Source organism: Malurus melanocephalus, unplaced genomic scaffold (assembly GCF_030028575.1).
Source record: "Malurus melanocephalus ecotype Western Australia unplaced genomic scaffold, MMel_1.1 scaffold_335, whole genome shotgun sequence".
Classification (NCBI taxonomy): domain Eukaryota; kingdom Metazoa; phylum Chordata; class Aves; order Passeriformes; family Maluridae; genus Malurus; species Malurus melanocephalus.
In genome coordinates, this window is record NW_026623567.1 from 485133 (window position 1) to 540674 (window position 55542).

Genomic DNA, 55542 nt, shown 5'->3' on the forward strand with positions numbered 1-55542 from the left:
AGGATTTTATCCCGCTCCCACCTGCAGGACAGCCAAGCCGAGCCCTTGTGCTTCTGGCAGCCCTGCCGAGCTCCCAGCGGCACAGACGGAATTCCCTGCGGATCCCGGGGCTCCAGGGGCAAACCCAGCCCCACACCACCCTCCAGACACTCCGCCAGGCAGAACCAGTGCGGACACACGGGGTTTTTCATGGCAGGGCTGGAAGAGGTGATCTAAACAGCGTCATTTCACCATCAAGAGTAGCAAAGTACTCTGTGAGAACTAAGTTTTGTCGAAGTCTCTTTCAAAAGCAATCCTGTAGCATTGCCGGTGGTACTGCTGAGATTTCCGGATTGTAAATTGGGCACGGATGAGCTACCCAGCTCCAAGAAGCCACCTAAGAGAGCTGGGGCTGGAAATAGCTGATTTCTTTGTAAGGACACAGTATCTACTGGGATRTTTTCCTGACTGTGAAGGGCTGGGGTCGGGAATCACAACCTGTGAGAGGGCACAGRCTGCCTGGGAATCCTCTCACACACACCTGATGCCCGAAGCTGTATCTTACAGGTACCATTTGCTACGAGTCACCTGGAGATAGAAAGACACCTGAGAGTTCGTTCCCTTTCCAGTTATAGAGAGAGGAAAACAAGATGCCATTAATAATGACCTGCTAGATAAACACCAGCCTCTTCCTCCAACAGGTTCATCTGCCTGCACCTTGATTTATGCACCATCACAGGCCTGTCTCTCCTACCTGGTTCCACAAGGATTTCCACCTTCTAGCATGAAGTTTCAAATCACCAGCTGGTGTTTTAATGGAACAGAGCCCCCACACAGGACATTTCCAGCCTTTCTGATGTGTCCCCAAMACACACCTTGCACCAGCCTTTTGTSACCTGGCAGTTACCAGCACGATCCCTCTCTCAGCTTCCCWAGAGATGAAAATCCTCACAGTTCTTAGATGGTGCAGAATCTCTGTGCTTTTCTAGCCCTACCCTCTTCACCTTACTGCCTTGCAGTACCATGAGCTTACAGGGCATTGGCATCTTTACAGAGCTGGAAGTGATTTCCCCATTAGAATACTCATGAAACTACATCTGCTTGGGAAATACTGTAAAAATTTTAAAAAGAAAAAAAACAGACTACAGTGATGTCTCACCTTATAAAGATGCTTGTCTGGGGTTGAGATCTCATCTTGCAAGGTGCAACCTGCACGGGAATTAAAGGCAGACAGGCAGGGCAGCCAGTTCTTTAATGACTTGTAACCAGCTCTCTGTAAGCACTGTCAGCTCCTCGCTGCTGGATTAGTGCATGCTTGACAGGATTGCCAGAGCAAAAGAGGCAATGAAACACTGCCATTTAATCAGGCAGGATATACAATTACAAGGCAGCTCAATGATCCTTATTTGTCTCAATTTTAAAAGCCAGAATTGCCAAAAAAAAAAGCTCCAAGTGAAGTGCCAGCTCAGTTCACAGAAAGACTTTTCATCACATTTCTGTTCGAGCTACCAAAGTGTACAGAAATGCCAGATGTCACAGGGAGAGACAGTGTAGCAAAGCCCATAAATATTCAAAATTATTTTTCCAGGACACATTTGTGATTCATAAAATGTGGAACTAACTATAATGAATTTCAAATGCAACATAAATGTTCAAATACAAGATATTCCTCTGTGCTTCCATAATGCTTTAACGTGTATGTCTGGGCCGTATAAAGCTGGTGTTTAACTTGCAAAAGTGACTAAACTCCCAGTCTTTTGACTAAAATACTGAATAAAAAGTAACAATTGCAGTTTCGATGTTTTTCTAGTGTTATCTTCCTGTTGTGTGCACATAGGTGCTGTGAAAGGCTGCAGTAGGTAGAACTGTTCTTGCAAGGGTGAGGGAGCAGGTAACTTTAAACAATTTTCAGAGACCAACAAAAACTTTTGAATGAAGAATCTCTCAAGGGGGATGAACTTCATCTGACAGATACCTGTGTGAAGTGAGTGAAAAAAAACCCCCATGTTTGTTCCACAACACCTGAAATGTGGGAACATTCAGCAAGATTTCAGGTACAGACCTTTTCCATCAGGCACAGGTGGTTTGGTAGAAGGCAGAACTGGGCTGCAGCATCACTCCTGGGACCGGTGGGGCTGAACAGCATCTTCCCAAACCTCTCCTGTGACCAYACAAGTCCATGCAATTCCCACCCCTGCCCCCAACAGACTGAGAATCCCTGCTCCAGCTACAGTCTGAAAGATAAACTCCTTGCTATGACTAACTCAACCCCTCCTCTCTTTCCCAAATCATATGTGAATAATTGTCTTAACTGTGTCAGGAAAACCTCTCAGGAGACGGAGAGTCTCCTCTTCTTGGAGATGCATGGCATATTTTTGCAACAAGTCACAGATTCTTGAGCAGGCAGATACACAAAGGTGATTTAGGACAAATGGAGAAATACAATCAGACTTTGTAGTGCATTGAGAGAATAGCTCTTTCAAAGAATAACCTACAGTATAATTATGATCAGTGTTSTAGTATTTGTTAAAGAAAATTCTGATTGACAAATAGATCTTGCACAAATACGGTCATTTGATTTGAATTACATTGTGTGAATTCATATTTTAGGTCTGCTGTTAAAATTATTAATAYTAGGTCAGCTGTAATTGAGCAGGCCCTGGATGGGTGATTGTGTGCAGTTCTTGGAAAAGAACAAACTTCAAAACCACAGACATCTCTTTCCAAACAGAGTCTTTCAAGAACTCAGTACTCTATATATTGCACTGAGCAGTGCTAAGTCCGAGGATGAGCTGGAAGAACCCACRTGCAGAAGCACAAACACAGGCGTGAGCTGGGCTGCCACGTTCAGAACTGGACTCTACATGAACACAAGTGCTAATGAAACAAACCAAAATGATAACTTCAAAATCGTTTTTTTCCCCCCACATGGATATGTTTAATGAGCTTAGAACCTCCACTCTTCATTTTTGCCARGACAGAACAAACAGTGCTTAAACTGCTTTCTCTGGAATTTGGTTTTGTTAGAGAATATGCAATTGTTTTAGTATCTTCTCACAGCACTTTTATCACTTCTCTCTTAGGATTACATTAACCAAAAACCCCACAAAGGTAACAGATGTAGAGTCTGCTTTCACTTTCACAAACAGAAAAAATATTATTGAGAAGAAAATTTCAAGAGCACTTTAATATACAGAATGAGTGGGATAGATGTGTGGGGCTTATTTTAAAGAGACAGCCTTTATTTAAAGWACTTTGCTTTGTAGATCTTATAAAGTAAACATTACAATACTTTTTTTCCCACAAATATATTAAAATTGTTTAAATTTAAAAGGCAATTCCACAGACTGATGGATATTTTTAAAGAAAAAAAATTAACAGAAATAGGCAGCTCAACTAAAACTAGATTTTAAACATTCTGTTTTGTCATTTCATCTTTAAAAAAAAAAAGAAAAAAACCACACTGTACACCCAGACTTTCTTTACAGCAATAAGGCAACTCCAGGAGATTCGGATGAGCTCCTTGGAGATTACAGATACTGTAACTGGCTGCTCCTCATGCTTTAAAACACCCAAAGGTGCAACTATCAATTAATCACAATCACATCTGTGCATTAAAATATAAAACTTAAATTACAGATTTTAAAAATATTACTAATAGACTTCCCTATCATAGCGTTTTACATTTACAGTACTTGAACTATTTCAGTTCTGGGTTGATGAGGTTTAAGCAATTTACCACTGCAAGAGTTAGACTCTGGAGCTCACAAACAGCACAACCCAACCAGGGGCAGCGATAGTCGGTAGAGTCATAGTGCAAATCAAAATAAGGAGTGCAGAATTGCACTAATTGTTTACAAATCTAAAATATAAATGAACAAGACGRGCTCTTATATTGTACATGCAATAAATTACAGTAAGCATATGGCAACGGGGCTGGGGCATCCTACAAGTGTAGCTGGTGTACCAGAGCTGAAGCCTGTGAAAGATAGGACTCAGTAAACAAAACATTTCAAAGCTCTGTTGTCACAGCACTTGAACTCTGCTTTCATGCTTTGTACTTCTGCTTCCCCGTCTCGCTGATCACACAGATATGCTGAAAYGAAATAAAATAAAACAAAACGCTCCTGTTAGTAACGTAAGAGACCAACATTTGACATCAATAATGAGCTTCTGAAAGCAACACAAGTGTGCTGTACACACTTCAGGAGGGAGAATCTTGTGACACTGTTTATGCTGAAAAATGTAGGCCTTTTTTTGGTCTAAAAATCTCCACATTGCCTTCCTTCTCCTCTCCTAATTGTCCCACCCAGTGTCTGCTGGGTCTGGTGAGACCTGGATGAAGAAGTACTGATAAAAATAGTAAAATTTCTTCCCAGGTCTCTCTTCTTTAAGTCTTACTTAACTAAGCAAATGCACTTATTTGTTGCAGACATCTGGTGAGGCAAGAAACCTCACATTTCAAAGTTGAGAGCTGTGCAGCCTCCACTCTGCATGCAGCAAAATAAATTTTAATTTCATCAGAGCTCTCGGGCTTGTTCTCATCACTGRAACACGAGGCATGATTTACAGAACAGGGAGAATGATGTGAGGAGATTTCCCTTCCTTCCTCCTCCCCAGTTTTCAATGGAGAAAAACATACGGGAAAAATTACTTACGTTCAAATCTCTAAAGTATTCATTGTAATCTAGGGCGTATCCCACAACAAATTTGTCTGGCACTTCAAATCCAACAACTGAAAAAGACCATAAGTCACCAGTGTGTTACAAAAGAACTTCCTAGAGTTCACCAGACCTTTTTACAGAGACAATCTGGAATTTTAATAGATATAAATTGTAACTCATTTTGTTTCTTCCATTCAGATTCTTCCACTCAGAAGTACYCTCAGATTAATATTTGAGCTATTTTATAATTTTAACTTACTTTGTTGATTTATCATCTAAGGGAAATTAAATAGATGGTTCCCACACAGCTACCTGCTGCTAGTCTGCAAGAAATGAATGGAACCTCTTAAATTTACTGAYAGGCTATTATTATGAGAATGCAAAATTCCTTGAAAATGTCCTCTGGCTTTGCAAATACATAGAGAAACCAATCCTTCCTGGCACTTTCTAGATACCTGACATACCAGTGGAGCAGCAGTGGACTGGTGAGCACAACACAAATCCCCCTCACAGCTTTATTCTTGGGTCAGCACCTCTGGGAACTGGAGCTGTACCCCCAACAGGGCTGCAGGAGGGGTCATTTGCTGGTTTCAGAAATAGGTGTGGGTTGGCYGCTTTGGATTTGGTTTTGGCTTTTGTTTGTTGTGTTTTTTGTGTTTGGYTTTACTTTTTATGTCCCAGAAAATCTGCCTAAAGAGAGGACATCAACCATTCCAGATTGTCTGAACAGCTCTAGCAGGACACTTTGTGGTGGTCAGGCAGTACCAGTCCACCCTGTCTTCATATACTATAAAATGACCAAAAATAATTAAATTATCTAAAATATAAAATTTCCAAAGGGTTTTCYCCCCTCATGCTAAAATGAAAGACTACTGAGTATGGGAAAGCTGTGTCATTTTCCTCTCCCTGGCTACCATGAGAAAACCAGGTAATTTGTGCAATACAAATAAAAGGTTGTGTGCACTTCTGGAAAAATTAAGGTGATRTTTAGCACTTACTGGGCCTCACAATACAGGGATAAAACGRAGGCCCAGCCTTTGCTGCCTTGTTGTCCCTCAGAGCTCACATGTCCCACTCTGGACAGGTTGTCTCTGGGGACAGATGGCAAAACAAGTCATCTGCTGCAAGATGCTCCAAAGGCACCATTAGCCCAGCTAAGCCTATAATGAGATCCCAGGAATCCTTGGGTGGGCATCCTTGGATGAGGGAAACAACTCCTTGAAGATCTGAGGTATTGAAAAGCTTCACTTTCAGAATACTGTATAACCTTGGAAAGGAGGAGAAAGAGGAGGCAATTCTTCTCCTAAATTCATCACTTCCATAATGAAAGTGACAGGAATTTGGCCTCTGGATCAGGGTTAAAMCCCACAGCCCTGCCCAAGGCAGGAGGAGCTGTCACTCTCTTACCACTGCTGTGGATGCTGTTCCTTCACTAATGGTCTTGGGACAGGCAGGAGAAGACAAGAAGGAGTAATTCAGATGCCCAGACATGACCAGTTTTGTGTCAACTCAGGCATCTTACCACTGTGAACATTTATCAGACCTGATACCCCACGTGGTCCTCCCACATTCCTGGGCACACCCAAACAGTGGTTAGATTTAGCACACAAATCACTCCCAAAAGTGTCAAAAGGTGAATCCAGCAGATTCCACCAGATGAAGCATTTGACTACATGCAAGATGGGAGAATTTCCACATGACAAACATGTAACCTAGACCAAAATTTGATTTTCAATATAGTAAAGTGTTACAAATGTTACAAAGCCTGATTGATTCCAAATATTTAAGTTATCTAAATAAGAGCAAAGTCTATCAAGAATCATTAGTGAAATTCCATTTGGGACATCCATGGACTTCAAGCAAAAGGTACACAACACATTTACATACTTTTAGAAATGGAAAATGGTTGTCAAGTCACTTACAGTCCGGCCGATATCCCACGCTTCGAGGAGTTCTTTTTACCAACAAACTGTCAAATAAAACCAGTGTAAAACTGAAACATCGAAAAGCACCAGGTACAAATATACCAGTCTGTTTTGATSACAGAGAAGCTGAGTTAGGCTTAAGAGTGCATAATTGACAACATAATTACACATATTTTAAACCATTATTTTACTTGCAGCTACAGATGATCATAGTAACAAAATCAAAACTTCCTAGAATCATAAATGGTTCACATTCTAAAGAATAACTAACAGGTCTGCAAGGAAAARGCTGGGAGATACTCATCTGGATGGATATTCACTTTTTATGTATGTTACGAACTTCAGGTGCAATTTGACTTACAGGTGAGGAGGCAACAATCTGGGATGTGGCCCAAGAAAAAAGCCCAACAAAAGCAGTTTTATGAAGCAAAAGTTCAGCAGCTTTCACGAGACCTCAGCTGCACTTGCGCAACTTGTCCTTAACTGACTTTCACTGGAAGTATTAATTACACCCATAAAGAAAAGGTTCTGATGACCAGGCGATACAAAACAGGTCCAGTTTTCAAGAATTAATGGTCAGAGGAGTAAAAAGCATGGTGATAAAGAGCTGTGGTAGAGAGAAATGCCCTGCTAGSTTAGTTTGATTTGCTCATCATTCAGTTGAGCACTTCTACCTCTTGTAAGACAACTCCAGAGGCCTGACATTTGTCTGTCTGGGATAGAGAGACTTAGGGAGGAAAGGAAAAGGAAGTTGGTGACTGAATGTGTAAACAGGACCAGTGTTAACTCTCTGAACTGAGCACAGACCCCTTCCCTCCTGGATCACTCCTCAGAGTGGGGCTTAATTTGCCACAATCACAGTTTTGATTCTAGTTTCTGAAACTTCTACTTGGGAGACTTGATTTCTGAGAACTGGTGTAGGATTTAACCACAGAAACCCAAAATCATACTAGTATTAGTTCACATCTCCCTACTACTATTGCCTAATTGTCTGAATAAACAAAAAACTAAAAATACCCCAAAACCCTAGAAAAAAAGACCACAAAAAACTCAACCCAATCAACACCAAYRACAAAACAACAACCAAAAAACTACCAAAGAATAATAGAAGAGAGAAGAGAAGCAACTAGGAATGTAAKACTAGCTAGAATAACTTTCCCTGCTCAGGTCTTTGGCAGACCCAATTTACTGCAACAGGTTTAAAAACCAGGAAATTGGTCTTTGCACATATTATATTTATGATTTATCACTGCAGTGTTACAACACTTCTCAGTGACACATATTTAAAAACTGGCCAGGGAGAAATCCACACCAGCCTCACCTTCAGCAGGTCACCTCCAGATAATCAGCAAGAAGAGCTGTTTGGTTAAGTCTAACAACTGCTTTGACATTGTTATGGCAACACAAGTGATTAGATATTACACCCAGCTCTGCTTTATCTCTAATCCCCAGCAATCATTATGCTTTTATTGGAAAATACACAACCACAGCATAGCAGCGCAACCGATGCAAATTAAAAAGAAGTAGGAGGAATGTTGATACTGGTTAATAAAACAATATTATCCTCAACATCTCKTGTTGGTTGCAAGTTATTTCATTATGAAATGTTTTGAAACTAATTGATTAAAGGTGTAACTAAGTAGAAAAGCCTGGCAAAGCATATGGCCGGGTGACTCTACAGTGACCTCTAAAGCTCAGCTGCACTAYGCTCACTATCCAAACATGAATGTGCTTGCAAACTAATTTAATTCTACAATTAAAAAAAGGAAAAATTGCATAGGTGCACCACTGCAGTACTTTGAAGCTGCAGACAGTGCCGGCAGAAACAAACATCTTTTTAGAAACACTACATACAGGCAAATGACAACCACTAATTTTTCTTATTCCCCCCCCCGCCCTAGTAAAAATCTACATTTATGAACCAAATTTGTGTTGAAAATTCCACTATCAACTTGAGAGGGTATTTCTTTTAAGACCAAAAGATTTACATTCTTTTAGATACTTCTAAGCTTGGACTTCAGTGGTAAAACCCCACAAACCTTACTATGTGATAGCCAATAGGTGTTCCAGGCATGTACAAGTTATCCCCTTCTGAAGCACTGTAGTTCTTCCAGCATAAGACTGGAAAGAGCAGTGGTTCCAAAAAGCAAAAGTCCTTTAGGAGTTTTAAACAAGCAGTAACTTCAACAGATCACATCACATGACTCCTGCAGAAATGTTCCCTCCTGTTTCTCTTCCAGAGAAATGTATTCTACATTTTCATGTCAGTTTAGGTTTTTCTAAACTGTGTGTCCTTCTTAAGGCAAAAACCAGAACAAATAATGATTAAACATTTACCTGGCTACTTTCACCATCTTTGGATTGTACTGCTTAAGTAGAGACAGCAACGTTTTCATTGTTTTACCAGTATCAATTATATCCTGAAAATAAAAACACTCATCTAAGACAGAATATTAAACATGTCAGAGAAGCATTTTCGAGTTTCCACCACAGAAATTGCTCATCCACAGCAGCATGAAAATATGGCAAACTACAGCCTGTAAAAATGCTCACAACCARATCCAGGTGACATGAAACACGGCGCTGGGCTTACGCAACCATGCTGGGTAAAGTAATCACACGCATTAACAAGAGTGCCTAATTGTTGTGGATAACCACGACTTTGTTGTGGATAACCATGACTTTGCAGTTACTGAAACAACCTTCTTGGCTCCTTCGGGAGATTTTACGGCTTATGCTCCTTGCAGCAATTGGATAATGTTTAATTCAAGTATGATAAGAGTAATAATGGTCTCACTGTTTAGCTCAGTTACAGAGTATTCAACAGGAAGAAAWGCAAGAAGGGGAAACTGCCAGAAAAATCCAGTATTGCAGTTAAAGAAAAAGGGACAGTCCTCGCCCTGGCCTAAAATCAAACCTATTTGAAGTGAAGGAGGCAGACAGCAATATCCTGGTTTCAGCTTATTTCCCTATGACTCCCAATTAAAACAAAAATCAAACAACAAACTCAACAGCTCACCTGTCAGCATTACCATTAACACTCAATGCTTTTAATCATTAAACTCCAGAGAAGCTAAAGATGTACAAGTATATAGATAAAAATCAATGTTAATAATCAGAAGTAGCTACTTCCATGCTTGAAGAGAAAAGCAGAAGCTAATACTGATTTTGTGTTGYGTGATGAGCTGTTTATTGGAGATGAATCTCTATTTTGTGCAGAATTTTTGGACATTAAAGGGATGCAGCTTTTCTATACTGCATCCCTTTAATGTCCAAAAAATTCTGCACAMAACAGTGCTCAAGACATTAAACCACAACAGATGTGCATTTTATCATTTGACAGTTAAAATGGTTATCAGTAAGAGTTCATATTTGACAGTGTGTAAGTCACTGGACAGATGATTCACCAAACAAATAAGAAACTAASGTAATCTGGGGATTACATTCATCTGAAATGGAGCAGATACATAATTAAACACTTCTGCCTATCTCAAGCAAAATATACTTCAAAGGAACCACTGATCACACAATGACTGCTGTATACATACAAWTTTGGTAGGAGATTTGGAACTGAATCTGCTTCCTGTAGAATAATACAATCTTCTCAAATTAAGAAAATAAAACATAAAAACACTTTTTTTAAGAGGAAACATCCTTCCCTTTGGCTGATGAATCAGCTGCAATAGCTGTCTCTGTGCTTACAAATATGCCATTTCCATTATTTGGAGCTGTAATATATTAGTTTGAACACCCACTTTTCCTGTGTACTGCTGCTGCTTCCCTATCCTGAAATTGTCAAGTGTACTCAAGGAAAGTTTTATTAGCTGAACATCAGCAACAGTGCTCATCAAGAAAGAGGCATGAAAGCAAGAATTAAGCAACAGCATCTACCAGGTAATCAAACTGAGCTGTACTGTACCTGGTATCACCCAGAGAACCATGACARGGCAGAGGAATGGGAATTTAGCAATTGCAAAATGCCCATTAAGAATTAGGATTCTCTGTGCCACTATTCTCTAAAAACACTACACACAGGTACAGTGGCCTTAGATCTGTTTTTCACATATTTTAGGACACTCCTACCAGGAACTCTTTCTGCCTCTGCAGTTTAGTCTCCTAGCTTGCTGTGATGCACCCAGAACTATAATATGCTTAAAAGTATGACTTTTTTCAGGCTCTTCTGAACAGAAAAAAAAAAAAAAGGGAAAAAACCTAGACATTTTAGGATTGACAAAATCGCAGAAAACTGAAAGAAAATACAAACAATTTTAGATGGATGTTTTCCCAGTTAAACACAGCAGTTGAATGCAATTTGAGAATTCAAAACACAGCTTAGTTCAAATTCAGAGATCACTTGCAAAATTCAGGACTGCAATCAGAAGCTGGAGGCCTTGAAAGCAGAAACTGTAGATTTTCTGGCTTAAGAACAACTTCTATTAAAACCCTTTTACCAGCCACACATTAGAACTTCAAAGAGAAACACAGTACTTACCTCTACGATCAAAACATTCTAGTAGGAAAAAAAAAGCAAAACAAATCCATTAGTATCCATAAACATACAATTTCTTATTAATCTTCCTAACTCATTTTCAGTGCAGCTAAATATTTGTACCACCATTTATGTATGTTTACACACGAAACAGCAACTGCTTCGTAGTTTAACATTTCTGATGCTCTAWTAACAATTAGCTGAGATTCTTCTCAACAGCTCATGTTAACTACAATTTTTGAATTATTCAGAYTTTGAAAATTCTGGGCATATGCAAAAGAGATCAAAGCACAGTCTATACAATTCCTATTCTTCTATAGAAGAGTGACCTGCTGCAGAGACATGTATAATTCTGTCATACCTACATCCTTTACACTGAACTGAGACATMCATGCCTTAAAAATCACATGTGTGTGAGGAGAGGGGGAAAGTGATGTGTTCTGACAGAGCAGGAGGCAGTGATGTGCTTTAGCCCCTGGCATGCGGCTCAATGATCTTCATAGACTCACTGGAGAAAAGCAGATTCCCAATTTACATTCTCCCATTTCCTTCTCTTGTCACTGCCTACTATCATGGGAACCTCCATTCCTGACCTGGGCTGCATCTCACCCATCTCCACAGTACACATTCCCACCACTCCTTCAGTGGAACACCAATACAGACACACAAAGAGCTTTACCTTTCCAGTCAAGGTTGAGAGGTCATCTCCCCCAATGACTTTGATATCTCCAGTTGACTGATCATTCTAAGAAAGAGGAGGGTGAACATTAGCATGACCGGAATTAAACTGATTTCCTTCTTGCAGTAAATGCCAAAACTGTGAAGTACACAACTAGTAAATGTTAAAACTTTCAGAAACATGGCACCAACAGCATCTCTCTATTAACAAAGAAATTACAAGTGATCAACTTCAAAGATGGCATTTCAGATTAAAGACTGTTTGACAACAGATTTGCATCAACACAGGCATCATCTCTCATCTACGACCATTATGTATACATTTTGTACCTACAAAACAAGGACTTACTATGCATTCTCTACAGATACAGAAACAGGATAAAAAGGTTTGGTTTCCAAGCTACAGGATGCTATATAGCTGGTAATTTACATTTTAAACATCATTGCTTTAGAAAATCTTACTCTGAATAAGAATAGGCAATCATAACAAGAATAGTCAGCAAACAAGCACTGATTACTACTTAGAACARTAAGCTACAAAAATAGCCAGAAAAACTTATGCTTCATTTACAAAAAATATTGGTAACAAATCCAATTACTTCTTATACAACTGAACAGCAACATATGCATACCATCACTACACTGCATTTTGTTTCAATAAATCTAAACTGTGATAAAAACATAAATGAACTGTTACATAGGAAAGTTAAAAGCAGCTGCTAGGAGTGCTTCACAAGTCTTTGTTTATTAAACTCACTCAACTGACTTTAAACCTGGACAGTGCCTCACAGCTCATACGAGATGTCATGTGCAGGTGCTGAGTTCCTGAGCAATGAAAGGGTGAAAAAACAGTTAAAGATTTCTGACACTGGTTATAACCAGACTTCCATTGGCAAGAACTTGGTTTAATAATTAAGCAACGTTTTAATTATSTTCAGGAACCTTATTTCCAAGTTCAGTACTGGTAAGACTTTAATGCTTCATGGTTTAACAYGTAAGAGTTTTACTGTTTAGATCTGTTTTCGCTGCCTCCCTGTTGTCACTGCTGGAAAACAATGATGTTTTACAAGATTGTAACTCCTGACTCAACTGACTCCAAGATCACCTTTTAAAGTGGCATTTTTAGTTCCTTACAGTATCTACTGTAAGGTTTGGTTGGCAGAGACCTTTCAGCCTAACCACAGTTTACCAYGTATTCCACTGAAAATCCCCTTTTTCCCAACACATTCACTTTTGGCTGCCCTTCATGACTACAAAAACAACGTTTGCTCATTTTCATGCTTAAATGCAGGAGATTGGTGAAAAGCCATTTTTCYTGTAACACAAACAGAATAAATTGTTTATCAAGAATACAGAGAGCTGGATCTGATCACAAACGCTATCTTTCCATTCTTAACAGCTTGCCAGATCACTAAAATTCATCTGTAAGGACTTGGAAAACTGGAGTTACAAGGAAAGTTTAATCATAGCTTGATCATGTCAGTATTAGAGAATTATTTTGGGTGCAGTACAGTATGAACTTTGCATTGCAACAGAAAAAAAACCCCATAAGCTTGTAAATATTAAATGATCGGTTTGAAACAAGAACAGTACTTCAATTACATCAATTACAGAACCATTACAAAAGTTCATCTGCTTCATTTATGCGATCAGGATATTTTTAACATCTTTTATCCAGTCTGTAAAGGCAGGCAGCAWGATCCAGTAATCACATCCAGAGACAACGACAAGAGAGTTGAAAGCTCCACTGTCCATTACAGTTTGTGATGGTTTTCACACCAATGAACACAGATCTCTTCATGTAGCAAAGCACAGATCAAAACTACAGAGCAGATTTAGCATTCTGACACTATTACTGATGGAAATCACAGACAAGCTGTTACATATGTGTTCATGATAGGATAATCTTAGCCAGTCTATCAAGTTATGCAATCTAAAGGACCTAAATTTGGATATTAATAACCACCTAAGTGAGTCTACAGAGGAGAAATGCTCGTGAATACTGTAGCAGAGGCATCATGTAACAGCAGCTCCTCACTCATCCAGAACAAGRAAACATTCTTTTATAGAACTGGCAGACAAAATCAAAAACCCTGAAGCCAACACCTCAAGGAAAACATTTGGCTTCAACACCTTTCTGTCTACATTTCTCTGCTTTTCTCCTCATCCACTTGTTTCTACAGTAAAAACAGGATTTTAGTTGCCATGAAATTTATTTCCTGCTCACTCCCCTATCAATATCAAGGCACTATCAAGGTAGTTTGGGGGATGAACAAAACCAATTGTAGTAAAGAAATGAACCAAAACACACCTGAGACACCAGTAAAAAGGCAGCCTTGCTTTTGAACAGGTGCTTTTTCCTGGTGTTTCAAACTATTTCTCCAGTATTTTTTTTCTGATTAGACAGCAGAGAGCATGGAAGTGTGTTGTCTTTACAATGACTTTTAAAATAAGCTAAGTATGTTATTTGAAGTGGTCCTTGGAGAAAGTAGAAGATACACAATTTCCTCTCCAAGAAAAAACAGGTGGAACTCATCATTTCCTATTTTTTAACCTCCTATTCTGTAATAGARACCTTCAGTTTTTCATGGCTTTTAAAGGCAGAATATATGGACACGTGTGGGCTTTGGGATGAAGTGGACTGGAGGCAGAAACCTCCCCTTTTGGGGAAGAAAAGAGGCTCAGACTACTCTCCCTCACTGATTTGAACACAGTGCACRAGCAGAGTGTCTTGTGAGATAAAACCAAAGGCCACATAATGAAATTAATGCGTCGTGCTCTGCAAATGTGAGTGTGGTCTCCAGGTAACCCCTGGACAGCAGCTGTGTGTGCCTCAGGCAGCCAGGGCTGCTTGTTCTGCAAAARGACTGCACCAAAGCCCCTCGCTGCTCTTGGCTTTGTCACTACACATTAATGGAGAGCTTGACAGGAATCATGGATTTATTAAGTTCTGCAACAGTCCAAMTAAGTCAGTAAATAACTCCATCTCAGGTTTCACAGTTCAATGAAACAAAGGATGAGATTGATTTTTTCAATTCAGTTATCTTTACTTTTTTTCTGCTGGAATAGGAACTGTTCTACAACTGTGACAAGTAACCCACAGTGCTGATCTCAATGCAAAGCTGCTGCTACAGGACCAACAGCATAACCTTGTGAAACAATATATTCAAACACCCTAAACTCAAACCAAAAAAATCATTATTTACATCTTATAGATGGTCTTACGGAAAAAAAAAAAAAATCCTGAAATCCCAAAAACATGACACTTGGCTGTCAGTAAGGCGTGAATCATACATCTGCTTCTTCCCCTGACCTGCATAATGCAACCCTGGACTTCCTTCYATAAAACCTAAAAGTTACCTTGTGTTACAGAATGTTCTGTTTCCCTACAAAACTGAATACTTGTGTTCAGAATCAAAATAAATTCTTTCCCCAAAAATGTAAACTCAAGGCAACCTATGCCATGTCTTGAAAAGGTAATGCCCCATTCAGAGGCCGTTAATCACAAATCTAGGTTTATGTATCTAATGTTTCCTCATGGTAAATACAACTAATTTTGTTCATTGTTTGGTTCAACCCAAAAAAAAAAAAAAAAGAGATAGGGAACTTGGATGTAACCRTTTCTGCAGCTTTCAAATCATCCTGTCCAAGAATGATGTCTGGGCCATATAAAAACTCCTGGAATTAAATTTTTGTAATAATAATTGCAGGAGAAWTCTCTGTATTAGTCTAGTGTCACAGCTTTAGAGATGGGGTAGAGGGCAGAGAGGAAATTTTGAGCACGTAGAGGACATGCAAAGGGTCTAAATAAGGATTTTACGGAGGTGAAGAGACAGCAAGGTCTAAGAGSAAACACATTATATAATACAGCAGAGAAAAGAGTAAATTGGCTTGTGACTCTTAATTCCCTTAATTATTTGTTTAATATTAGCATATTAGGGCAGTAACTATTAAACCGCCTCTGTTAATAATTTGTAGTCAACTTATTTAAAAATTGCACAGTACTGCATAGATACTTACACAGTAACTCTTCAACCTAATAAAGTCGACTGTCATGGGGATTGATTTGTCACTGTTTCTGTTCAGAGCTTTGATGTAGTCTAATAAATCAGCAAAAAATTTATAGCCACCCTTGAGTACACAAAGTGCCACAATGTGGTGTCCTCCCATGCCCTTCATAATTTCTCGTGCCAGTCTCTCCGTCCTAAACAAAACCAAAGAAGAGTGAGCTATCATAACATTTAATTCATTCATCATAGCAGCAGCGTTTGATACTCCTAGCAGCAGCAGCAGCAAACACATGGAGCAAACTTGGAAACACATTTTGCTTGGAAATATTTGCCCACCACTTCAGTCATTTTTACACATTACCGGTCAACAAAGTTTTGCTTTTCAAGGTTAATCCAACAGTAGCGCTGCCAAATGCGCTTGTTTTCCTACATCACAGGCAGCCAAAGCAAACCTTTAACACCCTGAAACTGTTCCACTGTCAGATATGAGACATAAAGGTGTGTTTTTGCCTTCCAAAGACAGGTTCAGCTTCCATGCAAACAGTAATGTAAGCTAACACAACCCCAAAGGCAGCAGCCCTCACCAGCTGACAACAAAAGCAAGAAAACTCTCAAATTGTAAACTGAAGAGTTTATGTTTACTTGCCAAATCAGAATGCCAGAAATTTGTCCTGAAAGCAGAACACAATACCARCAAGGCAGAGCAAGAGAACACTGCACCGTTTTGCTGCAATAATTGTTCCTAAATTTATCTTGCCATTTATTTTAGAAGGCATGGTGTGCATTTACTGTGTGCCAGCTGACAGCACATCTCTCAGAGAAAGCCAACCATTATAAACTTTACATCAGTTCCTTAATAACATGTATTTTGTCCAACTTTTTCCTCTATATGGACTTCCAATGTAAAGATTCAGTATTTAAAAATAAACTCTTTTTATAGGGATGTTCATTGCATCTAGTCAAACAGAACCATGCAAAAATCTAGATGCATTCCCACATCTAGTCACAAGATCCACCCAACACCACTTAAAAGGCTTAAATTCACTAAATCTGCTGTTCATTTGCTGTTCATTCTCTTAAGAAAATAAGCAACTTTCAAACACAAAGTAAAACAAAGATGTCTTGCAGGCTTATGCACCCATTTCTGGTCACACAAGATAAAACTCACACAGCACATCACAGATTTCAGCAACCACAGAAGTGACAGATTGATATTTGCAGAGGATAATATCTTTCTCAGAAGGAAGGAGAAAGTTGGATGTTATTTATCTACCACAAGAACATAAGGTCTAAAATTATGTGATATAATAATTTATTTTTATTAACATCTTATGGAAATTCAAGAGATTGTATTCTCAGACTGAACAGCTGCAACAAAACACCTTCTAGTTGGATTTTAAGAAGGGAAAACATCAAAGAAACACTGGAAATAAAGCTGTCAGCTGCTACATGCTGTAAAATTTCACTTGAGAATTACGACCAATTTTCAAAAAATAGCATGACTGAATRTGCAAACTCTTAGAAGCCAAAAAAAGATTAATTGTACATTCTAGTCTCTAATTAAATCTAATCTATTTAGACAGTCTTCAAGCAGCAAAATTATCACTGGAAGATGTTTATTTCAGTTTTATGGAATCAATGTACTGTCTGAAGTCAAACAAACCTGTCCATGATGAGTCCATGAGGAATATAGACTTTTTCCAAATCATCTGCATAATGTTTAGGTATACAGAACAAATCCAGGTCGTAACCTTGTTCATCATCGCCAATCTGCAGAAATAAATAAGGTGAGATTTCTACAAAGCCTTACAGAAAGTCTGTGCTGAGAAACTTCAAGTCTTCCTTTGCTCTATTCAATAAAAACTATCAAACCCATGAGTAAAACCTATCAACCCCACAATGCACATCAGAACCACCTTACATTCCCCTTTCTAAGAACATCAGTCACACTGCAYACAGAATAAAGTGAAATCTAAGAGTTCACAAGGGTTACTTGAAATATCATGAGTTGTTATGCAACGCAATGTGTAAAACAAAGTCCTATAACGGTCTCCTCCACTGGAAAGCAGGAAAGTGAAGTTACTAGACCTCTGTGAAATTCTATATTCCATTAAAAAAATAATCAAGCTTTTTAACCTCATTGATTTTTCTAGTGTAATGCAAAACCTGCATATGCAATTAAGCAAGCAGAGGTTCATGGACACCTTCCAAATCTCCACAACACTCGATCACAACAAAACACACAAACCAGTTTGCAGGACCAGACAAGAGAGCTACATGAGCATAAGATATGCTGCTGTGAAGCAAGTCTACTCCAACCACTGTTTCTGGAACAAGGAGGTTTGAGATCATTCAGAATCTGAAATTAAAGCTTTCAGCAACCTGTTCCACATGGGCAAACTCCCTGTATGAAAAAGCCTGCAACGCTGGCAAGTGCATATTAATTAGGACAAGGGATTAGCATACGTACATAATGATACCAAACACTGCAGACGTACATGGACATACCAAGCAGAGTTGTTCTTGAACCCTAACTCTGCTGCAGCTTGAAAATGACAATGTGTTTTTTTAATTACTTCACTCTCTGGTTATGTAGCTGAACACTACTATGTGAAAAAGAATTTCAGATAGAAAACAGAAGGTTAGTGCTGACAGTTTACCAGGGCAGGCGTTTTAAGTATCCATTTTGGTCACCACTACCCTTGCAGGACTCAATTCTTATTCTGCTGTCTGTGGAAACACTTACKTGCCAGTGATCAGCCCACTGTTTACATGGGGTTTTTGTTTAGSAATCTTTAATGAGTGTTTCATCTGGGGAATTTCATTATTATTTCGCCCTCCCATYCAAAACTGACCCTGTGTGAACGACACACCCATGGTAGCTCATGGTCCCTGCAGTCCACAGCAGGCTCCTATTTTAAGAAATAAGGCAGGTTCCTCCCAAAACTYATGGTGTTTCTCTTTGGTCAGACCCATCATTATATCCAGCGTGTCTACTAAACCTTCCTTTCTGCATGTGGCAGGGAACGAACCCTTCCTACAGGTTTTATCRGGTTTTTTATGGAATGCAGGGATTTACTGTCGCAACCTCGCGGCCGTCACAGCTCTCGGCCATCAAACACCGCACGCACTTCATCAGCACTGGCACCGGCTTTAAAAAGATTAATAAAAAAGAGCATTAAGCGCCTTAGCAGATGCGGCAATTACGCAAAAAAATATAAAGGATGCTGCTCCTGCAGGACCAGACCCAGCGCACACACGTGGGGTTCTCCCGASCGGAGCCTCCCGCACGCCGCCAACAGCAACAGGAATAGGAAGTTGTGCCGCGCCGGGGGAAGTTCTTCCACCTTCGCTCCGGAGGCGCCAACGCCGGCTGTGCCCGCCGTCCTCGGGCTCCGGATCCCCCCGGATCCCACCSCGAGGGACCCGCAGCCGCTGCGGGAAGGGACGCGCCCGGCCGGGGACGGCGAGGGCAGGGACGGGCAGGGACGAGCAGCCCCGGGCCCGGCGCCGGGAGGCCGGGGCTGCCCTCAAGGTGACTCCGCGGGGCGGCGGCTCCCRGCGCCGAGGGACGCCACACGCCACACGATACGACACGCCACGCCACGACACCCCCCGCCTTTCCTCACAGATCACCGTACTCCGGGGGGCAGGCGGGGGACAGCGGCCCCGGCGCCCGGCATCCCCCGTCCCGCGGGCGGTAGCCCCGCACTCACCACGATGCAGGGGCTGGGGGTCGCCATGGAGCGCGGCCCCGCCGGCGGCGGCTGCGGGCGGCTCGGAGCGGCGGGAGCGGGCGCTGGGAGCGAGAGCAGCGGCGRCAGCAGCGGCGGCGGGCGGTGGGAGCGGGAGGCACCGCGCCCGCAGCGGCCCCGGCGCCGCCTCCGCGCCCTCCGCGCTCCCCGCCCTCAACATGGCTGCGGCGGAGCCGCCCTCAGTACATCGGTGCGGCGGCGCCGGCGACAGGGGCGGGGGACAGGGGACACTGGACCGGAGCCGTGCTCTCGGCGGGGCTGGTCCCATCCCAGCACGGTGCAGATGTCCCCGCACTCGCCCACGTCCCCAGTGCTGCGTCTCGACCCTCCCCTCCACAGCACGATGTGCGTTCCCCTCAGGATAAGATGGGAAAGTGACACTGCCGTGTCCAGTTCTGGGCCCCTCSGYTCGGGAAGGACATTGAGGGGCTGCAGCGGGTCCAGAGAAGGGCAGCAGAGCTGGGGAAGGGTCTGSAGCACAAGTCTGAYGAAAAGCCCTTGAGGGAACTGGGGATGTTTGCCCTGGAGGCTCAGAGGAATTTCATCGCTGCGCTGCCCGACGGGAGGGTGCAGCCAGAGGGTGTCAGGCTCTGCTCCCAGGGAAACAGCGACAGCACAAGGGGACATCGGCTTAAGGGAAGGTTTAGGTTGGACAACAGAAGAAATTTCTTCACAGAAGGGGTGATTAGACATTGCCCAGGGAGGTGGTGGAGTCACYRTCCCTGGAGGGTTTAAGCAAAGGCTGGATGTGGCACTCGGTGCCATGGTGTGGCTAACAAGGTGGTGTTGGACTCGATGATCTCGGAGTTTTTTTCCAACMTCACTAATTCTGTGCTTCTGTGACTCTTATGTCCAGGGGTAACAGGGTGGGTAACTGTTGTCATTCCAGAACCAGGGACAGGGATGCCCATCCATCAGGTGTTCATGTCCATGGAGGGGCTCTGCAGACAGACAGGTAAAATAGTAAAAAAGCATGGATAGTTCCAGTGGTCTCAAATGGGAGAAAGAAAAAAAGAGTGTCAACTTTTCCTGTAGGTGTGGAGTTAAGGACAATACAACAGTGCAAATGGAAATTCCTGATTTCTTGTATTATGTAGCAGCTGAAGATTTTCCCCTTCTTTCTCTAGGGGGTGGAAACCAAGTTTTATTTTATGCTGCACAAAATCTTGGTGTCAAGAAAAGGATAATGATTCTTAAAAATAACTTTATTCATAAAGAGCTTTAGCAATCACCCTCTGATATACATCTAGCATTATTACAGTTGGCTCAGAAAACACGATGAAAKCAAATTAAGTGTTCCTTTATACAAAACAACCAATTTAAGCAAATTTTAACTAAGCAAATGAGCRCAATCCCTAGTGAGCGCTGCATTGTTACAGTCTGGGCGGGTTAACTGTGGAGTGGGAGGAAGGAACCTTTATCGAGTTGCCTGGAGCAGCAGAATGAAACACRCCCTGCAGCTGAGGGATATCAGGAACTGTCATAGCTGGACTATTTCCAGAAAGCCGGGAAGAACAGCTGCCCTGTCAAGCTCAGGGAGAGCCTGGCATTAGTGARCAGTGGGCAGTATTTGTGGAGACACTGTGCAAACTCAGAAGAATTACAAGATCTGATTTTAGTCACTGAACACGTYTCATTAATAACCAATAATCAATGTCTGCCATTAAAAGTAGCATCCAACAGCACCTTTCTGATGGCACGCAAGAGTTGTTGGCTTGACTTCCAAGTGRTTTCTCCCCAGCAAACAAAACTGTTAGTCCTGTTTTGCCCTTCTGGGTGAGCAATTTCTTTGTTCCTCCTGCCAAACAGCACATTCCTGGATCCAAAGCATTCCTGGTCTTGCTGGCATCCCACTATGGAGGGAAAAACAGATTTACAAAAGCAGAAGTATTTGCTGATATTACAGGGGGCTGGTTAGCTGAGATCAGCACCGTATTTAGTAGATGACCGGTTTTGCTCTTGCTGATATGAGGCCACTGAGGCTTGCAGGGCAGGGTGAGATACCTGGGAGCTGCCCATTTTCTGTCTGGATGATGCAAAAGGTGGGAAAGCCAAAGTTTTTATTTCTCTGGTCTACCCAGCTTTTTACAAGGCAAAATAATGTAATAAATGCGCAGAGCATTTTGTTTCTGAGCAGACTCTTGACTTCGTAATTATTTTGTCCTCTGTTGCCAGCCAGGCGTATCTCAGGGCTCAGGCCCAGTGAACCATGGCCCGTGTGAGCACTAATTGTAAATAATTTTGTTAACAGAACTTCAAAAAGCCTTTCTTGGTAATCACATGTCCCCACTGGTGGGTACCTAGAGGTAACAACTGAGCATTCATCTTTTGGAAGCACCTGAAGTGGTGTGCTCTGGGTCAGACCTTCAGGTCAGTGCTCATTCTGACCAATCCCCCCCTCTTCTCCCYGTTTTTCCCTCCCAGCTTTGCCATTGCTGCTGGGTGACTCACAGGGAATTAGCAGAATTTATYTGCTGGTTTTGTTTGACAAAACAAATCTCCTAAAAAAAAAGCAAAGAGCACAACGAATTTTCAGCAGATTAACTAGACCAGCAGGATGCCCTTGTGACCAGAAAGTCTGTGCAGACAAAATGGGGGAAAAGGGAGGGTTCCAGAGCCACTAGCCCAGTCCTGAGATGAGCACCACCATTTCTACTCAAGAGGAAAAAACTAAAAAGGAACATCTGATTAAATGATATTGAGAGCATTCACCAGAATGTGACTTTAGCAACAAGCATCCTATCTTCATCATGGCTACAGAGAAATCTCTCCACTCTGGCTAGTAATTTAAATAGCATATAATTATTTTTCTAGCCAAATGTTTCAAATGGGAGAGGGAGCCAGATGTACCAAAACATCATTTAAAAAGAGACACACCCTTCCTAAGAAATAGGGARTAGATGCTGTTCGTTGCAGAATACCTTTGAAAATAATGTTCTTGTTCTCTGTCATGTTGATTCCTGTTTGTTTGTCATCACAGGGATTCTCAGTGGTGACAGTCTCCATGGATTTTGGAAAGTGGTGCCTATCTACTTAGTGGTTTCAAGACTGGGATTTCCTGGATGATGAGAGTTTATCAAGATTTCTCCCCCTGCCCAGCTAATAAGTGACAATTTATTTACCAAAACTAAGATAAGCAAAACCTCTGAACAGATGTACTACTCTAGAACTGTAGRTAACTTCTTTTTATCACTAAAAAGGTTTTCACACACCAGGGTGGAGGCTGGTGGAATTAAAAGACATCTTGCTCTTTATTCAGTAGTGCAAGACAGGGTCAGTGACACAAATATTACACAATTAGTACAAAACACTCAGCAGTGGCTGATCACAAAGTGTCAACCATCCTGAAAAATGTAATCCCGGATTGCAACAGACCGCGCTGCTCTTTGGGCTGGTATTTATGGCATTTATCAGCTTTCGTTTGCAAACATCCATTAAGAATTATCCCAGCAGCTCTGGCTCAGCAGGACCAGACACGCGCCAGTGTCTGTCACAACAGAGCGGAGAGGCTGGCACTTGGCACTGCCCTCACCCCGGGCACCCAGAGCCCTCCCCGATYGGAGTGACCCAGGGCCAGCCCGCTGCCCAGAGCCAGCTCACCCTGGGACCTGCACAAACTGAAACAAGGATCATTTAAAATGGTCCAAACCAAACAAGCAAAGGCAGATCCCCTAGCTRGGCTCAGCACTGAACCCTGTGCTGGGGGATCTTCTGTCCACGGAGGCACCTGAGACTCTGGGTAGCCCAAACCCCAGCACTGTGGGGTGCACCTTCCTGCCAGCAGCTTTGGAGTCTGGGCTTACTCCTCTCCCTGATCTCTGGAGATCTTGTTCCTTGGGCACAGGAGAACTGTGAAGCTTTCGGATGGAGAGGAAGGCACACCTGAAATCCAGAGACCTGCCCAARGGATATTATGTTTGCTTGAACCTGTTCTGATACAAGGGTTGAAGCCTGAGCAGTGTAACTACCAGSAAAGTATTTATTTTTCTTTCTTTTGTTGGTAGTGGCTGTTTTCCRAGCTCAGCTTGACTCACTGGACARTGYRGCCTGATGGAGCTGCTGAGTAAGAAAATAAGGCTTTTTAACACAACCATAACTCAGTGCATGCTGCAGAGCCACTTTCAGAGCTGCTGCATCAACCCTTTGCTGCACGAGCACCATCACTGCTGCCACACGAGGGGAACACCAGTGTTTATCAGCCACTGTAACGTGGCGCTGTAAGCCCCGAGCGAGGACACGCTAAAGCCCAGGCTGACCTCCTTCCACTCCTCCCACACCTCCAYTGACTGCACGCACGGCCCTTCCCACCCTCCAGGAGTCACCTGAGGTCCCCAGCAGTCCCCTGCAACCACAAAAAGCAGGGCCATGGCAGTTACAAAAATCAATTTCCTTCATTCGCTGTGCAGCAAGAAATACTGAGAAGTAAATTTTGTCCAAGGGAACCTCTTCTTCTCCCCTCATTCAGCAGCACTTGTATCAACAAGATGCCTGGGTGACTCAAAAGCTTCTGTGCCACACATTTCAGKGTAAACCCTACCAAAATTAATGTGACTGCTGGCACCCACATTACCCGACTGATTTTCTCAAAATTAAATGGTCTCTGGGAGCACAGGAGAGGAGAGATGTCCACATTGCTACATGCACGTGCGGCAAACTCCCAGGGCACACAAGAGTAAAAGGACTTCTGGGAGATGGGCTGTGCTGGGAAGTTCTCTTGCTAAAGTCCAGCTGCTTATTTTAGCCAACAATTTAGTTAACACAGCCTTAATATTTTCAGTCACGGCTCAGCTGRAGGCACAAAGCAAGAAACCAAGGGAACCCTGCAGCAGGACTTCAGCCTGGGGTGACTGCGCTGGAAGCTCATTCATGCACACACTTTCCACTGAAGCCTGAGGGAAGGCTGYTCTGCTCCAAATGCAGGTGCTTGGTGCTGGCAAATCCTCCCACTAGGGAAGGGGGATTGAGAGAGGACTGAGTTTTGAGATTCTCCCCCTTGCTCAGTTGCTTTTGGAGAAGTAAACAGGTTAATGTGCTTTGACCAGGCACCTGAGTACAGGAGCTGCCTGCAAATCCCAGGAGCATTTCTAAAAAGCTGTGAAACACTTGTGTCACATGTCTGAGAAGAGGTCTCTCCACAGCCACACACACAGGTGAGCCAAGCACAAGGATTGTTTAAAAAAAAATACAAAAAAAAAAATTGGAGCCTGTTGACACCAGGGGCCAACAGGGGTGAAGACAGAAACTCAAGAGAAGGCAGGAGGCAGTGGCAAGGCTGAACAGGAGGGGAGAAGGAAGAGGAAGAGCAGCAGCAGGCACAGGCAGCAGCCTGATCAGGTAACTCRCTGACAGAACACAAGGGCTGCACTCACCGGGGCTGGCGGATCCAGCTGGCACTGCCTCAGTGAACACTGAGCATCAGGTGTCAGGGCTCACATGCCAAGGCCCCTGCAGATCCTGGCAACTGTTCAAGTATCTCAGAAATCTTCTCTGGGCAGATTACAAGGGAAGCAGAGATGAGACACAAACACCAGGCCAGGAGGGAGCTGCACTTCAGTGCTCTTCTCTTCTTTGCAAGTCTTGAGTTGCATGGTACGAGCTGGCAAGACTGTAATTCAGATTCTCAAATACAAAATGCAGTTCTAGGAGTAAAACCTGATGTGAATCTGGATTTGTGTTAAGGGTGCATGCCTGGCAAGGACAGAGTCCAATAGTTCAGTTGAAGAGTGCTATTAATACTCAGTTTATGTTTAAAAGGGAAAACAAATTAATCTTTAGAGTCCCAAGCTAAATGACCAGGTGGTAGGAGCTAGAATTCCTGCTGTCACGCACCCAAAATCCTGCTTGAGCCAGTGGAAAGTCCCTTCAGAAATCTGTCCTCAAAAAGCCCCATGAAACAGGGATGGGAAGAAGAAGAATTGCACTCAGAGGACTGCCAGACCCACAGCAACCTTGTTTCTGGGACAGAGAAAACAGGACCTCACCTGAACCCTCTCTCCAGACAGCTGGAAAGCTGAAGGTCCCAGAAAAAGAAATAAGCTTGATGCTTTTTAAAGCTGTCTGGCTGCAGACACCAACACGACTTAGTGAACAGCATGTTCATGTTCATGCAGAACAGAGCACCTGTACCTGTAGCTGCAGAAATGTCAGTGATCATAAAGTGTTCAACAGAGACGACAGCAGGAGAATTTCGCTCCAAATAACACTTCTTTTGCAAACCTCTGCTCTTTTAACTGAAATCCATTCTTCAAATTGTAAATCTGTGATATCTGATGGGCTAATACAAGTTTTACACAGTGATAGCATCAAGAGTTTTTGAATTTACCAAGGCTTATCAAAGTCTCAGGTTGCTTGGTTTCTTCAGAGCCTGGAAAAGTTTTCCAAAACTCAGTTCCCTGCTGGTGTAAATATTGTTTGGCAGCTTCAGAAAGGCTTTCCAAGGGGAAGTGAGACAGACTAGAGCTCCTGTCTTTTTGAACTCTGGCCAAATGCATCTTAAATTACAAACTTAGACTAGTGTGGTCCTGCCCTTGATGAGAGTTTAAAGAGAATGTAAAGCACAATGACACTGATCTTCTGTTTAATTGCTACACAAACTAGATAATTGGATACAGAGGATTCAAATAAAAACTGAGTATTTAATAATAGAAAATTGAGRGGGGAAAACCAGCTATGCAAAATTACTGTGATATCAGTGATTCCTGATGATTTTCATAGCTGAAAATGACCCAGAGAATTAATTAGTCTTGGAAAAATTCTTCCTATAAAATCACGATAAAGGAAAATGTGAATCTTGTTATGTGTAAACAATCAGCAACTATTGAAACAAAGAAAGAAGCTTGATACTGAAACTGAAACATCAGTTGTCATARTCAAAATGTATAGAAGAATGTGACATGATTTATTTCAGGGCAAAATGTTGGCACTAATAAGCAGCAAAAACACTAGAAATTATGGCGAATTCAAATAGCTCATAGGCTTCAATGCCTAAATTAATCACTGCTGTCATTCAATCCAACTGCCCAGAGTCTTGTGTTTATTCTTTTTTAAAGTAGTCTGATTTAAGGAACCAACTTTCTAATTYTGTATCAAGACACCAGGATGTAAACATGTTTTGTTAACAGCAATTCAGAGAATTTTAAAACCTTCTGCAGCCCAGCTACTGCAGTTCTTACTCAGCAGGAAAACACTTTTTTGGATGTGTCACCTGAGCATTTCAGTTTTAGATTAAAGGCCTCCTCTCTGCTTTGAACTKTGCAGACTCCAGGGATTGCTAGTGCCAGTCTCAAGTATAGTTTAAGTTAAAAAAAAAACATTGACCCTAGATCCTGAATAAGATACCTGCACTGTGGAAGAAGCTGAAATTGAGACAACACAGCAGGGAATAGTAAGATTAAAAGCGTTGCTAACTGTGCTTAACTTCAGTGACTGTTTTGGAGAGGTATCCAAGCTTAAAACTCTTGGGCAGCTGCATGGCTGCCTGCCAGAAGGAAGTTGWCAGCAAAGCCGTTTCCACAGCATCAGCCTATTTTTAGTGTATGGTTCGGGAGGGAGTTTCTTCCTCCTCCTGCCCCAAGCCTCTGAAATGCTCTCCACTGGCAGAGCCTGATGGGAGYCTTTGCACAGGAATATGGAATTTCTTTTGGCCTGCAGTGTGAAATTGGGTTTTGCATGTGTGCCAAGCAACCTGCACACAACCAGAGTATGAAAAGCTGGGCAGCACCAGCCCTGGTTGCTTTTTTCTCGCCTGGAATGTTGTTTTAGGAGAAATAAAAGCCGAGAACTTGGTTTAAACAAAGAGATACCATCTCTGGCAAAAATTCAGAAAAAGTTTTAAGATTCTTGCCACAGTAACTGGGTAAGAGATCAGCCACTCCAGACTCTGTATCAATCCAGTGCACACACACACAACTAAGAAGCAGTTTGTGTGCACTAATCCCACACATTACTATAAAGTACTGCTGTCACTTTGCTTATTTTTACACAACAAAAATGTACATTTAAGATATGAGAAAGATGAAGTACTCCCAAAAATTTGAMATGGAAGCATGGAGAGTGCCTCACACTGGGTGGTGTCAGATAGTTCGTACTGACTCTGCAGACTTGGGCCACTCTGCCAGTGTGCCCACAGACACTGTTACCACAAGTGCTATTTTAAAAGAAGGGATGAAAAAGGAAACRCATGGCTGTGAGCACTGAGGGTGTGTTCCAGAGCTCTGCCAGCGCAGTGTTCACTCCAGAGCAGCTCTGACTCCCTCAGTCTGGCCTGGSTGTGAGAGGGTCACAGGGCAGTGTACAAACTTTGAGCTCTGCACCTCAAACTCTCATCTGTGCCAGCCCCGTACCATGCCCAATGACTCTTCCTTTAAAATCTCAAATTCCAGAATTCCACAGCCTGCCCAGGAAAGGTATTCCAGAGCTCTGCTGGTCCCGCTGTTAAGGCCAACCACCCATTTGGATGTCTCAGCTCAATGTTTCCTGCTGCAATAGAATATATTTTTCTTGTCCTACTGGCAGCAGTGGGAAAAAGTGTTTATTTCCTTCTTTGTACCTACCTCTACTGATTTTAAAACACCTCTCCCATGASCTTGAAACCAGCCCAGTCATCCCTCTTGTCACCCCTCTCATTGCTTCTCTCCAGTCATCCCCAGCTGATGCGTTTTCCAAAAGTGCAGATACCACGTCCCAAGGTTTTCTGCTACCACATGAGGAAGAGGGACCATGCTATGTATCTTACAGATTACATTCCTGTTCATACATTCCACAGCCATGTTTGGGKTTTTTTTTCAGGAACAGGATGCTGTTGAATCATGTTCAGCTGGTGACTGGCTATAACCCCAGGAGAGCTCTTCTGCACAACTGCTACCATAGCAGCCTGTCCTGTCCCATCCTGTATTTGTTCAGCCCATCGTGGCTTYTGCTGAAGTGTACAAATACACATTTGTCAAATCCACCGCTGGATTTACTGCATCACATGCTAACTCTTTTGAAGTTGTCAAGTTCACTTTGACTTGTGTTTGTCTTCTGCTCAGTCAGTAGTTAGCTCAAGTCTGRTGCTCCTTACAATTTAATCAGCATATCACATCCAAATTGTTAATGAAAATACCAAATAATCTCAAATTAGAGCAGAACTGCAGAGAATCCCCCTCAGTTATATCTCTGCAAGTGTGAATTTTAAATTATTACTCTGAGTAGGGTTTTCCAAACAGTTTTTATAATCTTACTTTTAAATTGGCGTCAGACCACATTTCCCTGCTATCTGACATAAAGTCATTAGAGACACTAGAAATAAAGCTGTGCTCACTGCTTCTCCTCTGCTCAAGGAGCTTGTTAACTTGGTGCAGATTAACAGTATTTGATTTTTCTTTTAGAAGCTCATTGATACGTTTCCCTTTTCCATTAGTTTTCCAGTTTCAACTATTGACCCCGAGTTCTGAGCAGGCAGGAGGAAGCAGAGACAAGCTGAGCCATCAGAGGTTACAGCAACGCCTTTGTCTCTAATGCTGGAAGTGATTTACCWCTTGGGGTGTCCGACTTAGGCACGAGGATAACTCCAGTTGTTGTGTTTATGCTGCAATTCCTTACAGCAGGGCAAGCAGAGCTTGTCTCAGTGAGGACCTGAGAGGCCTCAAAGCATTCACTGCTCTGCTCTGACATCAAGGACAATGAAAGTCTTTTCCTCTTGTGCCTATGGGTACCCCCTCCATTGCTGGAAGATTTCAGTGTCCAGCTACTCCAGTGAGAAATCACATCCATGAAACAGAGCTAYTCAACAACATCCTGCACGTTCTTCAAAAGCTCTCAGCTGACTGGATTAAACCACGAAAAATATCCAGAAAATTAAGTAAACATGCATCCAGTAATAATTTCCATGGCATCAAAAGCCAAGTGATGRAACTACTCCCATCATAAACATTGGTATATTAGTCCTAAACAGCCTTTTCAGGAAACCTTTGCAAAGGAGGATCACAGCACCAATAATTACRTTCTGGGGTTGTCCTGTGCCAGGCCAGGARCTGGACTCAATGATCATTGTGGGTCCCTTCRAACTCAGGATATTCGATGATTCTATGACTTAATCAGCAAGACCTGATCATTTGGCAACTCCTAACTGAACATGATGTTTGAAATTTTTTTCTTGACACTGAAGTCAGTGCAGATGGGATATGATTGTTCTCAGATCACAGTAATTATCTACTATGTTCATTAAATCAACTCCTTGTTTAAGGTRATGACATAATAATAAAATCTTCATCAATAGGGCAATAGTACCCTTCTTCTTTTGAATTTTCCCAGCACATTTCTTGATAGTTTAAAATCACTGAAAGGTATTGCTGTCTTGCTCTAGGCAGTTACACATTTGGACAAATCCAGTGATTTCCAAGAGATCCTTTGCTTTATTCATGTCTTATGCTACATTTCTATGGTTCCAAAGTACATCCTGGATGCAGCTGCTCRTGTGCAGTGTGATTAACTTGCACTGTCATAGAACCCAGCTGGCAACTTGGCCACTCACCCACTGCCCTTCCCAACTGATGGGGGAGAGAACTGGAAGAGTAGTGAGAAAACATGGGTAGTGATAAGGACAGTTTAATGGACAGAAAAGTATGTAAATAACAATAACAATATAATTAGAATATATAAAACAGGTGATGTATAATGCAACTCTTACCACTTGCTGATGCATGGTCAGCCAGTTCCCGAACAGCAGCCCTGTCCAGCTTTCCCCCAGCTGATGACACCATATGGTAGKGAATAACCCTTTAGATCAGCTGTGCTGGCTCTCTGCCCTCCCAATTTCTTGTGTCCTCAAGCCATGAGAAGCTAAAAAGTCCTTGACTTAGTATAAACACTACTTAGCAACAACTAAACCATCAGTGTGTTATCAACTGTATTGTTACACCGAATCCAAAACACAGCACTGCTAGATGAAAATGAACTTGTCCCAGCTGAAACCAAGATATACTCTGCATTCCCTTGGTCTCTTAGTTTAAATTCACTCTTGGTTAAAAAAAAACAAAACAATGAGAGTTCTTGAAAGGTGAGAAAGGGAACCTCCAGCAAGTCAGTCACTTTGCATTAAGTCGTGGTAAATCCAAAGCAGCTTACCCAGTGCAGAGTTAGGAACACCAACACACAATTGCCACCAAGTGCCACACTGTAAGCATGATGCCTCCTCAYCTCTCTCCTGGTAATGTTTTCCTGGGCCTATAACCTCAACAGGAAATACTGCATTTATGCATTAAAATGACAGTTTCAAAAGTGATCTTTTGGAAAAAGGACAGATATGCAAAAATGAAATTCATAATTCATTTATTGAATATATATATGCAAGGATACCATTAAAAAGAAACTAATACTGCAAACTACAACTTTGGAAGTAAAGCCAATATAACAGGAACAAAATATACATAACATTGTAGATAGGAATGCATTTACCCTCTTCCATACATTCCTTGTCTTTACACCTAATGTAAATGTATGCTAGAGCAAAAGCTGTAAAAGTTGGCCTAACCTGAGTGCTTTCTGACAAGCAACAGCTCTCCAGGATTTSTTAAAGGCTGAGATGTCACTGCTGACTAATGGCTGTGCACACATATGCACATGTAGGAACTGCTTCACCAAGTATATAAATCAAGGGCTGTGTCCTGGTTTTTTCACCTCCATCACTAATATAGTGGAATCTGACTCTGGTGACATGGAAGAAGAGTTACTAATTGCTATCAAGTACTTTCAGTTCTCTTCAGATTAATTTCATCTAATGAGTATTAATTTTCTTGTCAATCTGATTCAGCGTATTAATATTTTTGGAATGCACTGATTATCACCTGCCAGATAAGTCTGTTATTTCAAATAGATTATCACCTCTTCATTTTTCACTCCATTTCAGCATGAAGTTTTTTTTCCTATAGGCAGGAGTAAGAGGCAAACTCTCTTCTGCTTTACTACATTTTAGGGCCAGATTTGGCAGACTCAAACCATTGCAGATCAGCACAGCTCTTTGTACATAAAGCTGAGACTTTGTGGAGTGTAGGTGTGACTCCCACTAGAGCCTTATGACAGAACCTCCTGTGGATCAACTCCTGCTGAAGGACATTTTCTGCTCACCTCATGCTAGGGAGCTGAACTGACACTGAAGCAGCCTTTCCCCTTCCCTTAAATGGAGGGACAGCACAGCCCACTGCTGTGGGGTTTGACCACACCTTGGGATCTGGCATTGCACCAGCTGTATCCTCAAGATATGGAGCAGTATCCTTGTTTGTGCTGTTATCCCTCCTTGGTACAGTCCTTTCTGGGAACAGCATTATCACAGATCTGTGAGACCACAGAGACACAGTGTGTTGGGGAGATCTCTTAATGGAGAGGTAYAGGGAGCTGGGGAGAAACCTCCCTTCTCAGAGGGTTCCAGGCATCTTAAACAACACACAGTCCTCTTGTGAGCAAAAGAAATGCCCCAAGGCAAAAAATAACAATAACAAAAATTTTAAAAAATTAAATAAAGTGAAACCAGTTTTTTAAGACAAGTTTGGTTGAATTCATGATGTTGAATTCTCTGATTGTGAGATGAAAGCAGAAGGTGCCTAGTAAAAAAAATCTCAGTAACGAATTGACTGTATTAATTTAACTAGCTAATTTAAACATATCTAGTTCACCTACAGAGCACTTTCATTGTTTCTAACATTTCTGGGAAGGCAGTAGATGCTCCAGAGTAATCTTCAATATATGCTTGCACAGATTACATTGCTTTACCAAAAAACAAAAAACAAAAAACAAAAAACAAACCAAAAAGAAAAAAAACCAAACCCCCAAAAATTCAGACAGACTGTCTGAAATTCCAAGCTAAAATACACATAAAAAGATAGTAATGGCAGTATTTTGTCTTTAAAAAAAATGATGTAAATGTTGTATACTATCATACATTGTCATGCTTTTTAAAACTACAATTAAGGACATAAGAGATGTACAGTAAATACACTGCTGAGGTACATTTCTTCTAAATATTAACACCACGACAGAATTACTCCCCAGCAGGTGATGCTACTTGGGAACATATAAATACAATTTTTACATTGTAAGGCACTTATACCCAGCATACATGAGTTGAAGTCAGTTATGACAAATTTGAGGCTTGTAAGAAAAGGTTTTTGCTTTTGACTTTGCTTCCATGAATTCTGAATTGATGACAGTTTCGCCAAGCCATTTCAGCACACAGGGGTAACAGGGTAAAACCAGCCACTCACKTTTCTGCTACCTGAAGGTAAAGTGCTGCTCTGGTTCTTTGAGGCATGGAACAGGGTCATTTATCCGTAACAGGTGAATAATTGGACTGAATACTATAGTAAGCCACTGATACACAATGAAWTAGAGCTCAGTCTGAAGTACAGTCAGTATGCTGGCAGATCTACCCCATGCAAACTTAGTTAAATACAGTAGCTGCAAACAAAGTGCCTTTTTTCCATGGGAGGGCCATGTCTGAGGCACGAATTGAAGTAATTTAAATACTGAATGATGCTATTTTTCATTCTCAAACTGTTCTGAGTGGCTGAAAAATGTTCCTAATTCTAGGAGAAACAAAACACCTTRATAGACAATTTCAATAATGGATCTGTCATTGCAATTCAAGTCACGCTTTTAATTTTGAAAGTTACAAATACAAAATAAAAATGATCAATGGCATCATGTTTAGAGCAGTAACTGAATATTTTCTGTACACAGCAATATTTCTTTCCAAACGGCATTATTCTCCAGGAAAGCAAACAGAACTGATTGAATTCTAACAGGTAAAATGTTAGAAACTCCAATATACAGTAATTGAGTCCCTCAAGACATTAAGGGAATGCATAAGAAGACAAATGACACACGTTAAATCKTTTAAAAATACAAGTAAAAAATGCTACAGAAACTCATATTACAAATGAACCGTTTTTGCAATACCAATCACAGAAGAACTGTAGCAGTTTATAGTCAAATCAGTGTCTTTTGCTTGTTTCCTTCCTTCAGATCCAGAAGTTTTGTTGGGAGTTCAGAGTGAAACAATTCAAAACCCTAAACAAACAATAAGGTGATGCGGTAGCAACAGACAAAACATGTGGACTAGAWTCAGCTTTTTGGTTTTATTTAAGTAAGTCTGAGGATGTGCTTTAACAGACCAATTGTAGAAGCCAGTAGCCATTAGAAATGACAAGGTGTTTTGAAAGCAGTCAGAGGACTGTTCTGTTACGTTTGGTATAGCCTAGATATGATCATTCCCTAAAGGAATATCAAATTCTAGCAAGTAGAATTCCATGATGTGATTGTTGACTTGACAGAGAGGAAAAAATCACTAAAACAATAAGGATGATTCGTGAAGTTTCTCATATAGTGGTCATATGATTAAAAAATAAATACCAATCTAGCAAAAAAAAGGCTGTTTCCTCATTCTTCTTACAGAATATGGGACCTTTATGCATMTTCTTGACAAAACATGAAGTGTTCCACACAACAGAGAACACCTGAGGTATGGACGTCAGATATGGTGGCTAAWTTCCATTGTGAGTTAAGAGTTGTAACTCTCTGAAGTAAAAGAGATTGGGCTGCAAAGTCCAAACATCTGTCTAGTAAGGTTTTAATCACACTTGGTGAAGTGTTCTTTGTAAATCAGGACACAGAGAGGTGGGTCGTTGGGGAAAGAATGAACTACAGCCCTTTGGCATGAGTTCTAAAGCTCACAGCTCAGAACCAACAGCTGCTCAAGTACATCTCCCGCAAACAATGCTGGGCGGAATGAGCAATCACAACAGGAACAACCTGAAATGTTCAAGCGTGCTTCGTGTACACCGAGTCCTTTCCTACTGGGTGCTTCCCAAGCAAAAACAGCGCGGCTTTCCCATGTACAGCCTCCGGAACTTGTGCAGGAAGAAAATGCAAAATTCACAAAGTACCAGCTCGTTGCCACCACGGACTTGTCCATGTTGTTAATTAAACTAGCTAAGACCTTCCCTCATTGTGTGAATCCACTAAACAACTTACACATTCCAAATCTTAAGGTTTTTATTCAGTCCAGAAATATAGATCTTACTTCATTTCAATGTCTGCCTTAACTTTTGACACTGTACATATTACATATCATTTATATAGTGTTTCATTTTTTCCAGACACTGCAGACTACAAACTACATAATATTGACATGTAAAACTCTGCCACTTACTGAAGGCTCACACACATGAACGTTTCAGGCAGTTCAATGAAATTTCTAACAGAGCCGGGTAGTAAAAAGTTACTAACCCTTTTCTGATTTTTAGAAAACAATTTAAAAGAATTAGTAGTTATGATGTCTTAGCCATTCCCAGTTCTATAACTCTGTCCCTTGAACCTGTTTAAAAAATGATGAAAACAATAGTAAATTTAAAATCATACAGAAAAGCATTTCGCAGCTCTGACATTACATCTACATTTAGCAATAGAAATGAGGGCCTTTCTTCTTACACTGTTACAAAGTCAGCTGKATTTAAAAAACAACAAATCCTCCCCATCCTTCTACAGTATGCCAATAAAAAGTACTCTGCATACACTAGATTTAAATACTTCACTGCAATAAACTACATTAATTGKATATTGTGTTTCAGTCTTGGTAACAGATCTGTCAGGAGTAACTTCCATACCTAGTTTCCATTGAGCTGCTGCTGAGGAATGTCATTATGGTCAGTGCCTGATTTGCCACGGCTTTTGCTTTCTCTTTCTTCATCCTCTTCATCTCTTTCATCATTTCCACTATGGTTTTTACAATACAGTCTGGCACAATAAAAGAAACAGTGAGGATTTACACTGAAAATATCCATCAAAACCTGACTTTTAGTAAGTTCTGAGATGTGCTACAAGTCAGTTGCAAACTCTTAAGTCATTAATGGTTTTCAGTCAAGTGTTAGTTAAACTGAAAGGGAAAACAAGRTTCAAGAGCAGCCAACAAAACTGTGACCAATCCCAGTTTTCCAGAACTGCCACTGCACTGCTCAGCGAATGCCCTCTCGTGGGCACAGCACAGCAACTCAGCTGCAGCCAAGTCACAGCTCCTCAGGAAGGATGGAAAGTTATGGGGTCCAAAAAGCCCCACAAGGAAGCTACRGACAGATTAATATGGAGGAATCAATTTTCTTGATCTAAATTATAAATTTCTGGAGAAGCAAAATACAGTACAAGTCAATTTTCTCATTTCTTGTATTATGACACTACAGAAATTTTCAATTAGCAGTGTAACTGAAATATTTTGTAAAGTTAATGATTACTTAAAAATATMATTTTAACTTAAATAATATCCTCTTTTTTAAGAATCTATTTACTATCCAAGTTAGGCAGAAAAAGTGTCATGTAATATCTTTACTTTCATAAGAAATTCCACAATTAYACAGGTCCTTACTTATAAATTCCTCGTGACATATTCTCAATGTATTTAGCTTTGTCTTCTACTCCACAGTGGTAATGGTATGTTTTTATGCAGGCTTTGATTTCACACCCAATAGTAGCACCAGGCTGGCTGCAGAGTGTGCATTTCTGTGCAGGGGAAAGAAGAGAACAGCAACATTCAGCYTCTCAGTCTTTTGTCTCTTAGGATTCAGCTTAGTGTTCCTCATATTTATGGCTAACCTTTTGGAACAGAGTAATTCCTCTGGCAGATCATCCTTCCAATGAAAAGTTAATCAAAGACATGGTAAACCAGAAACTATAAMATACCAACCCATTAAAATATCAACACTAGGATTTACTATCCCTTCCATAGAAAATTGCTATATGATTGCAATACATGTTATTGAATTTTTAAGGTAATTTTACTGCCGAAGTTAGTATGCTAATATATGAATAGTCTTATTTTTTTCAAGGGACAATATTACTAATTGTTTGCTCTCTCCCTGACCCCCCATAAATTTCTTAGCACATTAAAAACATCCTGAATTTTAATAAAATACAGTGTGATGTTTTACCAACATCCTCATCTCTAAGACTTTAAATAGGTTTTCCTACTAAAACACCAAAACAGTTCGAAACACCGGTTTGTTTTCAATATCACACAATATATTCACTGAAAGAACTGCATATTCTCCAATTTTATATGCAGCTTCACACTGTGTGTTTTTAGTMACACAGGCCCAAAGCTGTTACTCTCTTAGTTGCAGCATGGCTATTATGAATCATATGATTCTATTACAATAATAATTATGTACATTGTSATAAAGAATCCCAAATACCACATGCCCAAACACCACTAATTATGATAGGTGATTCCTATCTGGCTGCCCTTTCCACAAGTAACAACATATTTTAATTTTGTGTTTAGAAACAGATGGAAAAGATTGCTCACAAAAGGATGGAGGCAGAGCTACACACACCTACATTAACACATTCACCACATTCTGCAGGTACATACCATTCTTTTTCCTCTCTTGATTTCTTGAAGTACAGTTTTGATATCAAAATCACCAAACTCTGCCCTTGAAGTTGTTGTTAGCTGGACAGTGCCAGAAGAGAACAACTGTAAAACAAGCAAGTCAAAACAATGTCAGGTCACCAACATGATTGGAAATTTTTCTGGGCAGGAACAACTGAGCACTGAACATCCTGTTTTGTGATCTCAGATAGCATGTGCTTTACCAACAAAGTAGGAAAAACCCTGTGCTGAGCAATTAAACTCCTGATCCCCACCTGACTGCTTTAATTACAGTCGTTGCCTTGGAGAAATATATTTCAAAAGACAGAGGAATAGACGAGAAATAAAGACAGGATGAAAACAAAGCAGCAAAAGGGCAGTATTATGAATTACACTAGTTAACTTTTTAGGAATATTCCATTTCCTTCCCTGTGACATATATGTAATTCAGGTTCATGGCACCCTGATGTCAATATGGCAGTGATGTCCTGAGAGATGACAACAGAGCACACAAGTACCATCCCTTCCATCRTCATCCTGGTATATTCAGCTTTAACTGTCTTAAAACTGAAGTTCAGGTACACAAAGCAGCAAAGAACTTTGCTAGGTAAGACTCAAAGCTGCTGGCACACACAGCTCTCTGTTTAGTGAGGCTGGGTACTCAAAATCAATGGTACTCCACAGATTGCCTGGATTATTTTTTTCATTTTGAGGTACAACATTTTGAGGTACAACTTAAGTTGGTTATCCTCAGAACGAGTGATATGAAAGATGGCACTGTCTGCTCATGTTCATTGCAATTAGATCCTATTCAAGTTGACAGTTCTGTAAATGTGATCATCTAAATACAAGAGCTTTCTAGAACTTACTTATCCAACAGTCTACTTAAAAAGTCACACAGCCTGAATCCACAGGTCAGAAAATTAATGAAGTTCATGGAATCCTCTCAGATTGTGCCCAAATGCCTGTGAAGTTGTTTTATTTTTGGAGTGGATTCTTTTAGTTAGAACTGTTTTGTTTTCCTTTTTAAATACTYCATATGCATTTAGACGCTAAGGGAGCATTTTTAATAAGCTAAAGAGTCTCCCTGAGCTAATTCCATCTCTTAGCATGAAGCCAACTTTTATTCATATTGCCTGCAGTGAAAATAAATGAATTGCTCACTTTGCAACACTTCAGTGGTTAAGGAGATCATCAGCATACAGAGACAATACTCATGCATAATTACATCTGAGGGTACTGTATTAAAATCCAAAATAACAATTCAGGCAAAATTCACAGAATACACTGGTTAACAACAATACTGTTACTCACCATGCACTTATAGTGTGCTGCAGCCTTTTTGGCATTAAATATATGAAGCTTTCCTCTAGCTTCATTTTCTTCTTCACCTGCATGACAGAATCCACATTTAGGTTTTGTATCACTGGGGCTGCTTCTGTGGGGAGACCTGTCTCTCTGAAAGAAAAACATTTTACTAAAATATACTGCTGGGTTACAAATAAGGTTGCAATTTTAAAAGCCTGTGGCCACCAGCTGGAGGCTCAGACAAATGCAAATTTTAATAAAACTTATATTTCAGAGAAGAAATATGCAATTTTGTCCTCTAAGAAGTTTAGCATATTTACTGCTTACATAGGAACTGCTTTCTATTTCATCTGTGCCATGTGAGGACGTGGATCTAGTGTCTTCTGACTGCCCTTTTAAATTTGTTTTTCTTGGCTTTCCCTTACGACCCCTCCTTTTTCCTTTGGGAGGTGAAGGCTCCAACTCGTGTTCATTGATATTTTCTTCTAGATCTGCTTTAGAAGTCAGAAAACATCATTARATAAGATTCCCCAAAATTTTGCACAGAACAAACTACAAAAAAACAAACCCAAACCAAACAAAAAGTCCCCACAACCTACCAAAACCATGTAAGAAAAAACACAGCTTGTATTTTCTAAATTTTGGTCAGAAATGCAAATAGCATCTTTTTCCTATTTATTACAAACATGCAACTGCAGATCCTGAAAACTTTTTTTTAGACGTCACACAGCTTTGTATCTTTATGACATAATATATGAAGGTTTAGTGTTTCTTACTTCTACTTTCAGACCTAAAATGTGTCCTCAGATACGTATCTCCACCTTCACTGAAAATAACATTYATTTAAACTACACTGAAACTGGAAAGTGTTTTCCCCCATGAATTATGCTATTAATTTATTATTTTGAGATGCATAACTCCAAAGTAAATTGCCCTTGATAGTACGCCAGTGTACCCAAACTACACCTCTCTCCTTCCTTTATTAATTGATGCCCGTTGACTTAAGAAAAAAAATTCACCCATTGGTTATAATATTAACATCAAGCTTTAAAACTAATATGTACTTTGCCTCCACAAAAAAACCTACAAGTTCATGTCATTACAGAATATTTTTACATCTGCAGCTAAAAGCAGCCTCCAGTTCAGAGAAAATCATCCACACTGACAACATCCCATATCAAGTACTTCCAGACCATTAAGAGTATAAAAACACATACTTTTAATACAAACATACCAAAGAGGCCTGACAAGTTCCTTTATAAAGGTCAGCTGAGCTGTGAATGCTACAGAGAGCTGAGTCCAGCATTTGGTCAGACTGTCCTCTGGACAACTCACAGCTCTAATAGAAGATACAGATCAATTCTGAAAGTTTAAGATTGCTTCCAGGATGATCTAGTTAAATTGTATCTGATAACTACATCTAACAACAGCACTATTCAGTCACTAACAACTTTCCTACTCAAAGAAGCATCCTCCTTTTTTCTCTTTTAATCTGTAGCACCCACCCCTGCTCGAATCACAAACATATTTCAGGGGACTTGTTTGAAGAAACATAAATAGATCCTGCTGAAGGACTTATTTTCTCAAAATCCAAACCACAAACATCACTATGAGCCCCCAAACAGAAGGAAATAGTAATCAGAAGACTTGGAACATTCACTTGATGGATACTGCCATATGGTTTTAGTATCCAGACAGGACATCTTAGCTGGAAACTAAATGCTGCTTTGACAGCACTCATCTTTCTTACCTATTATGATATAAAACTCAGATCACATTGCTATCTCATGGTAACAATGACTCAACTGCACAAAACTTGCAAGTCAAAGTGCTGAATGTATTCCACAGCCACCAGCTGGGAGCAGAAGACAACTGAAGCCCCAGCCCCAGCCTGGAACACAAGTAAATCCTGTTCAGCTCCATCGATTGTATCTGTCMCTAATCCCCAAGAAAGCTACATCTTCTGCTCAGGTATTAAGGAAGGATAGAAAACTCATCCAAATGCATCACAACAGATTATACTGAAATTTATATAGATCAGCAAATTATTTTGGTTYAAATTTACAGATTATTCAGTTATGTACAGATTTGCCCAAGTTGCTACTACGACACATCAGTCTGGCTAAAACATCCCTATATTTTCACATATAAAATACTCTTCTTTAATTACATGTCAAAAGCATCATTTATTTGACTCTGAAAAAACTAAATACATGACATAGATTACCTAATGAAACAATACATTTTACATTTTCTTCTCAGAATTTCCTAACTGACATTATTTTTCATTTATAATCACTTGCTAAATTCCCCAAGCAAGATAATGCAATTTCGATATTGACCTTTTAGACTGCATATGGCAAATTTCATTACAATCTGAAAACCTCTTTCAAGAAGAATTCTCTTTTATCTTGTTTATCATATGAACCCTCCACCAATTATTCAAGGAAATTTGTGAATATTTGTCTCCATTTTTACATTTACAGAAACACAGATGTGTTTATAGAAGAACAGTCTTATAAAAATGTGACTATTGAAACCATGACCCTTTAAATGACATCAGTAAAGGTTAACAATATTCCTTCCAAAAGAATTCAGTGGATTTCCCTACTCTATTTGATGAAGCAAAACAAAATCCACTCACCAACATTCCTTATTTTTTCCAAAGCTCCTTGTCAATTCTGTCAGCCAAAATGTTTCCCAGCTCACAGTCCACCCTTATTTTCTATATTAAAACATCCTGAACTCTTTATAGTCCCACTTACAAAACAAAGTGAGTCATAATTGCCAAAACCAAAGCACACCTTATAAAWCCAACTTCTTGTGAGAAATGTCACAGTCTCGTAAGAGAGTAAGTTCTTAAGAGCTATTTTTCAGTCTGCAATTATTAGTATATTTAAGATTTGAAAAGTAAAAATACTGTATTTTTAAAAGATCCTTTCAGTACAAGATAAAAACCTATCAAGATTGTACAGCTTTCCTCAAAGGAGAACCCTTCTGTGCTCAAAATGAAGACTTTCGGTAAAGTTCAGAGTTCATTGAAATCCAGATGCTACATGACCCCTTCACTAGGATACAATGCCTTGAAGATTTACATCTTCAGCTTCAAGTGATGTGGACCTATAGAGTAACACCACCAAGATGTGAGGATCTGCTCTACCACATCTAATCCTCCAAGACTGATAATTCAAAACATTAAAGCTCCTCTCATTTTTAGAGCACCTTGAACTTGCAGAAGAGAACAGGGAGAGACTGTCATCAGCTCTCAAACACACCAGCCCTGGATGCTCTTCATGTTTCATTTATAATTTGGTGGGTGCCCTATCCCTCCCCTCAAGCCCACTGCCAGCTTACCCTGTGTCCCTGGGATCAGATGGTTGGGTGTTTCCAACTTCTCATGACAGCTTGAACTAAGGAAAACACAAAAAGTTGTTCAACTCCTCCCTGACCAGGTGGTGTTTTATCTGGATATCACCCATCCTCTGAATCCCCTGAGATTCACTAGATATTCTTCAAATGGCCCCCATCCCATATCCCATTACTGCACTGATTTTTAAAATATCAATATTCTCAATGTGACTTAATCWAAAGTGTTCAGAGGAGGTTTCTATGAGCTTCACTCAGAAGTCCCTAAATCTAGATTTGGAAAGAGCTCAATAGACAGTATGGCCTGAGAAGGAGGGTAAGGGTAGAAATCAAGAGGAAACAATCTGCATTTTAAAAAGCACCTAGGAATATGATATTGTAAATTCAGATGAGTAGCAACAAGCCCCTAATTTGCATTTTAGAAATCCATGAACAGCACAAAGCACCACAGAAGGAAGCCTGGCAAAATGCTCCATTACATCAACTGATAACAGGGAGATMCAGCTTCAGAGAGAAATCTAAAAAYTCTCCTTYATTCACGACTAGAAGGAAAAAGGATCAAGATGTTTTGCTGTTTAAAATAAGGCTTGGCAGAGAAGAGGTTAAGATATCACTGATGCATACTGCCATCAGCTTGAAATACACATGGAATCACCCCTTTTGAAAAGCCAGGTTAAAGCAAAGTAATAAAGAATTATGTGATTAAAGAGTTGTGAAAGAACAAGTAAAAGAGGATGTGCACAATAAATACTGCTATATTGACATCCTGCATTACCTTAAACAACAGAGTAATAGAGCCAGAAACAAAGGAGACTGAGTTTGTATGAGGAAGATAAAAAACCAGAACTACTAGCAAAATATATTTGCAAGTACAACTGGACATAAAAAGAAGCCAAAGCATAGAATGTAGAAGTGCTGAGACATGCTGCAATATGAATGTGATATGCAGGTAAAGTTTTACAGTGCATTTGGGATAAAAAACCCTAAAGATTCAAGCAACAAAATCAATCTTATTATGGTTGTAGAAGAGAAATGGAATGCAACWGAGAAAGAAGAGTATTTCAGTATGYTGGAGTAAAATATCCTTAAACTATGGCCGAAACCAAATAAACCTGATGTGCCAACATCATTATTTTAAATTGGAAAGAAATGTCAAAAACAACCCAAAAGAACTTTGTTGGTCCAGTAAAAATGTGGATGCATTTATAAGCAATAATAAGAACCAGACATTTGCATAAACCCTCTTGCAAACAAATACAAAATCAGGTAAACTGATCATAAAATAATAGTGGTCTCTATAAGTAAATTATGTGAAATTAACAACCAAAATGCTGGATTCAATTTCTGGGTTATCTTTTTCAATAGAGAAAGAGTAAGTTACATGAAACATATCTAAACTACAGTGGAGAGGAAAAAATTGAATTATCCCTTAGATCCTGCCACTAATAAGTTTTTCAAAAGCTCCAGATACTTGAAGGAACTGATGACTCTCATCCAAAAGCTATTTGTTATGAGGCACTTGAAATTATTTCTTTAATTAAGTACATTTAACACAGAAAAGTAATAAAATAGTCCCTAATAACCACACAATTTAAATGCATTTTCAAGCAAASAAACCCTGGCAAAGACTGAAAACAGATGATGCACTTGGCTTATTTGCACATTCACAAAGTTTATGACCATTGGTCTGATGAATCTGTTGAGCAGCTGACCAASCCTCTCTTGCCTAGACAGGAAGGAAAATTATACCACCACAGGACAGCTCCTCAGCTGGGACAAACCATTCACCACATAACTTCTACATTTTTCCTTTTCAATCAGCTGTGTGGTTTTCCATAAGAAAACCCTGGTGTGAGGCTTCTGCACAAATCCTCCTTAGTCTGTAGTGAGACATTGCTAATTCACTGCCTGGACCAACTGTTTTYGTAGGAACACCATGTACACATTCGATGCTGCACCAGAGCATTCTCCAGGAGACACCAAGCAGGCTGAGTTAGCAGCACCCGGGAAGAATTCATCACCATGAAAACCAAAAAGGCCCCAAACTGCAACATTACAGAAACATTTATAAGTGACCAAACAAAGTGAGACAAACCTGTGCTGGGACCAGTGCCATAGAAAGTGCAACAAGGAACAAGCACTGCTTGAAGAATCCAAAGATGAATCAGAATGTTACCTAACCAGAATGCCAAAAAGTTGCAGATGTTTTTCCTGCCAGTTTCTGGTTTTCACAGCACTTTGGAAAAGTACTCAGCACGCTATAGATTGCAGTGTCTCTAAATAGGTCTCAGAGAAATATCACCCAGACTCAACCTACTAAGCAGTATGAGAAGCACAGATTCCATGTCTGATTTTTAGAATAACATGAAGAAGATACTAAGACAGGGAATGTCCTTATTTCCATTGTGGAAACATAATTCCCTGAGGCTTTGAAGACAGCTACAACAGGAATCACAGACATTTTATTTTCTGACCCCACAGTTCTCAAGCATCTGCTTTAAACATTAACAAAAGAAGTCACACGGATGCCTTTGTTAGTGTTTGTCTTACCACTATGTAACAGCAGAATGAAATTACATTCTTATCTTAGTTTATATTAAACTATTCCTGATMAGCTGAATTTGTTTTAAATTCAACACATGAGCCAGGGCAGCCCCACCTGCAGGGAACCGAGAGAGGCCAGTTTTTTCATTTTTCAACAATTATTTCCAGTACATTGGAACAAATTCCAATAAACAGTTCCAAAACCTTAGTTCAACAATATTCCATTCTTCAAAAAGAATAAACGCAWTTGTATCAAATTGAAGAGTAATTCAACTAATACTTAGCTGTGATCATTTAAAAGCACTGGCACCAATTCCTGTAACCTATTAAGTACTGAAAATTTATAGACAGCTCACCTAAAATTATGAATAAGCTATTATTTGGTGTTCAGTTATTTTGTTAAATTTGTAACCAGCAAGGCAAAAATCTAGATGCCCTTTTTCCAGTTAATGGGAACACAGCAGAGAAAAATCACTCGGAATTATACAAAGGAAATGTAGGAGAAAATACAGTCTTCCTATTCCTTGTCACCTGAAGACCAGGCCATACAGATAAATTAGATAAACCCAACAATCTGTTGAAATAGATAAAAGATAACAGAATTYAAGAGCACAGTATTCTGCTGTGATGTTTCACATTTTTATATTCAAAGAATGCAGAAGGTAGCAACTCCTGTCAAGTGAAGAAAAATTAATTCACTCATTAATTTTGTCTTCATGAGTASATACCAAGTCTGATGAATCTTCACACCACTTGAATTTCATAACAGCAATAAAAACCATCTATGTGATCCTTTCTATCAAGTCTTAATGCCAATGTAGGATCTTCAACATTTCCATGCAGCCTCAAGAGACTTTAACTGTTTAAAATGTTCAACAGATAGTCCTTTTAAACTAGAACTTCTAACCAAAGTACCTGAGCCAGATCTCAGAGCAAGTATGGCCCCAAAAGTATCTATTTTCTAGGGAAGGGAAGGAAAACTCTCTGTATCATGCAGTACTGCTGCCTACAGAAAATAAACTGTTCTGGATGAACCAAACACTCCTAAAAGCTCTTTGAACATACAGTGACATAAATGACAGAATAAAAATACTTGGACTGGAACAATTAAATCTGGATACAAAGATGMAAGCCTAAGAACCCACAGATGTTCTTAACTGAGGAAGGAAAAAAAACCCAATAAAATACTACTACTACCACTGAAAAAAATTAATCCATAAGCAAACAGCAAYCCAGAGCAGGAGCAGTTAAACTTCCATTAAAAAGGATTGATGGTTCCAGTGTCTCCGTTCACCTACACTGGGTGACAGAACCACAGATAAGCTTTAACTGTTCTGTTAAGRAAACACTGCTAAGAGCAAAGATTAATAAAAATGAAACTAAAACAAGATTTAAAAAAAAAACCCACTACGTTAAAATCTAGTTTCCCTACCTAGTCTAGTCACTTTTCTTTGCCAAGTCCTTTATCTGGTTTCACACACCACCATTCTTTCACATTTAAATACCTCCTTGACATTCACATTTTCATCAAGAAACAAACAAAATACATAAAGAAAACTTAATCTCACCACCCAACACCTTCCAGTTGTCATTTCACTGAGCATTTAAGTATTAAGGAAAAAAACCTCCCGAATCCTTTCAGAAATTCTGAAAACCACCCTGTAATTTCTGTCTACTAAATTTAATTAGTGTTCAGTGTAGCAAAATACCATTGCTATGGAAATTCCTTACAGCATTATATCAGCCATATGCAATACTAATTTCTTCTTTCTACRATTTAAATGTGGTCTATCACAAAAGAGGCCCAGATTCTGGCACTATCAAATCCACAACTGCAAATAGTTATTATTTTATGGCTACAGTTTCCTAAACTGTATGGACTAAAAAGAAAACATATTCTTYGGTAAAGGGTGGTGGAATTTCAGTGAAATATTAAATAAAAAACAAAACAGGAATGTGAAGTATAGCTACAGATATTTCTAGAAGTGCAAAGCTATTTGTAAAAGTATAAAGCATGACAGAAGTAAATATTTTAAACAAAAAAATGTGTGCAAAGTTGAATGCTAAATAATACACTATTGAATTCTTTGGCTGCAGATTTTCTGAGTGACATTGTTTATTTCTTCTCTCCTATCCTCGATCTAAGAGTCTCTTTATATGAGTCAAGATTAATATTTTAATAAACTATCAACATCAACATTTAATAAAAACTCCACTATCTCTAATTTTCCCCAATATATTGATATAAAATTTTAAAGCTTTTGCTATTAGAAAATGACACTATAAAACTGGAGGTAATGGCTTCTGAAAACTCTTAAAGCAAAGCACAAGTTCAGATCCTGCAAGGAATCCCAAGCAGAAAAAGCAATGCATTGGCTTTGAGCTCCATGCAGAACTGGAGGCATTTTTAAATACATGTCAAACACTGAGACATTCGTGAATAAGTATAAAATATTATTTTTAAATATCAGTTAGAGATTAATSTCTCTGGATTCAAAGCGTCTTTCATATTCTGCCTCCGCAAACACACAAAACAACCCTCAAAACAARAAAGTGCCTAATTACAAGATAAGGTGGTCCCATCTTTTTGGAGAACTAACCATAATAACATATTTATTATTTTTCTTGTCTAAACCTAATAATAGCAAGATTAGAGAGTTTTATATATAAGCACACAATAATTATTTAAACAGACTTAAAAAAAATCTAAAAATCCATTTTCTTTGGTATTTTTGGCTGCCTTCAGACACTTTCAGGACACTGAAATAATATCCAAACCTTACMATTAATAAATCTACTACCCATAGCATAAAAAGCAGTATATTACCTTAAAAATACATTTGGCATAGACTAAAGTAATTTATTAAGGTTCACCTTCAGCACACAGTTGCRTAGTCCTCATTAGTTAAATCTGATGACATTTCAGTTGAAAGCAATGCAAGATGTAAACTACCAAATGTTTGCTTACCCAAATTCAGACACAGTAGAAGAAAAAAAAAAAAACCCGTAATAAATACACAATAGCACGACTAATCCGAAACTCTAACAGACCACACAATTTATCTACATTTGTGGCATTTCACTATTCTTTTCTGCAAAGACACACAGCTTTTATGAATAAATCCATAAAACTTTTTTTAAAAACAAAATTATTTAGAAACTTATCTGTAAGTGAACTCATCACAACCCTTTTCACTTACTATTGGTTGCTTCTTTTTTCAAGAGTTAAACTCTATTTAATAGTAAAAAAAATAGAGAATATTTAGGAACATCAGCAGCAGCAAAAATCAGGTGTTACCTGGCAAAATATTTCAGAYGCTAATTTTATGAATACTTAACTACAAATATAAGCCAGCTTCTTCCAGGAAGGGAATGAATAACTTCTACCCAAACTTTGGCTTTCTGGAGCATCATATCTTTTGAACATCCTAAAATTTATGCTTTGGATTTTTCTCCACATCAAACAATAATTTTTAGAAAAAATACAGAAATCAGATGGGCTTTCAAGCTCATTGTTTCTCAAAAAATGTAGTTCTAATTTTTATTGAAAACATTTATATTCTCCAGAAAAATGAAATTTAACCAAGTATCTTTCTACAATGGGAAAAATTTATATTGAATAATTTTACCTTCAGAGTTATGCGTAGTTTTCTTGTGTTTTCGACATAAAATCCTATAAACAAAGTAGTTGAAAACTGTCAAGTCAGTCACGATTCACAGATTATTTACTCATCTTTTTAATTCAAATGCCAGTACATTTTTCTCCCACTTGTAAGACTCACTGATATACAAATCTTGCAGTGAAAATATGCTTTTCTAGCACATCACTATTTTGAATGCCACAATCATAATTACAATTTTTTGCAATTAGAATTTTTGTTTAGATTCCAAAGTGGGGTTTTGTTTTGCTTTGTTGTTTGTTTGTTTTTTAAACTAAGAATGTAAAATAGAAATAAAGAAATAAACATAAGAAATAAATAATAGTTACATGTAAATGCCTTGTGAAGGCTTCTCTCTTATCTGAGCTTTATCATGCAAAGCACAGTAGTAGTGATATGTCTTGTGACACGTTTTCACATCACAGCCAATGGTCGCTCCGGGACAGTGGCATAAAGAGCACATCTAGAAAGAAAAAGAAAGCACAATTCATGATTTATGCACTTGGTACTACTCTTCCTGCTCTCAGGTGTTTTTCATAATTTATTTTTAAAATTAAGAAATTTGTTACACGTGTGCAACTGTGCAATAACCATCAGATGCCTCATCAACTCAACCACCATCATCAACTCAATGAAGAAAAAAAATAATTTATTTTTGTGGAACAGATCACATGAAGGGACACAGCTGTTCACCTAAATATCCCTCTCACAAGGACAGTCTGTACCAACCATTTCAGAAAAAAWTAAATCATAGTTGTACCTGTTTAATTCTGAATTACATTATGAAGACAGGAGGAAAAAAAAGATTACACATAGTTGGGAATGAGTCCTGCAGTCAGGAATACTGATGGCCTGCAAATTCACCTCAGCATCAGCCACCAAGTTTACCTTTTCTTCTACAGTCAAGTCCTTAAGTTCTTTCCAAAACACTGAATTTAGTGAAATATTTGTTAAATACAATGAACTTATTTCAACTCAACTAAATTTTGCTTTTTATACTTGTATTGCAAAAAAAGATTAAAAGTGAGCCTGCTGCTTTGCTCTTCTTTCCCATTAATTAATTCTTCTTATATCAGACACGTAGATAACACCAGTTATCTTCCTTCTAAATTGCACATGATTCTTCTTATACTGTGGTAAGAAAGGAAGTAATTGACAATATCACAAGATTTTTCTCTGTATTGCTCTCTACTGGCTTAATATTCCCAAAAATCTCTGCATTTCCCAGTAAACTCATCTCCCAAGAAAACTGGCGCTTATTTGTATCCTGCATATTGCTCATGCCCACAAAAGGTTACAATCAATTCCAAATCTAAGTGTGCAGTGTAGGATACTCCATAGATATATACATATCTTTGTGGATACATTTTCTGTCCACTGTACTCATTTAGTCGAGTTCYTCTTGCTATTCTCCAATATGCCAAAAAAATAAACCACCAAAGTTACCACATATACCACCAGCTTGTTATCCAATTTTAACGAAGTCAACTGAACAGTAAAAATGTCAAAGCCTTGGATCATCTCCATCTACTCCTCTGCAAGTTCTGAAATGGTACAGTTATATACCGTTCCCTGGTTGTTATATATTTTGTATGGGCATTTTATATCATAGATCTGTTGTACATTATGGCTTAATATATAATTGCTGATCAAAGTCCTTTTGAAAAGCCTATGCTAATATACTCGTCCAATCAAGCTCAGTCAGAACCTCAGGTTTTTGAAAGGCAGAAATGACTAAAAGAAAACTCTCTTTTTATGAACACCATGATGTGTCTGYAAAACAGAGTACACAGATTTTTATATTGATTTATTGGTCCATGTTTCCAATGAGTATTAAAATAGTTATTCCATTGGCACATGTCCTGCTGTCCAAATCCTAATTCCCAAGTTAYATCAGGTATACGTTGCATTTGATAAGCTGCAAATTATGTATGTTCTTTAAAAAAATCTTCCTATGCACAGATACTAGAAATAATATAGTTAATACATAATTAAGTTATCAATGACTTGTACTTCCAAATTTAGACTTAAAAGCTTYTGTGACTTGTACCAAGGTTTGAACCTATAACCTTTTCTCAGACAGATCTATCACCACCAGAAAGTCTCTACAAGTCGGTCACTGTCACTCTGGTAATGAACAGGTCCCCTTTGTCAGTGCCCATGTGGCCAGCAGCACCTCCTGAAGGAGGCCAAACTGAGCCCAAGACATCAATACATTCACCTAACCCAGTGCACTCAGGTTTTTCACTGAATGTGTTCTCCCACAAAGGACCAGGCTAGACCAGCACAGACCTGAGAGAGGGGATCTRAACTAATGACAAACATTTACCTTTAAACTTTAGGTTTTACCAGATGCTGGTAAAGGCACAATAACACCCTTCCCAGGGCCCTAAAACACGGGTTTCTTTCAGAAATCTAACAAAAAAATATTAAATAGACTAAATATACTGAACATCTTCCTTGTAAACTTTATGGAAGGTATAAAAATATTTCCTCCATTTTCAAGAGCCAAAACAGAGACTCACCAGTTTTGTGCCTCTCTTTATTTCCTTCTGAATATCTTCAATAGAGAATCCACCAAGACTCTCATTATCAGTGTGTGAAGAAACCAGTGCGGATGAGAACAGCTAAAATTGMAAAGACAAAACTTGTATTTTAATTTTTATGGGTATAAGTGATAGAGCAATTTACAGATATGAAACTCAACAACAGCAGTGGTTAAAAACGTGTGCCAATTCCCATCTGGTTGTCTTTTCCACACGTTTGCAGCGTTTTTCCAGCTCCATCCCATCCATTCCTGGTCACTCACCATACACTTGTGATGTGCCGCCACCTTCTGGTTCTCCGACATCAGCAACTGCCCACATTCGTTATCTTTATTCGACCGACAGAACCCACACTTCCTTTGTCTGGAGGAGACTTTCTTCTGTCCGACTGAGCTTGTCATGATTTTAAATGACCTTAGAATGCCACTGCAATCCTCTCAATGCTACAGGGAAAACAAACGTGCAATCAGCATGTTAACATCAACAAAAGGCAAGTTAATTTTGTTTTATAAATATAATACTGGATGTTTGGAAGTGATTTGTCCCTTTTCTTTATGTAACTTCAATATATCCAAATAAACATGCAACTAGTAGAGGYAGTATTTTGCYAGATTTTTATGACATATTAACAGCAAGAAAAAGACAGTTCCTTTAGGCAAAAAAGTTTGAGAATTTATATAAAACTTCAGATACTAATACAAAAGCAGAAAAGGGAAATGAAGAAATAAATGGAAAATACAACAAGGGAATCACTGGGGAAAAATATAACTGCGATTCATTTTTACAGTTATTAATTATAGGAAAGGAATTTGTAGAAAATATATATATATATATGTATATGTGATGAAACTCATGGTACTTATCTCCTTCAAAAACAACCAAAGAAAAACCCTGAGTCCAGCACAGCCTCCAGCACAAGTTTTGGGGTGAAAGCTCACAAAGTGTCAGGGCAGAGGAGTAAAGAGTAGAAGTGAAATTACAAAACGTTACCATTTTTGGTATCTTGTGGCTATTCAAACAGCATTAGGAACAAAATTATAGACACCTCCCTGGCCAAGGCACTGCAATGGAAACCTCTCTGTGACCCACAGCTGCTTTGGCAGTACCACACCAGATATCAGTAAGTGCAGGAAAGCTGCTGTTCACAACTCAGAAAGGTAACTTGAAATTAACCCAGTATGAATCATGAACTTTTCCTGTGCTACCAGCAACACATTTTAAAATGTAACACTGAGATCACAGTGCCCAACTCAGGCAGACATCACTCATTCAAAAGTGAAAATACCCAATGGGCGTATAAACTTCTTGGCCTGGTATTAAGTTTGTGTTCATTTGCTTCCACGTCTACCAAGAAATAAAAATATTATCTTCTTCAAATTAAGTTTCTTAAGAGCTTTTTACTTTCGAGATCTGAGCCTTACTGTCAGAATTTGCCTCAACAGCTATAAAAYACTCAGTCTTTCTCTTCATTTGACTCAGCTAAGAAAGAAAAGACAATGTTTAGTTACATATTTGTGTTGGAAAGAAGTGTAAAATAAAGGCATAAGAAGAGCAGAGTTGCAAAACATCTGGACTGGGCTACAATGGCACAGATCTGCATGAAAATGCACAACTGGTCTCTGGAATTTACACASGCAGCCCCGGAGCTCCCCAGTGCTGTCAGAAGCTCATAATGCTGGTATCACTCACTCCTGCTCTAACAGAAAGCACAGGAACGTCCTCAAGTTTCTGTCGGCGTGTCCTCCTGCTGACAGACACTCCTGCTGCCGCCTTCTGCTTCAACAGATTTTCAGACTGAGTTGTAACTGTTGGCCTTGCACTGTTTACTGCAAAACTTCTGCCTCAAAAGGTGTCTGTCCTGTCCCCCTCGCCTTTGCTCTCCCAACAGCTTCATTTGCTTTCTGTTCTGAGAACAGTTTACACCGCTGACGCACACTCGGAACAAGAATGCAAAGATTTCAGATCTTGCTGATTTGCACAAAAAATGTGCCAATCTGGATAAACTAGTCACACCCTTTTGCAGTAGCAATAGAGTCCTTAAGTGTTAAACACAAAAGAATTATTATAYTGTATTCTTCTGAAGAAAAAATAAAACAAGGCTATTCTGTAATCCCTTCTGAGGAAAAAGAATGGTTCCTGATGGAAAGCTATATATAAATATAGATATATATATGTTTATACAAAAAACCATATTTTTTTTTTAAATTTAAGTAATATTTGTGAGCAGAAGAAGACCTACAAAAGACAAGCAGGAAATAATATCATGAGGATTTCTTGTTTACAGCTCACATTAAATAGTTCAACATAAATCACACAGCCATGTTTAGAAATATACTAACAAAATGCAAGTATGAAAATGAACAACAAAATAAAAAATGCAAGAAGTTCTGTTTGTTATAAACAGTGTGGTATACATACAATCATTTGGGTCTACCTGTCTCATTTTATATTCAGATTATATTATTAAAATATTGACAGCAATGACAGTTCTTAAAAGGAAGATCAGGAATTTCCTTGAACATGTGCACAGGTTCTATTGACTCCTAAGAATAGGAATTACTATTAAAACAGAGCTACCCTTCAATTTAAGAAGCAGGACCGTATTTTARAAAATGGAAGTAATTTATAGAGCACATAAAATTTTCTGAGTGGCTCTCATCATATTTAATTTATAGGAAAAACAACTTTCSGAGACACAAGATTATAAAGAACCTTCTCACAGCTCGCTGCTTTCCACCTCSCAGTGCACTACAGGCATGTCACTGCAGCAGCACCAGAACCTGACACAGCCTGACTTCCTTAAGTATTTCTGTATAATTAGATATTTTAAGGCTCACAATGAAGTTTAAAATAATGCCAATCTTTACTCGATACRTGGATGCTTATGTTTTTAAAATATGCAAATATGTTTTGAAATACTTTACAATTACAAATAATTTAACACTTGAAAAATTATTCAAAACTCAGACCAAAAAGGAAATTCACGTTCTTTTCACCATCAGATTAAATTACTCTGAAAGCATTTTACAAGGTAACTAGAAGTTTTCTTTCCAACCCTGCATTCTTTGCATTTGTTTTTTTCTGTATCACTGGGCATTTACACTATTTATATATGTTTAAAGATTGTAGAAAAAAAACCTGAGCATGAAAAACATCTATAGACGTCTCCATAAATTATATTTGCTTTCTCATAAATGTGAGAAAACACTACACTCGGATAACTTTTCTTTGTGTCAAAATGCGYTTATCTTGTCCATTAAAAAAAGAAACAAAACCCATTTTCTGAAAAAGATGGACCAACTTATGCAGTTAAAGCCCCRTAATTCTGAATGCAAGCACTCAAAATTCTGTTTTCATCTCTCAAGTTAAATCACCCAGAGCAACTAATATAGTCTGCCAAGTATTAAGCAGAATTTAATTGGAATGAGAAAACTGCAACTTAAAACCAGCTCAATATTTTGGTTTTCCACATTTAAAAGGCTAACAAATGAGTAAGAATTACAAAAAATATTGATTATATCTRCTGTTGACAAGAGACTTGCTTGTCAGCTTTGTCAAAGTCTCACAGACTGGATCACAGAGAGTGACGTACTTTGGAATCACTGGCTGGGAGATTTTGCGCTGTCTCCACCAAAACAGAACACACATACTGCAAACACAAACATTACTCCATACAGATCAGTTTTCCATGGGTTTTATCTAAGAAATGAGAAGTTACTCGTACCCTTGAATCACCAAAGGAGAAATTCCCTCAACTGTTCTTCACTGAAAAATCAGGGTTCAATTGCATCCACATTTCTTATGTCCACTAAAGTATTAAATGTGGTGCTTTCCCCCACAGCGTCTTTATTTTATCTTGAAAGCAGCAGGTTGACACCTTCCCGCAGCTTTCTGTGGTGCTTTACTGAGCTCTAGACGACAGAGTTCCCAATATAAAAGTGCAAGTTCAATAACTCCTAGACACAGGATGCCCTCAGTGCACGAGACACTGTTCAGCACCAAAGAACAGAAAGTAACCTGGACTCTAATTTCTATTTATTGAYCAAAAATGTTTCAGGAGCCTGTTTRTAACARTTAAAACMCAACTTGWATTTCCTACAAAGGACAGCGACCTACACGTAAAGCGACCTGCACTTGTAAAGTTTGTTTTGCTGCGGGATGCCCAAATTATATTTCAAAAAATTACAATTTGCATTTTTGAAGAAAATTTCGGATACCTAAGGAAAAGCTACAAGAAGTGAACAAGCTTCTGAAAATGCCACTGAAGATGCTGAAGCGGTTTGGTCTCTCAGGAAAAGCTACAGAAAATATTTGTGCTGATTTTTCCAAGATGCTTACTGGAGATACCAGAGTCACAAACTTACAAGTGCTTCGCAGTTTCCCGGGATGATCACCCATTGTTGGGGGGGATTATTTTGGAGTAGGATGGGGGTGAAGAAGGGGAGAGGGAAGGTATCCTATAGGGTTTTTGGGCTGAGAACCCAAATMACGGGTCCCACAGAAATTTTGATCCAGAAGTTCCATGCACACAGCATCCTAMAGCCACTACAAAAAGGATAGGAATTTATCCATGTAACTTCCTTAAAAAGCCCAAAACGACACCGAAGAGGAGGCAGATGCGAGAGAAGTAGGGCAAACCCTCGAAAGCCTAAACAATGAGAGCAGAGCAGGTGACTAAAAATGACACAGAGAGAGCCCGCGGTCAGGGAGATCTGGCAGACAGAGCTGAGGGWTCTCCAGGAAAGTTTACATCCTCCCACGGGGAGCGGGAGATGGGCCGATAGCGGCAACTCTACCGTCGCCTCCCCGGGGGATCCACGGGGCAGGACGGCATCTCTCGGGGAGGAACGGCCCGACCTCCCCGCGAGGCCCGGCCGGCACCGCCGGACCCCGACCCCTCCCCGGGCGAGGGGCTACCGGGGGGAGCGCGGGGGGACGCGGGAAGGGCARCCCCCTCCCAGCTCCATGAAATTTTGGGGAAAACGGGACCGGSAGACAAGGGGGGGCGGATCCTCCCSGCAAAGAAGGCGCGGGCCACGGCGGGCGGAGCGAGCGGTACCGCCGGCCCGGGGAGGGGGCAGAGGGGCGGTACCGGCACCGGGGGCACCCCTGAGGGGATACTGTGGGGCGCCGCGATCCTCGCGGGGCTGCAGGGGCCGGCTGAAGCCCCGGGACCGGCGGCGGCGGAGGGCGGACGGGCCCCGGGCCGGGGGCTGCGGCGGGC

General features: G+C 39.8%; 2 protein-coding genes across 4 annotated transcripts; both read right to left on the reverse strand.

The window, feature by feature from the left end:
- Window positions 1-2819: 2819 nt before the first annotated feature.
- HPRT1 (hypoxanthine phosphoribosyltransferase 1) lies at window positions 2820-19591 on the reverse strand. The gene is made up of 9 exons (XM_057377952.1): window positions 19462-19591; window positions 17409-17515; window positions 15756-15939; window positions 11737-11802; window positions 11061-11078; window positions 8906-8988; window positions 6566-6612; window positions 4638-4714; window positions 2820-4075 (listed from the first exon to the last, which is right to left on the reverse strand). The coding sequence occupies exons 1-9, from the start codon at window positions 19486-19488 to the stop codon at window positions 4028-4030; spliced, it is 657 nt and encodes a 218-aa protein (XP_057233935.1). The 5' UTR covers window positions 19489-19591; the 3' UTR covers window positions 2820-4027.
- Window positions 19592-20715: 1124 nt separating this feature from the next.
- Window positions 20716-50761, reverse strand: PHF6 (PHD finger protein 6). Of its 3 annotated transcripts, none has more exons than XM_057377950.1 (10): window positions 50582-50761; window positions 50298-50399; window positions 48102-48235; window positions 47743-47786; window positions 38531-38697; window positions 38210-38353; window positions 36896-37000; window positions 35891-36024; window positions 35139-35268; window positions 20716-21353 (listed from the first exon to the last, which is right to left on the reverse strand). In XM_057377950.1, the coding sequence occupies exons 1-9, from the start codon at window positions 50717-50719 to the stop codon at window positions 35139-35141; spliced, it is 1098 nt and encodes a 365-aa protein (XP_057233933.1). In that variant the 5' UTR covers window positions 50720-50761; the 3' UTR covers window positions 20716-21353. The 3 variants fall into 3 exon arrangements, with proteins under 3 accessions (XP_057233933.1, XP_057233934.1, XP_057233932.1); XM_057377951.1 differs by lacking the exon at window positions 20716-21353 and adding an exon at window positions 33110-34849 and having other exon boundaries at window positions 38531-38694; XM_057377949.1 differs by lacking the exon at window positions 20716-21353 and adding an exon at window positions 33110-34849.
- Window positions 50762-55542: the final 4781 nt, after the last annotated feature.

What these genes read in the sequence shown, in the direction of transcription:
- PHF6 (XM_057377950.1), bottom strand. Translation starts at nt 50,719, where the DNA reads ATGACAAGCTCAGTCGGACAGAAGAAAGTCTCCTCCAGACAAAGGAAG. An exon ending in TCAAGAGAGGAAAAAGAATG is followed by an intron (nt 36,025 to 36,895) that starts GTATGTACCTGC and finishes TCCCCTGCACAG; the next exon opens with AAATGCACACTCTGCAGCCA. An exon ending in ATGTCACGAGGAATTTATAA is followed by an intron (nt 35,269 to 35,890) that starts GTAAGGACCTGT and finishes TTATTGTGCCAG; the next exon opens with ACTGTATTGTAAAAACCATA.
- HPRT1 (XM_057377952.1), bottom strand. Translation starts at nt 19,488, where the DNA reads ATGGCGACCCCCAGCCCCTGCATCGTG. An exon ending in CATGGACTCATCATGGACAG is followed by an intron (nt 15,940 to 17,408) that starts GTTTGTTTGACT and finishes GGTTTTGTTTAG; the next exon opens with GACGGAGAGACTGGCACGAG. An exon ending in AAGATGGTGAAAGTAGCCAG is followed by an intron (nt 6,613 to 8,905) that starts GTAAATGTTTAA and finishes TTTATTTGACAG; the next exon opens with TTTGTTGGTAAAAAGAACTC.